Source organism: Lissotriton vulgaris, chromosome 7, assembly GCF_964263255.1.
Source record: "Lissotriton vulgaris chromosome 7, aLisVul1.2, whole genome shotgun sequence".
Lineage (NCBI taxonomy): Eukaryota > Metazoa > Chordata > Amphibia > Caudata > Salamandridae > Lissotriton > Lissotriton vulgaris.
In genome coordinates this window covers 657419860-657491948 of record NC_141695.1, presented here as the reverse complement: position 1 = coordinate 657491948, position 72089 = coordinate 657419860, and positions in this window count along the sequence as shown.

Below are 72089 nucleotides of genomic sequence, written 5' to 3'. Positions count from 1 at the left end.
TGAAGTAAAGGCGTTCTGCATGGAACAGGACTTTATGTCTTCCTCTCTGCTTTAGTCAGCTCTCCAAATTTAGAGTCCATCATCGATCCAGCAGTGAACTCTATAGCTTTATATGAACAGCCTTCATGGAAATTCATACAAAGCCATTTAAGCAATTTTAGTGAATCCATCATTGGTGACAAATGCTGAAACCAAACTTTTAAAAGCTTTTACTTTAAAAAAAAAACAATCTACCAATAGAGGGAGTTTTCTTTTCTTTGATAAAGTAAAAACTAATGGCTCTAACACATTTGGAGTTTTCTTCCATGGCATGGGGGTCATTTATTATTTTTAAAATTGTTACTGTCCCTCACCACAAGGAAGAAAGTTTATGAGGACGGAGTACATTTTACTCTGTTGGTGTAAACCTGGTGGTCCATCTGACTCAGATGTTGGTGGGCGAACAAAGTGTTTGGTGGACATGGTACTCTGTCACTTTTGCGACAGAGTACCCTGTTGACAAATTCTAAATCCGGTCCCTAGCCTGCAAAACAGAGGAAAACATCTTCCACTCAGCAAGGCATTAGGCTATATCCAGTTAAATCAATGTGAAGGTGGATGGCAGGTTGGCGAGGTTTTGTTGAAGTCATTGGTTTAGGCAAGAGTAGCTCAAAGTGGGGGGAAATTTGAATTTCCTACCCACCAAGACCCATCTGTTACCCAGACTCTATTCGTGCCTACAGCTGGGCAACATTCTCTCACTGGGTTTTGGTTTCTGAAATGGAGATCCATTTCTTCTATGGGGCAAGCAGTAGGCTGTGTCCAGACAGGGATCCACTTGGTCAGGCAATTTCTCATCGAGGATACACTGGGATGGATTTGCTGTTGCATGGACTTCCAAGTGGAATGATCCTGTTTTGTCATTTAGTTCCTATAGAAAATATACAGGATCAGCGCAATTAGACAACATGCACTGTAGGATTGGTGTCAAACACACTCTGATCACTCCCACCAGGTATGCTAGCCCTTTTGTACCATCTAGGTCACAGTGCCACTAGAATCTACCCTTACCAGGGAGAGAATAGTTCTTGGCAACCATCGAACATGACAACCCTGATCCCTCAAGACCGTGGAAACAATGTACTACCTTTTGCTCAGTCGCTCATGCTTACTAAGTCTGTCTGAAGAAAAGAAGGTGGGCTTTTTCAGTAATCATTTATTGAACAGTTGTTATTCTGGTGTAGAATAGATGTGCTGCAACAACCCATAGACAGTATAAGATTTAAATGATTAACAGTACTATAAAGGAAAAAGGATGGTTTAGTTCTACCACCTTACTAAAATCATGAATACATTCAAATATAAAAAACACATGATAAAAGATGCGTACTACTACGATGCCTCCCTCTCTAAAAGTACCTAAGTGTATCTAAGTGTACCTAGCATGGGTGTATGTGTTCAGCCAAAAATTTCTCTAGGATCTAGTCAACCCCATCACCTCAAATGAGACTGTGGGACCCTGTCCTGATCTCAAGTTGGACACCCCGTGAGGGATGCTAGATCAATCAATCAATCACTGCATTTCTAAAGCGCACTACATACCTGTGAGGGTCTCAAGGCACTGGGGGGGTGGGGGGAGGGAGCTGCTACTGATCGAAGAGCCAGGTCTTGAGAAGTCTTCTGAAGACCAGCAGGTCCTGGGTCTGTCGTAGGCTGGTGGGGAGAGCGTTCCATGTCTTGGCGGCGAGGAAGGAGAAGGATCTGCTGCCGGCGGAGGTTTTCTGGATACGGGGAACTGTGGCAAGGGCGAGGTTGGCAGAGCGGAGGCTGCGAGTGGGGGTGTGGAAGCTGAGTCGGTCGTTGAGGTATGTAGGTCCGGTGTTGTGTTGTGCTTTTTGTGCGTGGATGAGGAGTTTGAAGGGGATCCTCTTTGTTTTGGGGAGCCAGTGTAGGCCTCTCAGGTGGGGTGTGATGTTGCTGCATCGGGGGACGTTGAGGATCAATTGTGCCGAGGTGTTCTGGATTCGTTGTAGTCGTCTCAGGAGCTTGGTGGTAGTTCCTGAGTAGAGGGCGTTCCCGTAGTCGAGTCTGCTGGTGATGAGAGCCTGGGTGACGGTTTTCCTCATGTCGGGAGGGATCCATTTGAAGATCCTGAGAAGCATACGGAGGGTGTTGAAGCAGGATGCGGAGGCAGCATTGACTTGCTTGGTCATGGAGAGGGTGGAGTCGAGGATGAACCCCAGGTTGCGTGCGTGGTCGGTGGGTTCCAGGTCTGTGCCTAGCGATGTGGGTCACCAGGTGTCATCCCAGGCTGATGGGGTGGGTCCGAGGATGAGGACCTCCATCTTGTCTGAATTCAGCTTCAGTCTGCTGTCCTTCATCCAGTCGGCGACGGCCTTCATTCCTCTGTGGAGGTTGGCTTTCGTGGTGTGGGGGTCTTCGGTGAGAGAAATGATCAGCTGGGTGTCATCGGCGTAGGAGATGATGTTGAGGTTATGTTTTCGTGCAACGTGGGCGAGCGGTGACATGTAGATATTGAGCAGCGTCGGGCTGAGGGAGGATCCCTGTGGGACGCCGCAGATGATCTCGGTGGTTTTCGAGCGGAAGGGTGGGAGGCGGACGCTCTGGGTTCTGCCGCAGAGGAAGGATGTGGTCCAGGCCAGGGCCTTCTCTTGGATTCTGGCGTCATGGAGGCGTGCTGATAGGGTGCGGTGGCAGACCGTGTCGAAGGCTGCTGATAGGTCCAGGAGGATGAGGGCGTCTGTTTCTCCTTTGTCCATCAGGATCCTGATGTCGTCGGTGGCAGCGATGAGGGCGGTCTCGGTGCTGTGGTTGCTGCGGAAACCAGATTAGGAGGGGTCCAGGACGTTGTTGCCTTCGAGGTAGTGGGTTAGCTGTGGTTGACAATCTTCTCTGTCACTTTTGCCGGGAACGGGAGCAGGGAGATGGGCCAGAAGTTCTTGAGGTCCTTGGGGCCTGCCTTGGGTTTCTTCAGTAAGGCTTTGATCTCGGCGTGCTTCCAGCTTTCCAAAATGGTTGCTGTCTCGAAGGAGATGTTGATTGTTTTCCGTAGGTGGGGCGCGATGGTAGTGCTTGCTATGTTGAAAACGTGGTGAGGGCAAGGGTCGGAAGGGGGTCCGGAGTGGATGCAGTTCATGGTTTTGATGGTGTCTTCATCGCTGATGGTGGACCAGGCGGTCAGGTGACTGGTGCGGGTGGAGGTCGCAGGGATGGGGGTCTCGGTGGTGGGTGCGGGGTGTCGGGGTTGAAGCTGTTGTGGTTGTCGGTGATCTTGCGGTGAAAGAAGGTGGCTAGGGAGTCGCACAGGTCCTGTGATGGTGGAATATCGTTGGTGTTGGAGCTGGGGTTGGAGAGTTATTACACGATGCTGAAGAGCTCTTTGGTGTTGTGTGCTTGATGTCTAGGCGGTCCTTGAAAACGGTCCTCTTGGCGGTTCCTGATGAGTTGTTGGTGTCTGCGTGTGGCGTTCTTGTGGGCTGTGTGGCTGTCTGGTGTTCGGTCATGGAGCCATTTCTTCTCCAGGTTCTGGCAGGTGCGCTTGGAGGTCCGGAGGTCTTTGGTGAACCAGGCGGCTTTCTTGTTGGTGTGGTTGGTTGTGAAGGTCTTGAGAGGGACAAGGGTGTTGGTGCAGTCATTAATCCACTGTTTGAGGTTCGTGGCGGCGGTGTCGGGGTCGATGGGGTTGGCGGGTGGTTTCAGGGCGAGGGTGGTAGTCAGTTGGTCCTTGGTGACCTTGCCCCAGCAGCGGCATGGCAGCTGTTGGGTGCGGTGGTGTGTGGTAGGTTTCCTGAATGTGAAGTGGACGCATCTGTGGTCGGTCCAGTGGGGTTCAGTGGTGTGGTTGAAGGAGACATGAGGGTTACGGAGAAGATGGGGTCCAGCGTGTGTCTAGCTGCATGGGTGGGTGTCGTCACGAGCTGTTTGAGTCCGAGGTTGGCGAGATTGTCGATCAGGGTAGTGGAGTTGGCATCGTTGTTGTTCTCGAGGTGGAAGTTCAGGTCCCTGAGGAGGATGTAGTCATTCTGCCATTTGACAGAAAAAAGCACACAACTTACCTTCCGGAATGGAACCACTTGGGATCAAAGGAGATTTACTAATTGCAACTCAAAAAACGTGGTCTACCTTATAAAATGCCCCTGCAACCTTGAGTATGTACGTATGACCACAAGAGCAATGAAAACAAGAATGAATGAGCACAAGAGCAATGTGCGCTGTAAAAAAAGCACAACAAAAATGGCCACACATTTTCTGACTGCACAACATTGCGTGAATGATCTCAAGTGGACCATTATTGAGCAACTACCTTCAGATGCCGGCCTTTTTCAAAAGGAACAAAGATGGGTGTTCAGACTTGGGACCCACTTAACAGGGCTTACTGATGATGTACCCTGGAGCCAACTGTCTAACTAAAAGGGGACTATTGCAAACTCAGGATACACTGTCCCAAATCCCATCACAAAAACATATGATTCGTTCAAAAACCATCCTCGGTTGTTATGTACTCCCTACATCTGTGTTTGGTGTGAACAATTCCTTCTCAGTAATAAAAGAAGTATTCCATCCCAAGTTCTCAGACACAGATGGAACTAACACGCGTGCGCTACACAACAGCATCGTGCGATATGCACCTGTGCCTGAAACGCATGCGCAAAAGAAGGACAGATATCTACGCGCATGCGCAACATCGGTCTGTCTTTACGCTAATCCCGTGTAAACCCGCTTCTGACATACGAGGATTATGTATGGCTAATGAGCGGATGCTCCATACATGGGCACACACTTAACGCCGGAACACCCCTAGAAGGTCATATGGATGTTTCCACCCAATTGTCACACAGGGTATAAATAGCATAAACCAGACTACTTCCTCACACCAGCGGAGCAGCGCTAGGGGTAAGACGCTGATCATAGCGTCCCGGTAATGTGAGTATCATCCAAAAAACAACCATCTGATTTCTCCCGCCTAAGTAAGTGAGAATGATTTATTAAAACCTGCATCATTCCTCACTACAGATTGCTCATCAAGCAACACCCCTGACGTCCTATTTCTGCTCATGAAGCCCGCAAGCAAGCTTCACAAGTATGACTACAACTAAGTGTAACTCCTAGTATCATATGTGTTTTATGTTGTTTGTGTTGTGAGTACTTTTCATTTTAACAGGCTTAATACAAGCATATGGTGAGGTTCCAGGTTACTGCACCTGCTTGAACTACCCGCTACATGGGTAACCATTAGTTGTTCTTTTTTTGTCTTTCTACAGGTCATTGTACTTGTAGCAGACCGCTGTAGGCACACTTAGCTTATAATTTTCACTTTTTTGTAAATACACTTTTTTATTAAAATAAGACGTGAGTAAGGTGGGGAGGTTGTGCCCCCGTCCTGAAGAAGGAGCTTGTCTCTGAAACATGTCGACAACGCACACCAGAGGTCCTGTTCCTTAATCTAACAGGTTCGACCTCACACTGCACTTCTTTTAATAGTACCAACCAGAGTTCAGAATAATAAATTTTTCTTTACACTCATGTGCAAGGTACTTTATAATCCTTCACCACATCCCACCACTCACTTATAAAACAACATACCCCACACACCGCATACCACACATAGTCTTTTCTATAAGTGCTCCCGCGTAGTCGCAGGTCGCAGCACGCCGCATCCCGATAGAGGGGTGCGAGGACCCCGATGATGAAGCATGACACCAAGGGGCCTTTTGGTGTGTGAGGGGTATTTTACAGAACACTGAGTGCTCCAACATTCGTTGATCACTCCTCCCCCTTCCTTCCTTTGAGTTGGATTCTTTATGTTTATTTAAGTATCACTGTGGAGCAAGAATCCAACCCTCCGCTCTACCTCCCTCTTGTGTGTTTTTTGCCATACTGATTCTGGCATATTTTGTACCATTGGCCAGCTAGCTAACAGTGCCACCATAAGCAATCATAAACCTAGAAACATAGAGAATGGGTTTGTCAACCACAGAACAGGACAACCCTGATCCCCCAGGAATTGTGGTAACAGATCTAGAACCCTTTCGCTCAGTCACTTGGGCTCTCTCTCGGAGACATATACAAAGAATACACATACAGGCATTTTCAATATTTATTAAACCATTGTGAGTTTTGTATAGAATATATGTACTGTAATGATCAATAGACAGAAACAGATGAGAGAAATTAGCAGTATAAGGACAGTGAACAAAACGAACAGTTCCACCATCTTGCTACATAATCTTTATATATGAGCATATAAAATAGTATCTGGATAGGGAACTCCTCTATGCGTTCCCTAACCTAAATGTCTAGGGTATGTATGTATAGTTGCCAAGAATCCCCTATTGGATGATCCAACCCCATTACCTAAAGGGAAAGTATATAGGTCCAGGTCTTGGAGACAGGTTGGACATCCCTTCTCGCAGTGGGATTTGCAAGAAACTAGGCTGAGATTTCAACATGTAGTGACCTCGCAATACCAGCAAGTGCTCCTCTGCCTAAACACGGAAATTCTTGTTTATTAATAACAAAGAGCATCCTTGCTCTGAGCCAAGACCTCAGGGGGCCATTGTTTATGTTCTATAGATAACTGCATCGCTGCATGGACAAACAACAAAAAATGACATGTGCAAAATGTATGTTCAGACCTTGTACAAGGTGTTCAAGGTGACAGGATTGTATTCTTACGAAGCAGAATTTGTAAGCAAATGTAGTTTAAAGGAAACTAATCCTGCACTGTCGGGCACACAAATGTGCCCTAAAAGTTAGTGGGTGAAAGAGAAGGCAACTTAGGAAGAATGTGTACATGTAAAATGGCAGTGTTTCCCTTTGGGCCTGACTGAGACACATGACGCCCACTCTGCGAATATAAGTCAACTAATACTAATACCTCCCTCAAAACCAGCATCTTTCCCGATGACTGGAAGTGGGCAGAGGTCAAGCCTCTCATCAAGAAATCCTCGGCTGACCCGATGGACCTGAAATCTACCGACCCATCTCTCTCCTTCCCTTCGAAGCCAAAGTCACAGAGAGATTCGTCAATGCCCAGATGACCACCTTCATCAAAGAGAACACCACCCTCGACTCCTCCCAGTCCGGATTCCGCAGCAAACACAGCACCAAGATCGCCCTCCTCACCACCACTGATGATATCCACATGCTACTTGACCAGGGCCACACTGCGGCCCTCATCCTACTAGACCTCTCCGCAGTCTTTGACACTTCTCACACTGCACTCTCGTAGCCAGACTCTATGACGCCGGTATACGAGGAACAACCCTCGACTAGATCCGCTCCTTACTCTCCGGCAGAACCCAAAGGATCAGACTCCCACTCCTCCTCTCCGAACCCACAGAGATGAACTGTGGAGTACCACAAGAAAACTCGGTCAGCCCAACACTCTTCAACATCTACATGGTCCCCCCTCGCCGCCATCGTCAGACAGCATGGGCTCAGCATAGTGTCCTATGCCAATGACACCCAGCTCATCCTCTCCCTCACAAAGAATCCCGAAGACACCAGACTCTGCTTTCAGAAAGAAATGAAGGACGTTGCAGCCTCGATGACCAACAGCTACCTGAAGCTCAACTTGGAGAAGATAGAGGTCCTTGTCCTCGGACCCTCCACCACCGCCTGGGCCAACACCTGGTTGCCTTCTGCCCTCAGAAACTCACCGATTCCATCAGACCATGCCCGAAACCTTGTCATCATCCTAGACTCCTCCCTCACCATGACCAGCCAAATCACCACCTGCTTCAACTCCCTCCGCAGGAATCAACAAACCCTGCTAAACAAAGCTCCAAACCACCCGGAACACCGCACTCCGACTCGTCCTCAGAACTCCACGACACGTGCACATTACCCAGCACCTACGAGACGTCAACTGGCTCCCTGTCAAGAAGACAGTAACCTTCAAGCTATTCACCCACGCCTACTAATCCCTCCACAACATTGGACCTAAATACCTCATCGAAAGAGTCTCCTTCCACGTACCCATAAGGAACCTCCACTACACCGACCCTGGCAGATACCCAAATCATCTGCAGAACCAGAGCAGGCAGAAGATCCTTCTCCTACATTGCAGCAAAGACCTGGAACAAGCTCCCAGTCAACATCAGATGCTCCCCTACTCTGCACACCTTCAGGAAGAGCCTCATAACCTGGCTCTTCAACGGATCTGAAGCTATACCCCCCAAAGCGCCATGAGACCCTCATGGGTGAGTAGTGCGTTATATAAAATCCTGACTAATTGACTGATTGAATAAGCTATCTAAATATGAGACAACCTTAGCCAATTAATGCTACAGCATATGTGTTAAAAAAATTATTTCAAATATCTATATAAAAATCAATAAAAAATGCAATCATACAATTTGAAAGCCAAAGCACACAGAACGTCATCAAAATTGTAAAAGTCAATAAAAAGCTAATTTAAAAACAATTTAAGATGTAAAAAACAGGCTGAATTGAAAGTTCCAACCAAACAGAATGGTCAAATGATTATGTTTTCCTAGTGGTAGATGAAACATTTCTCTTTCTCAGTAACTGCATACAATGATCCCAGAGGCAAACCGCTGAGCAGCTTTATAGAGCAAACATGTTCCCATCCAGCCCCCACAGCAGCCACTAAGGTAATGTCCATAGCCAGTGGAGGTTCTTTCGAACCAGAGCTAAGATCCAACTCACCAGGAGCAGAAGCATCCCAGGAAGGCTTGTAAAATGCAGCCAGAATCAATAGCATTCACAGTGGACACCAATACAAATGGGTCAATAGCGGCTCCACCAGAACATTTATTTCCGAAGGCTCAACCAATTGTGTGTCAAGGCACGAGTCCAAGGCACACTTGAAAGTGCACAGCAGACAGGGGAATACAGGCAGAACACAGTAAAACCAAACAGCCCAAAATGATAAGATGGGAAGTACTAAGTGCCTCACATGAACAAGATAGGGCCCTATACTCCATTTTGGTTACCCACATGGAGAGAATGTATGTGAATTGGATACAAATTACTTGGTCCTGGCCAAGCCCCTTGAGGCCCTTGACAAATTGAGGATTGTTCTAACTAAAAGGGGGGGGGCAAAACCTGAAGGGCACAGTTTAATGACAGTGTAAAAAGGCCAAGGATGAACTCTTGAAGGCTATAAAAGAAGGGGACAACCAAGCCATCAGGCACCATAAGGCAAATTAACCAGTAACTATGAAAGCAGCCAAACTAGAATGGGATGAGAATATGCGGGCAGACTTATTGGATGCTGCAGTTAATAAAGACCAAATAAAGGTCTGGTCCCTAGTCAGCAGGAGTGAAAGGAATTTGGCCATACCCACCAAATCGTCTACTCTCCCAAGTGAGTGGTTTGCACACTTTGGAAGATTGCATGACCCTTTTGTGGTTGATGAGAGCCAACTTGAGGCTGGGAATATGCCCAGAAGATTGAACCAGATACAGTACCCGGTGATCTTCTCCCATGTAGTGGCCTCAGTTAAGCCTGGGAAAGCCCCAGGTCTTGATAAAATTCTGGATGATGATTTTAAGTTCCAAGGCAAGGGATTGGGTTCTCTACATCAATGTTGTTTCCAATGCCATTGCTGTGGAGGGGGTGATCCCCCTCCTGGAGGTGGGTTGAGATTGTGCCAAGTTTTAAAAAGGGGGGCTCCGGTTTACCTGCCAAGTACCATCCAATTAGCTTTCTGGACTACCTACAATCATATTCTGTAAACAGGTGCTAGAGAAACATTTGGAATGGTGTGACAAAAATAACATTCTAACCAACCTTCAATCGGGCTTTTGGCAGAAGGGTAGGGCTGTGGATCAGGTCTTTTTGGTTCCTCCTTGCCAAATGGAAGGTTATGGACATGGCCAAGTGTGACCTCTATGTGGCTTTCATCGATGTGCACTCTGCTTTTGAACTGGTCCCTAGGGGGAAGCTCTGGGACGACCTTCAGAGATTAGGTATTCTGCCTGACCTTCTTCATCTGATTAGATTCCTCCATGAGGGGAACTTTGCAAAAGCAAGGTGTGGGGTGATGCCTTCCTTGATAACCAATGTGTACGGCAAGGGTGTATCCTCACACCAACCCTCTTTCAACAACTGTATCATCTATCTAATGGGCTGTGTGAATGACTCCCTTTCCTTACTGAGATTTTGGCTTTGAAATTAACACCTCTAAGACCAAATACATGGTCTATTCAAAGAAAGGTAGGGCGAAAGGGGTTGTCAATGTTGGTGCTGAGGCACTGGAAAGGGTGCAGGATTTTGACTTTCTGGTCTTCATGCTAGTTGAGAAAGGATCATGGAACCCGCAGATTTTAAAAAGTTATTTGTTATTTATAAAGCGAGCGGCTACTCCCAGGAGTGTCCCGGTGCTGAGCAAAAACCACATAACAGCCACAGAAAAGACTCCCAAGGCAGAGACGGCGAAAAACAGATTAAAGTTGGAAAAGCCAAGTTTTTAGCTTTTTTCTAAAGACGAGCAAGTCCTGAACCTGTCTAAGGGACAAAGGAAAGCTGTTTCATAGGTGGGAGGTGACCACTTGAAAAGATCTTCCTCCAACCAGGGAGAGCAAAACTTTAGGAACAGCAATCAGAACCTGAGCCGAAGACCTCAGAGTCCATTGGGGAGTGTAATAGGGAAATCTTTGTCTAAAGTAAGGGGCTCCAATCTGATGATATGCCTTAAAGACCAAAATAATAGCTTTAAAATAAATTATTTTCTGAACAGGGAGCCAATGCAAAGAGGACAGGAGAGTGGATGTTTAAATCCTGGGACCTGCCAGAGAAATGGTCCTAGCGGCCGTATTCTGGATTACCTGTAAGCGAGCAAGTAAGTAGCCGGGTAGTCCCAAATACAAAGAGTTGACATAGTCCAATCTCGAAATCACCAAAGCTTGGACAATGAATTTTCTGTAAGGGACACAAAGCAGAGGAAAAAAGTTCCTTAACATTCTTAAAACCCCGAAACAAGCCCCGGCTACAGATTGGATCTGAGACTTTATAGAAAGCGTGGCGTCCAATCTGACTCCGAGATTCTTAACCATGGTCACAGACGAGCAGGGGGGACATATCTTGTGGCCACCAGTTGTGCCATGCCTCACATGGGCGAGGGCCAAAAAAGATAATCTCAGACTTTTCAGGGTTACATTTCAATTGATTATCTTTCAGCCATGAGAAAACCTCTGAGAGACAGGAGTTTATTGCATGACCATCAAACTCAGCACTCAGCACCCTTCTCACAAGTGAACAACAACTATGTCTGCATACAATACAATTTTTTCCACATGTTGTTCCGCAAGAAGGGCAATAGGGGCCATATATAAATTGAAAAAGGTTGGGCTCAAAATAGAGCCCTGTGGGACCCCAACATTCATGGGAGGAATGGCAGCAGAAAAAGGGGGGGCCAAATGGTTTGAAGACGGTTATTTAAGAACGACCTAATCCATCTCAAGGCTATGCCACTGACACCGCCCTCCACCAGTCTTTGAACCAGTATATTGTGGGGCACGGTGTCAAAGGCCGCAGAGAGATCTAACAGTACCAGGACCATGGTGCCTTCCCTAGCGTGGCTTTTATAGTTTCAGCAACCTCTAAAAGGGCCGATTCAGTGCTGAAGTTTGCCCTGAAACCTGACTGACTTGGGTGCAAAAGATGATTGGTCTCAATATAGTCAGTGTGATGGAATTTACATATTTCTCTCAAAACCTTGAAGAAGAAAGGAAACAGGGACATAGATTGATAATTACCAGCTACCTCTGGGTCAGCCGTGTTTTTTTTTAACAATGGAAGGATTCTCGCGTGTTTCCAGCAGGGAGGCATATTTTCCTCCCGCAAGGCGTTGTTAAGATCTGATTCACAGTACGATTAATTACCTCTGCAATTACAGCCAACACCTTTGCTGGACAAGGGGCGGCAGGAGATCCTGACTTCAAGGAGTTCATGAGAGTTAAAGATTAGTCCAAAGAGATGTCGGGGAACTGCATAAGGGAGAACTCAGAGCTAACAACAGCACTAGCAGCATCTAGCTCTGCTATTGGAGCTAATTTTATAGTGGAGAAAAGAGGCCATCATATTGGACCATTCACTGGTTGGTGCAAACCGGCATCTAATACCTGCAGGCACTGATTTTTTTTAACAATGTTATAGAGTTCTCTACCTTTATTGTCAGCCTGATTGATTTTCGTGGAAAAGAAAAGTTTCTTACCCTCGTGAACTTTTAGGTAATAATCTCTCATTGCAGTTGTAAAAATAGATTTGTCGTGGGCATGTAATTCGCCTGCCATTTCCTTTTTAAGCGTTTACATGCACTTTTACTTTTACTTAGAGCTTCCGTGTACCAAGGGGCCGAAGCACGATCCCCATTAGCCATCCTCAGAGTAGGTGCGGCCAGTTCAGAGGAGCTAAGCAGCAGCCACTCCCTTAAGGAGTGCAGATCTCTTTCAAGAAGGAGTAATCAGATTGAATAGCCTAAAACTGCTGGCACATACATTTTTCCTGAGATCAACACCTATCCAGTTCCCTAGGGCAATGATCCGACCTGATAAGGGGGAGAAGGACATCCACTTCTATCAGTTTAGAAAAAAAAAATCTGGTCCAGTGTGTAGCCCTTACCGTGAGTAGGGAAATGGACAAAGGGGGTCAGGTTTAATATGTCAAGGGATTGATGCAACTTAAAGGGCTCAGGTTCCAATGGGTAATCCATATGTAAATTGAAGTCACCAAGGACCAGTCAGTGACTATATTTAGCAGCTAAGTATAGTGGCTGATCGCCGTCAATAACTTCCCAGCTGGCCCCAGCAGGCGGTAAATAACCACCCCCTCTATGGACTGATGGGCCGAGATAGTTAAAAGGAAGCCCATAGACTCAGCCCCCTCAATCTCCATAAGCGCTAAGGGAACACAGCTGAAGTGCTCTTATAAATTAGGGCCAGACCTCCACTCCTCCCTTCACTGCAATATTTCCTCAGAATCTGATAACCTGAGGGGATCGCACCTGCGATAGTGGGGTTAGAAGCCTCAATCAGCCATGTTTCTGTTAAAAACATTATGTCAGGGCTAGAGTCAGCTAATAGTTCATACAGTTGTAGCTCATGTTTTTTAGCTGATCGTATATTTAGCAGTGATGCTAGTACATGCATTCCACCCCCTCCCAGCTGGGCTTCGTTGATAGCTGTATTCAGTATCATACTACACCTTCCTAGGGTACAGGAGACCTACCAACTACAATTTTGCAAGCAACGTCCTCACTCAACGGCATAGGGAGGTGGGGCTTGTGGCTCATACACCTACTGATATTAAGTAATTTCTCTCTGTCATGTTTTGTAGCTTGAGGGAGCTCTGCAGGTAAACCAACAGCATTCCCTAATTGTGAAACATCTGGTGGGTTCCATACAAAAATTTGAACAAAAACTGTCCTGGTCTCCTACCCACCCTGCAGTAAACATTTATAAGGCATTTATAAGGGATGAAATTATGGGGTTACTTCAACACTAGTCGCTTTTCTACAGCAGAAAACAAGTTATTTAGGAAACTGTTGGGTCTAGGGAAGGTCACCTCACCGGTCCTCCTCCCCCTAGATCTAGGTATTCACAAGTATGAGACAGTTATTTTGTTAAAACCTTTGCTATACTGGATACGAGTGTGGAGTACCGACAAATTGTCCCATCTCAAGGAGGATTTTGAGGTATATTACCATGGCAGAGCTGGCTGGCTAAGGGTGCTACAAAAAACCTGGTTTCATGTGGGCCTAGGAAAAATTTTGAAGCGAGCCCCAGGATGGATGCTGTTGTAGTTAAATAAATAGTGGAAGAGAAAGTCAGCCACCTTAGAGATCACAATGCATCGGTAGGGAGTTTGACGAGTGCATTTCTCCTTCATAAGTCTGTGTGTGAGGGCAAGAAGTTCTTGAATTTTATACGCCCGACCCGGGCACGAACTCTAATCTTACAATTTAGATATGGGTGCCAACATGTAGCAGCCTTTACGGTAAAGTGGAGGAAGGCAAACCAGCAATCTGACTGCTGCCCATACTACCAAACAACCTGCAAAAGTGATGAGCATGTGCTGTTTTGTTTGTCTTCTCTGTGAGAAAACAAGGACTAAATGGATTGCCCCCATGTGCAGATATTTCTGCCAATTGATGAGGGGAGAGGATTGTAGAATATGCAAGTGATATCACCTCAATTGGCATGGTGGCTGTCTCCAAATTCTTGCATTCCTCATGGATAATCAGACGGAAAGGGTTAAAAGCTATGAAGAAGCATGCTATGAATGTCCCCTTTGTGATTAGATTTCCTTGATTGATTCCTGTATCTGGACTTTTAATTATATTTATTGCTGTCTTCTATGTGTTTTTATCTTGTTTTAAAATGTTTTTAATAGATGAATTTTTTGATTATGTGACCAATGCTTAGAAACATCAATACACAATATGATAAGAACCAATGCTCATTCAGTTCTCAAAGCAAAGGTGAGCCAAAGCAATGTACCATGTGTTCATGGCACAGTAGCTCATGAGGTAGTGCCAGCTCCATTTATTCTTGAAATGGGACATTCATTGCAGAGCCTGAAAATTAAAATCACAATCCTGACAATCAGGAACAGGACAAGCGGAAGACCTCTAAAAATGCTTCCAAACATGGGGTGTTTGAAGGATGGAATTACTCCAAAAACTGTCTGGATGTTGCTAACCAACCCAGAGCCTAAACCTTTAAAAAAGTGCACCATTCCCATTGTACTAGACATGTTAAAAAATACAGTGCACCAGCTCTCCAAAATATTGTGGGAATTTAGGGGCCCATTATGATGGCGGTGGACAATGTCCACCCGCCACCGTAACGGTAAACGGGACCGACTGCAAGAGGTGTGGCGGTTCCGCTGTCACTATTAGGATGCTACCACCACCATGGTGGTCCCCTCCTGTATATTTAACATTGTGGCAGGCGGTGCTGTATTCAGCACCCCCCACAATGTTAAAAAGACATGTTGTGCATTTGCTTGCACAATGTTACAGGCACCGCATGGTGCCTGACATCCTTGTGCATGCAAATGTTGGGGGTACCATCGGTACCCCCCAAGTGCAGCCACCCACCCCCCAACCCTAAGGGAAAGACCGCATGCCTTTCCATGGCGGAGTCTCCACCATGGAGATGCAAGACACCTCCATCATCATAATTTGGATGGCTCTGCCTGCAAGGCACCGCCACCATATTGCAGGCCATTTCCCCTCAGTAGGCAATCAGGTGGATTGCCTACCGGCAGAAAACTGGCAGATGGTCTTTCCATCCACCTGGGTCCCCACCGCCATTGTAATATGGCGGGGGGAATTGTTAGGCGGGCGGTCGAGAATGGCGGGCGGATCGCTACTGCCATACAGGCAGTGGCGATCTGCCCGCCATCCTAATGGGCCCCTTAGTGTGGAGTAGTGCCTGTATCTCTGAAGGGGGACCTTGCAACTTGAAGATCAAATGTCTCCTCTGCAGATGTTAAGGCCACATCTTTCTGAAACAATAAGGCTTTCAGTTTGCTCAGGCTGTCAAAATGCACATTGGTAAGTTTTATCGAAGGCCAAATTGTCACCTCCCTAACTGTATGTGCAAGTGGAAACAGTAGTTGCATCAGCAGCGGTTGGTGGCGGGAGTGCTGCCGGGCGGTGTCGTGGGGCGGAGGAGGGCCAGGATGGGGGGGTAGTAAACTATGGAATATGGCCAAATTCAGGTAAGTAAACATATAAATAAATAAAACAAATTTAGTTGCGCACACTGCATCGCCAAACATGATGCAGTGCGCGCAACATTTGTTTTATTTATTTATATGTTTACTTACCTGCATTTGGCTGTATTCCACAGTTTACTACCCCCCACCCTGCCCCTCGCCACCGAACGTCACCGCCCGACAGCATTCTCACCACCGACCGCTACTGAGTTGCGTACAACAAGTGACAATGGAAGAAACCATCACCAGATAGGCAACCCTTGGTTTCATCCCACTGCAACCTTGACTGTTCAGCATCAAGCAACTCCCATTAGAGTGCAATTGGAGGCTAGACGTAGCACGGCCCCTGGGGAACCTTTCAAGTTGCAACTTAGGTTTGCCACAGAAGCTTTACAGGCCCCGTGAAGCGAAATGTCCTTGCTCACTAAGGAGCCACTCAAAGCATTCTTGCAGGCCATATCACTGAGAAACACTTCAGCTTCCTTATTCCGACAATGTAATCTGGAATGTAGTTCCCAATACTTGTGTACTAACTCTTCCCACAACGCTTCGTATCTGCTCACTTGGTGGTATTGCAGACACTACTGAAAATGAAATGTCGAAATTGGCAGGGTGATGTACCATGGATTATCCAATCCGCAGATGGTGTTTTAACAATGGTGAAAGGTCTCTACTCAAAGTGTTTCTACATGTAACATATTGTAGGTTGCATCGTTGCGTGCCACGAGTATCTGCTGTTTTGTAAGGTGATAAAGGGAAAACAGACTCATGGCATTGATATAACGCCAGAGCACATGAGCAGAACATAGTGTTTGTAGTGTCCAGATCAATAGTAGAATAGATTGAAGCTGTCACTGCCCATGTTGTAATGCGGACACGTTTTGTTAAACAAAGTCTATTACTCACAACATTATGTTTCCCAAAGGCTAGATTCTAGAGGGTAGGGTGGTCATGCGGTAATCAGCGACTGCTAAAACTTTTTCTAAATTGGCCATGTCAATTTTGTGCAGTCTTTCGGCAGCTTCCTGCTGAGCTTTCCATATTTCATTGTATATTGCATACAGGAAGTGTCATTGATGTGGTTTTTGTGGACCTGATAAAAAGATCCAAGTTCCAGGTCATCAGATAAAAGGGACAAGTGTTGTTTCACTTGAGACACTGTTGTAGTCTTTTAGCCAATCAAGGCACAACTTCCCAACACTGTATATTGTCACTATCCCCAACTGTTGAGACTGCACTTACAGCATGGAGGCCTGCTTGTTTTAAATCCCTTGATGCCATCTAAGAATCATGCCTGACATCTGTTTGTACATCAAGTATAATGGGGTGACCCAGTGCCCCTCAGAACCTGGGTGTGTGAAATGTGATGTAATGTTGGTTCTGTCATGTACAACACTTGCTTTAACACGTAATCAATAATAGAACCAAAGAAAAGGAGAACAATTAAAACACTTAATCAACTATTGAACTCAGGAAAAGAAGATTAATTATTCTTTTCTTTTTCCATTTTTGGGTAGTGTAGATATAACACAGTAAGGCTGTCACAAGCGATCAAAGGTCTTATTGAAATCAGCGCATGTGTGATTAAGTGATCAAAAAGTGACAAGGTGCTGTAAGTGAGTGAAGTATATACACTGCTGTACAAATTGTAACAAAAAATGCTCAATTCAATAGACATCCGTCCCTAATTACATGAATCTCCAGTCTGACTAGGACTTAATCTGCCTTTCACGTGTAGTGTACAGAATAGGGAATGGATTATATATTAACGTCGACGTTTCATTCAGAGAGCCACGCAGAAAGAGCAATCAAACAGTCTGCTGACTGTTCCTTTCTATAATTGAATCTGATTACATATTAGAATCCAACCCCCTGTGGATCAAGCCTTGAAGACTTCCATTGGAACTCATTACCTCTTTTTCTGCCTTTCCCCCCGTGTCCGAAGAAGACCCGCCATCATCAATCACGCACTCTTCTGGGTCGAAAATAAATTAATCCAGTATTTTAAAAGGGAGACAGAGGATAAGGTGTAGACCAAGCTGTAGTATGATGCTAAAACTAACAACAATGGTAGGTTTTGGCGCACAGTGAACAGTTTTCAGAACTTAATTGCACCCTGTATTAACTTGTATCTAACAGAAGAAGCTTGGGCTGAATACCTTTGGCATCACTTCAATGCAGCACCATCGGCCAAAATAAATGGTCCATCAGAATCCTGCAGAAGTAAATTAGACTGGACTTTATCACCAGAGTTAGTATCCAAAGCCTTCATGGACAAACAAATTATGAGAAGGATAGTGAAAGGCAAGACAGAGGGGGCACTGTTTCCTAATGGTATCCCCACCATTCTGTACAAGCACGATCCGGAATATTGGGAAGCGGCACTACTGCTGCTTTATAAACAGATTTTAGAAGCAGAAACAATTCCTAATTCATGGAAGGGGTCAATAATATCTCCAATCCACAAGAAAGGCAGCACAAACTAAGAAAAAAACTACAGACTTGTGGCCTTAATAGACAACAACCCCAAATATTATGCTTGCCTTCTTTTGGAGGAGCTTACCGACTGGGCTGCCGAAAATGAGTAATCCCTATCAATCAGACAGGTTTTCATAAATACACTGGAACAACAACAAATATCCTCGCCTTAACACTTCTAATAGATGCTGCCAAAACTGCCAACCACCCACTCTTCATCTGCTTCATTGATTTTACATCTGCCTTTTATAACATCAACAGGAATATACTGTGGGAAAAGCTATCAAAACACTGACAAGTGGGTGCAAATCAAACTGGGAACCAGGGACTGCTCGTCAAGAAAGGTTCAGATGACTAAGGGCCTTAAACAAGGATGCGTCCTGGCTCTAGCCTTATTTAACCTCTTTATGTCAGACCTCACCTCCGAGTTAGATAACTGCAACTCCCACGCTCCTCCACTGGGAGGTTTTAACATCTTAAACTTATGATATGCCAATGACATTGCAATAATCAGTCACACGCCGATTGGCCTACAACATCTAATTGATTCAACATACAGCTACTCAGCTACAAATGGATTATGTATAAACGTTGATAAAACAAATGTGATGGGAATAAACTTGAAGAGGTCTCCACATAGCTTCCGCTAGAAACTAGGAGGATCCCCATTGGAAACCGTTGAAGAATACAAGTATCTGGGTGCAATAGCTGACAGTGAAGGCACGTTCCAGCTACAGAAAGAAGCAATAGCAAGGAGAGGGAAGGCAATGGCGGTAGCACTGAAAAACCTTAAACTGGAAACAGCGGGCCCCAGCTTCATTCCTTTGCTACAGGTGATTCAAGCTAAACTTCTACCTACCATTACCTATGGAAGCAAATGTTTACGAGGAGGCGATGCTCTATTCCTGGACAACACAGTAGCCAAGGCAATGCAAATCATATTCAACGTTCCCAAATATACATCGCCAGCACAAATAAGATTAGAATTCGGTTTGAGGAACCAACAAATATCAGGGGAGGTAGCCTATGTTAAATGCTGACATAAAATAAGGGGAGCAGATGCGACAACTATGAATTACTACCTCAGCAAGAAGCTTGAAACAAAGAAAGGTAGCACAGCTACAATCTATCTACAGCATTCAATAGATACCCTGCCTCTACGAAAGCACTGGATCGCATAACATGTTCAAAGAGCTTGTAAACAAAACAGTAAAACTTAACTCGTTATTAGAAGACAAAGCGGCACTAAAAAAAGGATCCACGGATGGTTTGTTCTCCAGAGCTACACCTGAGGTTCCCCTCAACCCAATTTAGGCTCTAGGTTCACGAGGACAACCAAGGAGAAGTATCTACATCTAAGGCTGGGCATTCTTCCATCACTGTACCATCTGCCCCCGTGGAAATGCCTACAAACAACAACCAGCTGTGTCTATGCGGGGATTCAAAAGAGGATATTATTCATCTTCTACGTGTATGCATGAGATTGGACAAGGAGAGCAGATACATATTAAAACCTGCCTTAAAAAAATGGGAATAAGATCATGCAGGCAGGCAGGTGGTAAAAGCATGTTTCAAAGCAGAAGATATCCAACTAGCCTGCCGCCTGGTCCAATTCCTAGACAAAGTAGTAAAAATGCTAACTCCAACTGGCAGCCAATAGGTGGGGACGACACATGATGTACTCAAGACTCATTGCCCTCGGCAAAAATGAAAAACTGGCAGCTACCCACAACAGCACAATGTAAAATGTATAATAACTTTTTAACTACCCTTCTTTCGTTCTTAATAGACCGCATGCTAAACCTGGAGGCATATGAAATGATATAGGCTACCACACAAACAAGGTCCTGAACTTTGAACACCTGGCTATCATTGTTTTATCATGGCGCATCTTTTTACAATATGTCTTTTCAAATAAATTATACTGATATATTGCTTTACAGTTGCAATGGTTTTAAATAATAATGCAATAAAGGTTGATTGATTGATTGATTGTTCATACTGCAGAAAAGATTGTGTCTCTAATTTAGAGTCAAATCTGTAATCTGCATTTCTTGCAGTGAGTGAATCAGTTCATTGTATCTATCGTGGATGCCATGCCTTAGTGTTTGGAACTCTTGCTCTGGGACAGCATCTAAGGTCGGTACTGGGTGATGACAATATTACATTTACCCTGAGCCAGGGCTCACTCTCTCACCACAGCTGTCTGTACTGCTGTCAATATTTTCTGCTGTAGGAGCAAAACCTATTTCAGCATTGGTGTATAAATGCAATATGTATGTAATCAGAACAATGTCACATTCATTAAACGCAATGTAGGTGTACCCTGATGTCTCAGCAATAATGCTGATCACCAGGTTCATGTGTTTATATGTGTGTGCAAATCGTTTGAAGCTATCATATCAGTTTGTACGGAAGATAAGATACATATGTGTTCCTGAGTCTTATGTCAACTGGAAAAGCTGGACGTATCAGGTCATAGAACGGTTTAACCTTTTCTACATATTCTGGAATGTATGTTCTGCCTAAATGTAGGAATCCAAGTATGGATTGTAGTCTTTTCAATGTAGTTCGAGGTTGAAGTAGCGCACACTTCTCTAAGAAGTGGGTCGCAAGGCTTTTGCCTTCATTGACAACTCATATCCCAGAAAAAGGATATTGAGATGAACAATTTTTGTATTTCTCAAATTAAATTTAAGCCCATGTGAGCAAATCCCAGAACTATGCGGTCTACTCTTGTCAAGTGTTTCAAAAGGTCATCATCCATCAGATATATGCCATCGACATAGGAAAATGGCTGGTCATAAAAGTTTTGAAGTAGCTCTGTTACTCTGGCTGAAAATAGCCCAGGGCTATTCTATATCCCTGGGGCAATCAAAAGAATTGCCTCTGAGAGTCTGAGAGCCTAGCACAGAGATTGTGATAAGAGATTTGCGTCAAAGTGCTATTTTTTGGCAGAAGAATCCTTTCAATATATCAAGTGTGGTGTTGCATTTTTGCTGCACTACATTATTTATCAGTGCAGTGCTGTGTGTATTTTGAACAGCAAATGTGTGAGTAGTTATGTTTAAGTGTCTGTAGTCTAATACTAGATGATATGAATTAACTGGTTTCATCACAGTAAACAAGGGATTATTAATTGATGAGGTGCAACTTTCTATTACACCTTGGTAGTCAAGTTGTTAAAGGATTTCCTTAACTTGGTTTTTAGCTTCATGCTTAATAGGATATTATATTGAGGTTGTGGGGTTGTCCTTAGTGGTATTTCATGGTAAGGAGATCCATCATCCCACCCCACTTTTTTGTGGTATAAGGCAGGATCTAGCGCCCACAAGGTCGGATACATTTGACAAAATACTGTTTATCCATTATGAAATCAGGGGGCCAATACTTTCAGCCAAAAGAATATGGTAGCTTGAGTCAAGTCCTACCAAAAGAGAAAATTACCCATGACTACATTTAGTGTTTGTGGGCTGATGCCTAGGGTAGCCAATTGTGGTTGTGCAGCTTGAGCAGTTCATACCAGGTGTCAGTGTTATTGTTTGCATAACGAACTGTGTCTCTATATTGTTTCCTAAATGTTTGTATAGTGTCTGCACCTGTGCTGCTGATAAAGAGGTATCTCTATTTCTTCATATAGTGTATCTTTTTCTAGTTTCCCACCCTTGCTGTGAGTGTGGAATAACCTAAGCTGTCAAAAACATGTATTCGCATGATAGGGTATTACCCCATGTAGTGGGTCCCTGGAGTCTTTCATCATGTCCTTCCTTGCTGGCATTAGTGGGTTATACATCATACCCATATCTAGAAATGACTGCAAATTACACAAGACTCCTAATATTTCAAGACTCACAGGGGCAGGGCGGTGGCAGTCTTCCGACTGTCCTATTACAATTAGGCCAGTTGGACCACCATTACACTGTTGCAGCCACCACAGAACTACAATTCCCTGGCAGCGTTGCTGTGGTCTTGAAGCCGCAATATGCTTTGCAGGACCACTGTTGTCCTGCCAAGTATATTACAAGTTTCCTCCATGCCACAGCTTTCATGGCGGTTCCTTCTCCATGGAAACTTTGTGAAGAGGAAACATTGTGCCTCAAGGGCAAGTGGTGCATGGAGGAGGGCATGTCATGTGCCCCCCCCCCTGTGTGCATGCACCCCAGTTCCTGCACAGCATGGACTTTACAGTCCATGCGGTGCAGGAACAGTTTATTTACTTGTCCATTGTGATGCCTATTTTCTGAGACACCACGCAGGAATGTAAAAAAAAGCCCACCATACACAAGAAACACTCATAATCTGGCAGGTGGCCCGAGCACAGGTTTGGCAGTGCGGCACCTGGTCTGCCGCACCGCCAGATTCTCGTAATCTGGCCCTTAGTGAGATGAAATTCCCTTTTTGGATTGCTTGCAAAACAAATCACCACCGCGTTCAACAGCAGAGGTGCGTACCAATCATCTCCACGCATGCAACCCATGAACAACTACAACTCCCAGCAAGCATGGTGTGACCACGATGAATGTGGCAAGCTGCCAAATGCAAAGTGCAAGGCCCACCCAATCACCATGAGTGACCTTAGTAACCCTGAAGGCAAACAAGGCCAATGCCAAGTCCCGCAGTTGCAGAGCGCACACACAGCAATACCAAAAAATGTACACTGCCGAAGGCTCACATTGTCTGATGGCACTTTCGTTTGTGCCACACTGCGGCTGCCTGGAAGCTGCAACCGCAATCATGCAACATTCAATTGGGGCCAATGTGTGTCATCACTGTGGATGCCAGCTAACGCACATGCAACCACATTCTGCATTTGCATTGTCGCCAAGCAAATTGCATCACACATCACAACTCATTCGCCTAAAGTGATTGTTGCACCCCATGTGTAATGTTGTGGGGCACGAGGCCCCCATGCATATAAAGTAACCACATTGACACCGTAATTGTATCGGAGAACTGGCCATGGGTACATGCGTCCTGCTCTGTTTGTTGGCAGGATCACATGTCAAGTGATGCCTGTGCTGGGTGGCCATGGGGTGGGGGGTACGCCAGCCCTCTTGGAGCGGCTGGTACATCAGAACAACTAGAACAGTGACTAGCAGGACACTACTCTGTGAAGGTATGGGAGAGTGTGACTTTTGAGCCAAGTCTTCACACACATAGTATGTCCAAGGAAAAGACAGTGAAATTCCATACATAGTCATGGCTCGTGGCCAGCATGGGCTGAAATAGGAGGAGTCAAAAAGGACAAAGGCCTCTCGCACTGTACCGATGTTGTGTAATGAAATATCCAACCTGTGAACATCGTTTGTATATCCCTTGACAACTGACTGGGGTCTCTTGGCCAGGGTCATCTTGTGAAGGGCCGTTGACTTAGGCAGACAATCAAGGTGTCCATTGTCTGCAAATCAGACATACTTGTAATCCCTAACACCCCTAACACACATACTGGTAAGGCATGCAGTATGCCTAGCTGCCATTGCCTGTAAATGTTCCCACACACGTCATAGGAGTGCACATGTAGAACAAACAAACATAGCTCCGACTGACATTATCGGTCATTTTCAGCCTTGTGGCCATTTATACACAATCCATGTGCATTTGTGCCTCATTCAGTTGGATATTGCAATGTCTGTTACACAAATTCCACACACACTCATTCAGGACTGACCCCATAATGTCCACATGGGTCTGTCCACCGTGCTGTATATCTTTGTTGCATTGTCCAGATGAAACTCACAGCCCTCATCCCGTAATGTTGTTGTGTATTGTGAGATTAAAGCTTGCGGTCGTGCAGTAACAGCGGCAACATGAAACTCAGCACTGATGCTGGGAAACACAAGTGCTGTGCCATCTAACCACAGGGCAACTCATCCTTGATGTAGCAGTGTACCATATGCCATACACATCGGCTTATTTGGATGTTGTAGTGTCAGTATGTTGAATGAGTGAAGAAAAACAACATCTGAATGCAGGTCACTTGTGCATTTCACGTGACCATGAGTCTTGTCAATGTTGTGGTTGTGTGAGTCTCTGGGTAAGCTATTCACTGCATCTCATCTATAACTCAGCCCATGCTTGTGTACCCTGACATACGTAGGAGGAGACCATCCATCTTTCAACCTCTCCCCGACCTGACGACGATGGAGGATATCGGAATCATCCAGAAATTCACTTTGGATTGCCACACACTACGAAACCTATGTGCCCAGATGGAACCCCATTTGCAGCCTAAAATTAAATGTCCGGCTGCATTGTCTGCTACAGTGAAGGTTTTGGCTGCACTGCATGTCTTCGCTACTGGGTCTTTCTAGTACACTATGGCCAGTGCCAGTGTGATGTCACAGCTCATGTTCAGCATTGAGTTGCGTGACATCTTGTCAGCATTGATGCTTTACGAGGACAGACATGTCCACTTCCAGAGGAGGGATGAACTGGTAGCTGTGAAGGGGGAGTTCCATGATCTGGTAGGCATTTCAAATGTAGTGGGAGCCATTGATGGTACCCAGATTGCCCTCAGTCCGCCACAGGCAAGTGAACACATCTATGGGGACCGCAAACACTACCACTCCATCAACTTGCAAGTGGCATGCCAGGCGGATCAGATCATCTCACATGTCTGTGTGTGTGCAAAGTATCCTGGGTCGGCACATGACTCCTACGTCTTGCGGAAAAAGCACCATACCCCAAATGATGGCCAATCTACACCCTTAGCAGGCCTGGCTTGTTGGTGAGTGGGCTGTGTCAATGACTGTGATGTTTGTGTGACATGCTGTTCTCCTCACATATTCAGATCACACTGTTTGCCTGTTTATCTCACAACTAGGTGACTCTGGGTCTCCCAATCGTCAGTGGTTGCTCTCCCCACTGTGGAATCCAAAAACCCCGGGGGAAGGCCAATACAATGATGCACATGGGAGGACACATTGTGTGGTGGAGCGCACAGTCAAGATTAAGGTGCCTGGACAAGACTGATGGTGTACTTATCCACTCACCACAGAAGGCAGGCCAGATGGTAGTCGCAGGCTGCATGCCACACAACATGGCCTTGTGCAGAAGGATCCCCCTGAACCTGGACGATGACGAACAGCAGCAGCCCCCAGCTCCCTACCCAGACATGCCCAGTGACGATGACAGTGGTTAGGAAGAAGGCCTTGACAAGTGTCAACAGCTCATCGTCAACTTCTTCTGTTGAGGGTAAGTGAACAATGAGCGACTATGACTGTGTCTGAGTGCCTTAACACATACAGGACTATGCACCGGAATAAAGAATTTGGGAAGGCAGGGACTGAGCACCCAGAAGCACCCAGAAGCACAGGACCCAATTGCTATAGTGCCCCACTCGCCCCCCCTCACTCAGAGGTATACATGCACCTGTATACAAGTAGATAAGTTGAAGACAAGAAACGCTGTGAAATATGCATTTTTTACTAGGGTGTCAAAACATGCAACATACGTGCCACAGCAATTTGATAATGCATGAGTACAAACATAGTTACCATAGGGACACATCCATAACGTATGAAGCAAGATGTCATATCAATAATCCCTCTGGAGACCCCATTCCTCAGCCTATACATGGTGAAATGTACATCACATGTGCTGTATCGCTCTCATCACTGGATGGATCACTCTCCAAGTGTGGGGCATCTAGCCCGCCTTCCCTTGACATCTGAAATGCATCTGTATCCTCTAGCAGCTGTGAGACTTTGTTGTGTCAGGGTGCTAGGGCCAGACCTGAACAGAATGACAAGGGACAATGTTCTCCGACCACGGACAGAATTTTCAGACAGTACTCCTGGACCGTGTATAGAACAAGCTCCGCGGACACTTCTCATGTGACCGACATATACTAAGGTACTTGAAAAACAACTACGCCATGTAATATCTGTGCGCTACAGCTGCATGATAGAAGCCAAAGCTCATGCCAGTCGACAATGTCCATGAGGGTCAGATGACAGCCTCCCCTTGCTCAGGTCTGTGGTACCAAGCGAAACAGACCGCAGAGGACAGCAGATTCAAAGCGAATGCAGACAGGGCAAAAGTCAGAGAACTGAATGACAATTCCTGTCAGTAGGCGTGAAAAAGTTAAAAGGATATTTAATTATTCATCAACAGTTCCTGTTGCTGTTAAGTACTAACAAATGCCAAGAAGGCACAGGCAGCTTAGAAGACAATCAGTTCCAAAAGACAATTCAAATCATCATCAGCAAAAAGGACCGCCATCCAATCCAGCAGTATGAAGGGTTGAAAAATAACAATATCGGCCCCTTTCCGGTGTCTGTCATTAGAATTTCAAAATTACTCGGCAACCGCAGCCAACAAAGGCAGCAAGTAGGTGTGTTTAAGTGAGTGGATGCTGAATAAGATGAAAAATCACAAAGGCAGCAGAAGCGCAAACTACCAACTGACTTGTCAGGAAAGTGGATGTTTGGTTTTCCATGCCATTATACAGACTAAGGGGTCGATTAGGATCGCGGACGGACTTGCGTCCGTCCGCGACCCCAGAGCAGGAGGGAACCTCCGCATGGCATGTGGAGTTCCCTCCTGTGCAATTAGGATGTGACCGCAAGGGTTGCGGTCACATCCTCTATTTTTAACATTGCCGCGGGTGCAGCTTCAAGATGCACCCGCGGCAATGTTAAAAATGCACGCATTGCTTTTGCATGCAGAAAGAGGCAGGCACCGCACGGTGCCTGCCGCTTTCTGCATGCAAATGCAGGGGGGTACCATAGGTACCCCCCATGTGCACCCCCCACCCCCCCTTCACCTAGGGGGCCCGCAACGGGCCCGCGCAGTGAAGTTCCGTATGCTTTTCCGCGGCGGAAAACCCGCCGCGGAAAAGCATACTTTACTGGCCATCCTAATATGGTGGACGGTGTCTTCCAGACACCGTCACCATATTAGAGCTTTTCCGCCGCGGTTGTAAGCCAGCCGCGGCGGAAAAGCTGCGGACGGAAACCAGGACCCACCAGCCATCCTAATGTGGCGGTGGGTCTTTGGTCAGTCCGCTGCGGATTTTCCGCATCCTCGGGGCCGGCGGTGGCTTCCGCCGGCCCCGAGGATTCGGAAAATCCGCAATCATAATGACCCCCTAAGAGTCGGGTTCCGCAGTAGGAGCCTAAGAAACTGCTACCACATCTAAGGAAGCAGGCAAGTGCAGAAAGTACATACTCCCGACACTGGATGGTAGGGTTGAAAAATAACAATACTGGCCCCTTTCTGAAACCTGTCATTAGAATGTGAAAATAATTCGACAACTGCAGCCAAGAAAGGCAGCAGGTAGGTGTGTGTATGTGTGAAACATGTATGGATTGTGTGGAAGATGAATAAGGTAAAAAATAAGAAAGGGAGCAAGTGCGCAAATTACCCACTCCCTTTAGCCGAGGTAGTAGTTACTAATAAGGCTCTATAAAGGGCCTGCAGTTTGAATTAGAATATGAAATAGAAGAATATTTGATAACCCCAGCCAAGAAAGGCAGCAAGTGTGCAAATTACCGATTGCCTTCAGCTGGGGTAATATTTACAAATAAAGGCTCTATAAAGTGCCTGCAGTTTGAATTAGAATATGAAATAGTAGAATAATTGATAACCACAGCCAAGAAAGGTAGCAGGTAGGTGTGTTGGAGAACCCGGCCTTATGGGCAGGGTGGCGCAGGGCACGCCTTTCTCCCCGGGCTCACCTGCCTTGTTACTAACAGAGACACGAGACACTCCGTTGAGCGTGGAAGCCAGGTTTATTAGCTGCAGCTAAGCACAGTTATCCTAGAAGTACATGCAAAGTGTAAGTTCTGAGGATACTGCCACTTCAATCCGTGGCGTACAATTTCTTATACTAAACACATTTACGATATCCCACTCCCCGCACACACAAAACGAACCAATAGGAAAAGTTGGAAAACAAGTTATCAGGTATCCTAGTACACGCCTCTTTCTTGGACCCCGTGTGTCACCCCTCCCAACAAATTACTCAGTGATGGTGTTCACAATCCCCTCTCGCAGGTGGCAGGACATGATGGTGTGTCTCAAAGGATAGTTGTGTAATAGGAGCATACAAGGAGAGAATAGCGAAGGCCAGTTGGATAAGATAGTGTAAGAGAAGAATAGGAGAGGGTAAATAGTCGGCTGAGACAGGGATCAATCGAACCAGACATGGATTAACGAACTCGACCAGACCCTGACATCGGGTTTCATGAACAAGGACAATGGAGTTACTTTTTAACTGAAAGGACACGTAGCAGCTGGAAAAGCAAAAACATCGCGTTCGCCGTGCCGCCTGAGTGAGGGCAACACAAAATGGCGACAGGACACAAAATGGCGGCTAGATACGGGACAAAATCCGAAATCGCAGAACCTCAGCCCCTCCTTTGCCATTACTCAGGCAATAAACCAAGGATTCAAGTCAATCTGAATCGATGTCAATGGCCATGAGGTCCTCGAGCTGTTGCTGTAGCATCATTCTTATGTTCTCCGTTTTTCGTGATGCAGGCTTCGGGACACAAATAGCGGCACAGAGGCCACATATTACAGGTCCACACTGCTCACAAAGGCAACAAGAGAAGATGATAGCCAAAATCATTCCAAGGAAAGTTAATATCTTCCATCCCCATGTGGACAGTAGTCCCCAAAACCATCCCATCACAGACCAATCTCCCGTGTCCCAATGTATAGACTCGGAGATGGTATGTAACTCGGAGATAGCTCGGTATACTGTAGGGGCATTATCAGGAATGTAAACACAGCAACTAGACACAATCAATTTACAGACTACACCCCTATCTGCAAGGATAATATCTAAAACTATCCTATTTTGTAAAGTCATAAGCTTGGCTGTCACATTACTCAAGGCTCCAGAAGTTTCATTTATGGTAGCCTCAACAACACGAGCTAAGTGTCTGATGTCTCTGCTATTGGCCATTGGGCCGCGGAAAGGAAGCAACCCTTTGATGAAGTCAGCTGCATCCTGTCCTGCTGTGTCCTTCTGGTCAAAGACTCCTCTACCATGCCTCTTTTTGTGATGACTTGAAGGAGCGGTATAGGTAGGGGGAAGAAGAAAAGCCATGTAACATGTTCCCGAGAAATAAGTGGGAAGCCATGTATAACATGACAGATGAAATATGTGCCTTGTGAAGGCAATAACGGTAAGGGAATCTGAGGTGTAAAGACATAGGTATAAGAACAGATACACCTCTCTGGTTGATTCTTGACATTCTAACCATTGATTTGTAAACAGAAATTACCTCGATGAGGCACAGTCCAGATTGGCGGAGAGCTCCTTAGTTTAGCCTTTTCTGTAAGTCTGGTAACATTTCGTGTTATGTTCCATCCATCGTATGCTCTCTTCTCATCTACAGGAATCTTACTAATCTGAGCAATCTTAGCCATAGTCACAATTCCCTTAATCACAGTATTATGACTAAAGTCTGCTCCACCACCATATGGACTGCCAGGAGGATATCGCAACTGATTCTGGTAAAGATTAGAAAACATAGCCAGATATGCCCAGGCAGAACCTTCATAGGAGAATGGAAAAACCAGGTATGGCATGCCTCTCTCTGTGTTATGAGGCATGAGCCCACAAACCCAACACTCAGTAGTAATCATTACTAACTGGTGTTGGTGTAATAACTGAATGAACGAATTGTTAAAATATTCGGTCCTCCTAATCTGTTCGTGTGGTGAAAGTGTATTGAACCGGTGTGGGGAGGCAGTTGCAGAGAAAGATACGGGGACAGAAGTAGGAACAGGTAACGGCTGCAAAACATAAACAATCCAGCTTCCACATGCTAATAGAGTGCATAAGCATATCAAAATACATAAGGTTATCCCACATGGATTAACCATATGTTTCTTAAAACAGTGTTTCATATTTACAGTCTGATCATTAACTTCCACTTCTGCACCCATTACTCTAAAGGCGTTGCTCACTGTAATCTTCCTGGATCACTTAGCTGTGGTTGTTAGCCGTCCTATGACACTGCAAGTCCTGTGGAACCTAGGTCACTACTCAGATCACAGCTTAAGACTCATACCGTGACCCTGCAACTTGATGGATGGTGGAAGAAAAATATATACACAAAATGTCTTTGTTTCAAAACCAAAAATGTATGACCAGAAAAATCATAAAAATTCAGTTATTCTCGACCCTTCTTGGTCGTATTATCGAGTCTTGTTGGGAATCGTCTGGTCCTTAAACAAGGTTTCTGGATTCACATTATTCAAACACAGATGTGTTGGGACGGCCTCCTGTAACACATCGTCTACTAAATGGTACAAATCTGGGCACTGTCTCACTTTCGTTTTCCTCTATACCCACTCGAACCCATTGGTCAGAAGGCAAGGGCAGGGGTATCTTTTTACAGTGCACGCCGTGGACCCAGTTCTTCTTCCCAGAAACCTTCACAGCCATCCTCGTGGTCAACAGCACTTGACGTGGTGGGCCCCAACGAGGTTCCAGATTCCGCTTCCGCTGAAAATTCTCCATGCAGACCCAGTCGCCAGGTTGGATGGAATGACCTGGGTCTGCGGAGGCCTCGGGCAAAGCATTTTGATCCTGTTGGTGAAGAACACGCAATTTAGTGGTGAGGTCATGCAAGTAGTCAATCAACAGTGGGTAAGGAATATCGGAGTATTTCTTAGGGCGAGGCACTCCCCAGACATTTGCTGGTCGCCCAAAGACGACCTCATACGGACTTAGACCTAAATGGGAATGAGCAGTAGTTCTTGTAGACAGAAGTGCTAATGGTAAGGCATCAGGCCAGGCGAGACCTGTGCTCACCTGAATCTTTGCCAATTTGAGCTTGAGAGTACCATTATAACACTCTACCAATCCCGCTGACTGAGGGTGATTTGCCGCATGAAATTTTTGTTTGCTACAGAGACCTGCACATACATTCTGCATGATCTCGCCCACGAATTCACTTCCATTGTCAGACCAGACAATGCGCGGCAAACCAAACCTTGGGAAAAACTCCTTCAAAAGAACTTTAGCAGTAGATAAAGCAGTATTGTTCTTTAGGGGGTAGGCCTCTATCCATCTGGAAAAGGCACCAACCACCACCAGAACATATTTGAGGTTATTGCAACGATCCATGTGAATGAAATCAATTTGCAATACTTCAAAAGGATACGTAGGGGGAGCAAAATTACCTGCTGGAGTCGGGGTTCCCTTTCCTGGATTATGCATTAGACAGACAATGCAATGCTTCACTATGTTTTCTGCACATTTCGGAATTCCCTCATTCTGCCATACTGGGGCCAAAACTTTACAAATGCCCTTCGCACTAATATGTGCTGGACCTTGCGCCATAGTAACTAAAGGTAGTACATAGGCGTCTGGTAACAGCCATCGTTGATGCTCTGACAACTCTGTCCAACACCCAGTCGCGTCCAACATTCCCGTGCTTTCTTTCTACTTACACAACTCTTTCTCAGTAGCCTCTTCTTAAATCATTCTCACACTTTCTATTGTGTCCTCGCACATTCCTCCTTCTCTGATCCATCTCGCAGGGCCCTCAACATACATTCGACTCATAACATCTCTCGCTGTCTCTTTTGCTACCTCATCTGCAAAAGCATTCCCACGACCCACATCATCGATAATCTTTTTGTGAGCGCTAAACTTGATTATTGCTATTTGTTTAGGCAAAGCAAGTGAATCAAGAAGATCAGTCACAACTGACCATGCTGTATTTTAGTCCCATGTGAAGTAAAGAATCCTTTTTCCTTCCACAAGCGACCAAAACTATGAGCTACACCAAAAGCACATTGGCTATCGGTGTAGATGTTTACCCTCCTTCCTTCCGCCAAAACACATGCCCTTGTTAAAGCAATTAGCTCAGCTGCTTGGGCTGAATTTTGTGCAATACGTGCTGTCTCCACTACAGTATGCAAAGTAGTGACAGCATAAGCTGCAGTGGTCTCTCCATTTGGAAGCTTGAAACAAGATCCATCCACCCATAGGATCCCATCCGGATCCACGAGTGGTGTATCTTTCAGATCTATTCTGCCTTTCGTCTCCTCCTCTGTTCGGAGAAAACAATCATGCTGTTCCTGAATGCCTTTCTCATCTGGTATGGGCAACAATGTCGCTGGGTTCAGAGTATTGCACCGCTTGATATGTATATGACTAGCCAAAAGCGTTAGCTCATATCCAGACAAGCGAGCACTCGTCAAGTGTTGTGTCTTAGTTCTATTCAAAAGTGTATCTACTGTATGTGGTACCATAACAACAAGGGTGTTGTCCAATACCAATCCAGCAGACTGACGAATAGAAATTGCTGCCGCTGCTGTAGCTCTGAGACAACTAGGCAATGCCTTGGCTACTGGATCCAACGTAGCCGAAAATAGGCACATGGTCGTTGTTTGTCTCCAAATTGTTATGTTAAAACTGACAATGCACAGCCTTCTCTTTCATGAATGTAGAGTGAAAAAGGCTTACTGTAATCCGGAGTACCTAACACAGGTGCGGAACACAAAGCATCACATAAATCAGAAAAACTCTTTTGGCATTCATCAGTCCAAGGGAGAGGTTGTGGCGTATCTTTCAACGTAAGGGCCAGTAAGGGCTTAGCTAACAAAGAAAAATTCGGAATCCATTGCCTACAATATGAGGTAATGCCCAGAAAGGCACGTACCTCCCTCTGTGTGGTTGGCTCAGACATTTGTGCAATCGCTTGAATTTGTTCTGGGGTAATTCGTCTTCCCTTCTTCGACAAGAGCTGACCTAAGTAGGTAACCTCTTGGTGACAATATTGCAATTTAGAAGGGGACACTTTATGATGTAAATCAGACAAATGACGCAACAAAGAAACCGTCACATCCTTACAAATATCCTCTGAATCAGCAGCAGTCAGCAAGTCATCAACATATTGTATCAAAGTAGCACCCGAAGGCAAAGCAAACGCATCAAGCTGAGATTTCAAAGCTTGGCTGTAGATAGAGGGACTTTCACAATAACCTTGAGGAGCACGCTTGAACTGGAAGCTTCGGCCTCCAAGAGAGAAGCCGAAAATATCTCTGCTTTATTCAGCAATGGGAATACTAAAGAAAGCCTTCTTTAGATCGATAACAGAAAACCATGCCACTGAGGCGGGTATCATAGTAAGCAAAGCAGTAATATCTGGAACAACAGGGAACTGGGGGACAACAATCTTGTTGACCTTCCGAAGATCAATCACAAAACGATACACAGGTGGTTGAGAAGGATCGCTAAGTTTAAGAACGGGAAGAACGGGACTTTTGCAAACATTACCTCTTGTTTCCTCAACCACGCCCTTCTGAACCAGGTCATAAATAATAGCCATCAAGGCTCGCTCACCATCGTTAGAGATCTTTAATTGTGGAATACGTGGCAGTTTGACATTAGACTTGATAGTAACCACATAAGGAGGAATCTGTAACAAACCAACATCGTTTGGACCTGTATCCCAAAGTGTAGAAGGAAAAGACTGCAACTCGGGTGGAAAACTATCCTTCGATAGATATATGGGAGAAACCAATTTCTTACCCAAAGTAAGACGCACACCAGAGGGGGAACAGTACAACGTTGCATGAAGACGTTTCAACAAATCCAGACCCAACAAATTCTCTCCAGCAACCAGTCGTTAAAATAAGTGGAGCTTCCAGGTCGTAAAGACCAATCGAAAGAGGCAAAGGACAAGAAACTGGGTTAGCAACTGGGGCGCCAGAGAATCCTACAGAAATGTTCGTTAAGCCAGACAAAGGTGCCCCAGTGAGTTTCGAATGAATCATTGAACTTCTCATTGCACCAGTATCCAAATGAAATGGCTCTGCGACACCCAAAGCAACTACATCAACATAAGGCCCATTTTGATCCACTGGAACTGATACAACTCCCTTTCTTTGTCCATGGCTGTCCTAACTAGAATTAAAATCCTGAACTTCACCTTCCACACAATAATCATCATTATAATATTGCGCAGACTGAGTATTCTGCTGATCGAAATAATTTGAAGAGTTCTGAGGGGGAAGGGAACGCTGCCCCTGAGGCAACGCACCTCGCCCTCTACCTCTAGGTGCTGATTGAAAACCACCACGGCCTCGTGGCCCTTGTAATCCACCATTAAGCTGCAATAAAACCGGACAACTATTTTTAAAATGGCCTTCCTCTTTACAATAGGCGCACTGATTAGGACCCAGGAAAGGTCGCAGAACAAAAGGTTCATGACTCAGCAGCAACCTATGAGATTGAATAGGTTGCTGGAACTGACGCTGACCGGAACGAGGAGGATAAGCCTGCAGAAGAAGAACTTTTGTTTTTGAATCCTTAGTCTTCTTCTCAGCTTTATCTTTTTCCTCCTTATCCCTATTCTCATAATATTGAGCAGTAGCCAGTATTTGAGCAGATGAAGAAACACCCCAAGAGATTTCCGAATCTTTTAGTTTATGAGATAATTCAGGAAGCAAATTGAAAACAAATGTATCCACAAATACTCACTGTCCCCCTTCAGTACTCAAGTCCTGACCACTATGGTCAATAAACGTCTCTTCGAACCGAGTAAAGAAATCGGAAACACTCTCATCCTTCTTCTGCTTGCACACAGCCAACTTATCCCAATTGACGCGTAAGGCAGGTATCATCGTCTTCATTAAAGTTATAATTCTACCAGGCAACTGTGTAATCAAATCAGTGGAGTGGATTGGTTCATTCTTAACCAATAGAAAATTTCAGGTCTTTGAGGGAGCCACTATCTCTACCAGCAGACCCTTGAACTGTGGAGTTCCGCAGGGTTCTTCACTCAGCCCGACGCTGTTTAATATATACATGAGGCCACTGGCTGGGATCGTCCGTCCATATGGTGTTAAGATCGTGACCTATGCGGACGATACCCAGCTGGTGGTCTCTCTGACGCGGGCTGAAGACCCTGCGGGCACGATGGATCTGGCGGGCTGCCTGAGCAAAGTCAACAGCTGGATGACCCTGTCTCGTCTAAAACTTAATGGGGACAAGACAGAGGTCATGCTGTTGGGTCGTTCTGCTCCATCTGCGGTCGACCAGTTCTGCCCAGCTTGTCTGGGTCCCCCCTCCAGTCCCCAAGAATGCAATCAAGAGCTTGGGTGTCTGGTTGGACAAGTCCTTGACGTTTGACCATCAAGCTGCCGTGCTATCGGCCACTCGTTTTGGCCTCATTAGAATGTTGAGGAAGATTCTTCCCTTGCTACCATTTGAGGACAAACAAATTGTTGTTCAAGGATTGATTCTCTCCAGACTAGACTTTGGAAATGCACTCTATCTTGGAGCTCCAGACTTTACACTGAGGAAGCTACAGGTAATCCAAAACTGTGCGGCTCGGACCCTGCTTCAAATCCCCCGTAGGACCTCTGTCAGACCTGGACTAAAAAAATTGCACTGGCTCCCTGTAAGGGATAGGATTAGTTTTAAGTCTCTCTGTGTTGCTCATCAGGCATTTTGGGAAACTGGCCCTGTAATTAGTCGTCCCTTAATCACCCCTTACCTCCCCAGCAGACAGCTACGGTCTACCAATACCTTCTGTGCCGTTGTGCCAAAGGTAAAACGGTCCAGAGCAGGAGGTCGTTCCTTTTCCCTGAATGCGGCTAGGCTTTGGAACAGTTTACCCCTGTCCCTCAGGTCCAATTCAGATCTCACCTCTTTTAGGAAGCACCTGAAAACTTACTTGTTTAATAAATAGTTTTGTTTCTGTCACTTGCCCAGCTGTCTATACACTGTTAGCTATAGCGCTTGGACGCCTCTGGGCAGCTAATCGCGTTTAACAAAACACATTTTCATTTCATCTGGCTTAGCACCACCCACTTGTGCTGCATCCGCGGCAACTATATCATTCCAAGTTCCACCTAAAGCTTGGTCGTGATCCTCTCTAGGAATCCGAGCCCACAATGCTTGTGAAACCACATTCCCCATCAGCATATTAATATAAGCCAAATTCATAAGACATGCATCAACAGTCTGGGACAACTCTTTATAATAACCAGCAGGATTTTTACGCGGGTCCGGCAAAGACTGCTTAAGTGCTAAAACTTCAGCTCTCTTCCAAGGAACATGCACCCATACACGCTGAAAATGAGCAGGGACAGCTGGAGCAGTACCCGCTTGCGGAACCGCTTCCCTCCATACCGGAGGAACTTCTCTCATAGGATAAATCTTCGTTTTCTGTCTAACTGCAAGATCAGGTTCGGGAATAGTACGGGAAGAATACAAGGTCCTAAAAGTAACAAGTGTCTGTATGGCACCCTGAACATCAAGACCCACTATAAGTCCCTTGTCGAACTTATTCTGTATCTCCAACAAACGCTGAGGAGTTAGTTCCAACTCCACATCCTCCCATCCTTTAATGAGCGCATCACACATAACATTAAAAACGTATCTTTGCGTAGGCGCATTCCATTGAAGAAAGGTACTCAATATATCGGGTACACTATATAATGGACCATTCATCATCCATCTATGAGCAAGGGGGTCAAACACAACCCGTTCCTCAAAATCTGGGAGTTGACTACGAGATTGTCTTCGAGAAAAAGCAGGAGTCCTATTAAATGAACCAAAGAGAGGGAAGAAAAGACCAGAAACAGTATTAACTAGCCTATTACGCATCAGAGAAGAAGTGGGGAGTAAAACTGGAGATGAAGTATTAAGCAAAGGCAGAGAAGGGCTACCTGTTCCAAGAGATACAAAAGGCAAAGGAGACTGAGGTACAGAAGATTGTGGCAAAGGAGGTGCTGGTGGTATAACTGGAAGAGCCAAGGGTGCAGGAGCCGGAGCTCCTGGCTGAACAACAGATTGCTGCGCAGGTGGAAACAATACGGGTGCATTAGCGCCTGGCGCATAAGGCGGAGGTAATTTCAGTAAATGGGACATTAAAGGATCTTCTTCAAGATCTTTATGTTGGGGGGGTAACACAGGATAGCACCTATCTATTGCCATCCGATGCTGCCTATCCAAGACTTCAATCGCTCGATCTGTCTCATCGTCTTTAAATTGCAGGGCAGCCTGTATAACCGTCATATCTTTCATTTTCCTATCTCGTTTTGCTTGCTTAATTTCTTTTTGTTTGGCCTCCTCACACCAAAGGCGGAAAGAGTCAAACATTGCCGGCCGGGCTTTTCTTTTAAACAGATTCGATTCCAAATTATCTAATATGTCAGGCTCAAAACTACCATTTTGTGGCCACTGCAAGACACCATCTTTCTTTGTGTATCGAATCCATGCATCGTTAAAAGCAATAGGACCAACACCATGCTTAGAATAGAGCTCATAAGTGGGAGTTCCAACCGGAGGAATCGGACATGATTCCTCAAGCCGGGAATCCCTAGAACAGCAAAAACAACAGAATTTCCTAAGTCCACTCAGACCAGGCATTTCAAGCACACTGATCTGTTCACATCTCCTGAGGCGGGAAGCCGGGAGAAGCAGCATGTGACTTTTAACTTGTGTTTAATCTCATTTTTAACTTCTGTACTTTGCACTTGAGGGCGCCGTGCAGCGGAGCTAGCGCTGTCACGTGACCCCCCCTCTACCGTCTCCCATCGCCGTTCGCACAGGCCGCTGGCCACGCCCACTTGTAGGCCACGCCCCCCTCCCGCCCTTCATAAGCGCTGTACGCGAGCGCTCTGTTGGTTCACATCTCCTGAGGCGGAAGGCCGGGAGAAGCAGCATGTGACTTTTAACTTGTGTTTAATCTCATTTTTAACTTCTGTACTTTGCACTTTAGGGCGCCGTGCAGCGGAGCTAGCGCTGTCACGTGACCCCCCCTCTACCGGCTCCCATCGCCGTTCGCACAGGCCGCTGGCCACGCCCACTTGTAGGCCACGCCCCCCTCCCGCCCTTCATAAGCGCTGAACGCGAGCGCTCTGTTGGTTCACATCTCCTGAGGCGGAAAGCCGGGAGAAGCAGCATGTGACTTTTAACTTGTGTTTAATCTCATTTTTAACTTCTGTACTTTGCACTTGAGGGCCCCGTGCAGCGGAGCTAGCGCTGTCAAGTGACCCCCCCCCTCTACCGGCTCCCATCGCAGTTTGCACAGGCCGCTGGCCACGCCCACTTGTAGGTCACGCCCCCCTCCCGCCCTTCATAAGCGCTGTACGCGAGCGCTCTGTTGGTTCACATCTCCTGAGGCGGAAAGCCGGGAGAAGCAGCATGTGACTTTTAACTTGTGTTTAATCTCATTTTTAACTTCTGTACTTCGCATTTGAGGGCGCCGTGCAGCGGAGCTAGCGCTGTCACGTGACCCCCGCTCTACCGGCTCCCATCGCCGTTCGCACAGGCCGCTGGCCACGCCCACTTGTAGGCCACGCCCCCCTCCCGCCCTTCATAAGCGCTGAACGCGAGCGCTCTGTTGGTTCACATCTCCTGAGGCGGAAAGCCGGGAGAAGCAGCATGTGACTTTTAACTTGTGTTTAATCTCATTTTTAACTTCTGTACTTTGCACTTGAGGGTGCCGTGCAGCGGAGCTAGCGCTGTCATGTGACCCCCCCTCTACCGGCTCCCATCGCCGTTCGCACAGGCCGCTGGCCACGCCCACTTGTAGGCCACGCCCCCTCCCGCCCTTCATAAGCGATGAACGCGAGCGCTCTGATGGTTCACATCTCCTGAGGCGGAAAGCCGGGAGAAGCAGCATGTGACTTTTAACTTGTGTTTAATCTCATTTTTAACTTCTGTACTTTGCACTTGAGGGCGCCGTGCAGCGGAGCTAGCGCTGTCATGTGACCCCCCCTCTACCGGCTCCCATCGCCGTTCGCACAGGCAGCTGGCCACGCCCACTTGTAGGCCACGCCCCCTCCCGCCCCTACGGACTCCTACTTCAATGTGCAACTCCAGAACGCACAGCGGACGTGCGCAGCGGGCGCGACATTTGCGCGCGAAGGCGCGCCTAAGGCAAGCCCGTCTGCGCCCGTCCGCGGCCGGACGGGGCTAGGGGCACGTCTCCATGCCAAATTGACATCGTACTCTACTGAGGAGCTCACTACTCTCCAGGGCCACTGGCCACTTTCAGAGTCAGTCCGCAGCCACATTGCCTTACTAGGGCTCGCCCTTCCATCTCTGCCAACATCGGCCTCCCCGCCGGCATTGTCGCCGCTGTCCTCTTCCTTGCCTGACCCCCCTCCTCCCACTCCTTTATTATCTATTATTTTGCTCAACACCAGGTCAGCGGTCAAACACCACCATGAGCTGTTTGTCCTGCTTGATTCCGAGAAGCCCGACTTACTGCTCCTGACCGTAACCTGGTTTTGTGATTCTTCCCTACCAGCACTTTTGGCTGCCCTCCCCCTCCTACGTTGCTCTACGCGCCGACCGCCCAGCGGGTAGGATAGGTGGTGGTGTGGCTTTAATTGGTCGGTCCGAATTTAATTTTCAACTTCTTCCCCCCCCCCCCTTCCCTCAACTGAATTCCTTGTAGTTCGCTCCCTTTCCTTTTCCCCTCCAATTACGTGCCTTTTGATGTATCGTCCACCCCAGCCTTCGTCATTGTTCTTGCCAGCATTTCAAGACCTATTGGCCACCCTGGCGGTCAACTATGCTTCTGTCTTGGTGCTAGGCGACTTTAATTACTTGCCCTCGGACCCTTTAGAGTGCACCTCATCTAAACAATTCACTGAATCTCTCCTTTCCCTGAACTTTGTCCCTCACATATCCGTCCCCACACATTCTCATTGTCACATACTCGACCAGGTTTGGTCCCTCAACCTTTCTGTTTCCCCGGTGTCTGTATCTCCCTGTCCCTGGTCTGACCATGCCCTTATCTCTTTTTCCATCCTTCTCAACTCTGTTTCTAAGGTCCCGCATGCCAAAAACACCTGGGCGCGGAACTGGAATCGAGTTGATCTTCCTTCCCTGACCTCCCTGCTTCAGAACTCCTCTCCGACCCTCACTGGTCTATCATCCAATTCACAAGCCATCGCTATCAATACCTGGCTGGCTGGAGGTTGCGACTCGGTGGCTCCATTACATCGTATTTCTACTCGACGACCCAAGGACTCCAACAGGTGGTTCAATGACGACCTAAAGGAACAAAAACTGACCGTACGGCAAGCGGAGAGGCAGTGGAGAAGAAATTACTGCCCCTTATTAAAAATTCATTACTTAACATTATTAACTGAGTATAAAAAAGCCATCCTAACTGCCAAAACCATCTATTTCTCCACAAAAATTCTGACAGCGGAAATCAAATACAGGGAGATTTTTGGTATAGTCAACGACCTAGCCTATTCTGATAGAGCCTCACCCCAAATCCCTCCAACCCAGCCCCTGTGTGACCAATTAAACTCCTACTTTCTGGACAAGATTGCAACCATCAAGGCTAACATCCCCCCCTCTTCTATTTTTGTTGATCCTTCCCCCCCCCACTGTTCAGTGCCATCTTACCTCAATTCCCCCCCTCACTGAGGAAGTATTCTTGGAGATACTTCCTAAGGTCAAATCGGGTTCTCCGGCAGACATCTGTCCGGCACGAATCCTACAACAGATCTACTCTACTTGTCCCCAGCCCCCTATTACTTTCCTTAATAGTTCCCTTACTCAGGGAGTGGTGATCCCCGCTCTTAAATCAGCCACAATAGTGCCCATTTTAAAGAAGTCCGGCGCTGACCCGTCCATCTCAGCCAACTATCGCCCCATTTCCCTGCTGCCCTACTTGGGCAAGGTGCTTGAGCGCCATGTCACCTCGGTACTCAGCGCCCACGTAGAAGCAAATGGGGGCCTGGCATCTCATCAGGCCGGCTTCCGCCCCAGGCACTCTACCAAATCCGTTGTGGTGTCGGTCCTGGACAACCTCAGGGAGGGCATGGATTACAACAAACATCAGGCTCTGGTGCTCCTCGACCTCTCCGCCGCCTTTGACACGGTGGACCATACCATCTTGCTTTCACGTGTCAAGGCGGCGGGAATTGAGGGCTCAGCCCTGGTCTGGCTATCCTCCTTCCTGAGGGACCGCACCCAGGCGGTTCAGCTGGGGGATTTCACGACTACCCCACTCCAAGTCACCTGCGGTGTTCCCCAGGGTTCCTCTCTTTCTCCCTTACTGTTCAATCTTTACATCTTTCCTCTAATCTTTGCACTTCAGCAGCTGGAGGTCACCGTATATAATTATGCGGATGACCTCCAGCTCATCTTTAACCTCTCTTCCTCTCCCCTCTCTGTCTCAAATTTCCAGTCCACTATGATTTTCATCAGGGACTGGATGAACCACAACCATCTCAAGCTGAACCCGGACAAAACCGAGTTGGTTCTCACAGGTGGTTCTTCCAGTCCCTGGAACTCTCTCTTCTGGCCCTCTTCTCTTGGTCCTTCCCCCACTCCTTCCTCCATAGTTAAAACCTTGGGTGTCAAAATGAACAACCAACTCACTTTACACTCACAAATCAGTTCTGTTGTTTCTTCCTGTTTCCTCACTCTCCGAACCATTCGCACTGTTTCCCGTTTTTTTTCCCCCCAGGCACTTAAACTGATCATGTCCGCGCTGGTGATTTTGCGGCTGGATTATGCTAATGCCCTGTACCCTGCATACAGCCTGCGGAAGCTCCAGATGGTTCAGAACCAAGCGGCCCGGTTGGTGTATGGTCTCCCACGTTTTCATCACTCTACACCCCTCCTTAAGGAGCTTCATTGGCTTCCTATCAAGGAACGCTCCCTTTTTAAAACCGGCTGTATGGTTTTTCAGGCTCGCCAGGGCACTGCCCCCGCCTTCATTTCCTCTCTGATCAACGAATATGTTCCTGTCAGAGAGCTTCGTTCTTCTTCTAAATCCCTCCTGCAAATCCCACGTTTCAAACGTAAAAAGTGGGGAGGAGCCAACTTTTCAACTTTGGCTCCTACCTTTTGGAACTCCCTCCCCGACCACCTACGATTTGCTACACACTATTCCTCCTTTCGTAAAGATCTAAAAACTTTTTTGCTTAAACAGGCCTTTTCCTTGTAACTTGTCCCCACTTACTCTGCGCCAGGCTTTCTCTGCCCTGAGTTGCTGGACCTATCTCTATAGCGCCAAGAAACCGTAGGGTGAACGCTGCGCTTTACAAATGTTTTTTAAATTAAATTAAATTAAATTCACTAACTTCGAGGAGTGAAAGCAAAGAACACAGTACAAAAGAACTCACCCCTCGGCTTCGACTATTGCAACAGGCAAATAACAAAAATCAAAAACAAAACAAAGAAGTGGGCGCTACCCACGAATACTTACCTAGATGGTCTTCTAACGGCAACGGAGGTCCGTCTAACGTCTCGCGATACCAATAATCACCAGAGGGTCCAAGGCAGGGCGGTAGTCAGGGCAGCAGTCATCAGCAGCCGTCGAGAAGGAGTAGCCGCGCTGTAAAAGACCTTCGGTCCACTTCGACATACAGGGGTCGCTTGGTGTGGCTCGCGAATCCTCCAGAATTTTCTTGCGGGGCTTCTCACGACCCTCGGGCTGAACCGCTACCACTGAAACCGCCCCACGTTGGGCACCAGTTGGAGAACCGGGCCTTATGAGCTCGGCAGCGCAGGGCACGCCTTAATCCCCGGGCTCACCTGCCTTGTTACTAACAGAGACACGAGACACTCCATTGAGCGTGGAAGCCAGGTTTATTAGCTGCAGCTAAGCACAGTTATCCTAGAAGTACATGCAAAGTTTAAGTTCTGGGGAGACTGCCACTTCAATCCGTGGCGTACAATTTCTTATACTAAACACATTTACGATATCCCACTCCCCGCACACACAAAACGAACCAATAGGAAAAGTTGGAAAACAAGTTATCAGGTATCGTAGTACACGCCTCTTTCTCGGACCCCGTGTGTCACCCCTCCCAACAAATTAATCAGTGATGGTGTTCACAATCCCCTCTCGCAGGTGGCAGGACATGATGGTGTGTCTCAAAGGATAGTTGTGTAATAGGAGCATACAAGGAGAGAATAGCGAAGGCCAGTTGGATAAGATAGTATAAGAGAAGAATAGGAGTGGGTAAATAGTCAGCTGAGACAGGGATCATTTGAACCAGACATGGATTAACGAACTCAACCAGACCCTGACATCGGGTTTCATGAACAAGGACAATGGAGTTACTATTTAACTGAAAGGACACGTAGCAGCTGGAAAGGCAAAAACATCGCATTCGCCGTGCCGCCTGAGTGAGGGCAACACAAAATGGCGACATGACAAAAAATGGCGGCTAGATACGGGATGAAATCCGAAATCGCAGAATCTCAGTGTGTATGTGTGGATGATGTGTGGAAGATGAATAAGGTGAAAAATAAGAAAGTTAGCAAGTGTGCAAATTACCCACTGACTTCAGCCGGTGTGGTAGTTACAAACATAGGCTCTATAAAGGGCCTGCACTTTGAATTAGAATATGACATTGAAGAATAATTGATACCCACAGCCAAGAAAGGCAACAAGTGCGGAAATGACCCACTGCCTTCGGCTGGGGTAGTAGTTACAAAAAAAGGGCTCTATAAAGGGCCTGCACTTTGAATTAGAATATGAAATAGAAGAAAAATTGATAACCTCAGCCAAGAAAGGCAGCAGGTAGGTGTGTGTATGTGTGGATGATGTGTGGAAGATAAATAAGGTGAAAATAGGAAAGGTAGCAAGTGCGCAAATTACCCACTGCTTTCAGCCGGGGTAGTAGTTACAAATAAGGTTCTATAAAGGGCCTGCACTTTGAATTAGAATATGAATTAGAAGAATCATTGATAACCACAGCCAAGAAAGGAAGCAAGTGAACAAAATACCCACTGCCTTCAGCCGGGGTAGTAGTTACCAATAAGGCTCTATAAAGGGCCTGCAGTTAGAATTGGAATATGAAATAGAAGAAAATATGATTACCCGGGCCAAGAAAGTCAGCAGTGGGCAAATTACCCACTGCCTACAGCCGGGGTAGTACTTAGAAAAAAAGGCTTTATAAAGGGCCTGCACTTTGACTTAGAAAATGAAATAGAAGAATAATTGATAACCACAGCGAAGAAAATCAGCAGGTAGGTGTGTGTATGTGTGGGTGCTGTGTGTAAGATGAATAAGGTGAAAAATAGGAAAGGTAGCAAGTGCGCAAATTACCCACGGCCTTCAGCCGAGGTAGTAGTTCCCAATAAGGTTCTATAAAGGGCCTGCACTTTGAATTAGAATATGAAATAGAAGAATAATTGATAACCCCAGCTAAGAAAGGCAGCAAGTGTGCAAATCACCCACTGCCTTCAGATGGGGTAGTAGTTACATGTAAAGGCTCTCTAAAGTGCCTGCAGTTTGAATTATAATATGAAATAGAAGAATATTTGATAACCCCAGCCAAGAAAGGCAGCAAGTGCGCAAATTACCCACAGCTTTCAGCCGGAGTAGTAGTTACAAAAAAAGGCTCTATGACTGGGTGGTAGGGTTGAAAAATAACAATACCGGCCCCTTTCTGGGGCCTGTCATTAGAATGTGAAAATTATTCAGGAACCGCTGCCGAGAAAGGCAGCAGGAAGGTGTGTGTATGTGTGTATCATGTGTGGATTGTGTGGAAGATATATAAGGTGAAAAATAAGAAAGGGAGTAAGTGCGCAAATTACCCACTGCCTTCAGCCGGGGTAGTCGTTATCAATAAGGCTCTATAAAGGGCCGGCACTTTCAATTAGAATATGAAATAGAAGAATAATTGATAACCCCAGCCAAGAAAGGCAGCAAGTGCGCATAATACCCACTGCCTTGCCATGGAAGTGGGTGTTTGGATTTCCTGCCCATTACACAGCGTGGGAGTCGGATTCTGCAGTGGGAGCCTGAGTTGATATGGACTGCTTGCCTCTCTGGGTGGTGCTCTTGAAGTGCTGGGAACAGCAGGTGGAGGATTGTACCGCAGCCTATCAGAGCAAGCTCTTGCATAATTGTGAGGATGGAGGTTTTTTACATGTTGCACCATGCTTGCTGTCCTAAATGAATACTTCTTACTTGGATCAGTTCTGGAGAGTGTGTAAACTGTTGGTTTAAACTGACCGCATTGATAATGCTGTTTTATATATGCATTGAGGTCTCTCCTGGAAATAGGTGAGTAAGTCTGAAGCCTGCAATATACTTATTATTGTTTTATAGACTAAAACACAGCCCAAAAGGTAGCAGGTAGGCAAATCAATCACTACCTTCAGCCGGGGTGGTAGTTACCAAAAAGGCTCTATAAAGGGTCTACACTTTGAATTAGAATATGAAATAGAAGAATAATTGATAACCACAGCTAAGAAAGTCAGCAAGTGCGCAATTTAAATAATTTCTTGGTCATTCTTTGAGGCCATAACTATATATATATATATATGTATATATATATATATATATATATATATATATATATATATATATATATATATATATATATATATATATATATATATATATATATATATATATATATATATATATATATATATATATATATATTACCTACTGGCGGTCGCCAGTAGGTAGTTATAGTTAGGATTTTTTTCAATGTTAAATCTCAAAATTCTATTTGGAATAACTTTGGCGCTGGTTGACGAATTTGATTGAAAATTTCCTCAAAATTGCCTTGCGGCATTTCGATCCTTCCCTGAAAGTTTGGGGGGATTCGTCAAGTGGGGGCCGAGATAAAAGGGGGTCCCAAAACGTGTTTTCCCCATGTTAATTTCCATAGGGCGGTCGAACTCACTTTTAGCCCGAACGGCTGAATGGATTTCCACCAAACTTGGCAAAATTGTATGGACTGGTAGCCCCATGTGCCTTTGCTATGTCTCAAGATATCTGCTCCAGTGGATTTTGAGTAATTTAGGTTAAAAAAAATATATATATCTATAGGCGCGCCGGGGAGCGCACCAGGCGCGACACGCGACTTGCGCGCGGAAAGCTGATTGGCTCACGGGTGTCTGTAAACATTCGAAACAGTCCGGAGCGGCCGCCATCTTGTGTCTCGGTAGGATCGAGACACAAGAGGTGACATAAAAAAAGGGAGAAATGACTATAAGGGGGCAGGGTAGACCCCCTCCTGACCCCCTAGGTTTGATGTGGGGGCTAAAATAGGGTCCAGCGGGGCATTTAAAAAAAAAAAAAATTCGATTTGCGCGGGGGGAGCGCCCGGTACGCGCACCGGGAAGCACACCGGAAAGCGCACCGGGGAGCGAAGCACTGGGAAAATCCAGGGCCTTATTTATGAAGGCCTTGCGACAGTTTTGCGCCGCCTGTGCGTCACTTTTTGTGATGCACCAGCGGTGTAAAAAAATGCGCCTCGTTGCGCTATATTTAAAAAGTGACGCATCTAGGTAGATGGGTCACTTTTTAAAACCCTGCGCCACATTATACCTGCGTCAGGTATAATGTATGCAGAGGGGGCGTTCCCCCGCAAAAAGCTTCGTAATAGTGACGCAGTGAAATCTATGAGATTTCACTGCGTCACTTTTAGGATGCTGTTGCGTCAAAATCTTGCGCCTGCCTCACAGCAGGCGTAAGACTGATGCAAGACCTTTCACATGGGGCTTTCCCATGTGAAAAGACGCATTACTGGGGTTGCGTCACTTTTGTGACGCACTCCAGCAATGCATCACTTTTGTGTTTACAGATACGTCAGAAATACTGACGTATCTGTAACTCCTTGCGACATGATTCATCATACAATAAATATGACACATCTGGAATGTCGTAAGGAGTGCGCACAGAAAAGTGACGCATCGCTGTTATCACGCAGCAATGCGTCACTTTTCAGAAATGAGGCCTCCAGTTTATTCACTGTGTCACCTCTACGACCCTTTCTTGCGTCAATACGTACCTTTTGCAAACATTACACCTGACGTAGGAATAATGTGGCGCAGGGGCTTACAAAGTGATGCAACTACCTAGATGTGTCACTTTGTAAATATGACTGAATAAGGTGCATTTTTTACAGCACTGGTGCGTCACAAAAAGTAACGCATCGGTGGCGTTAAAGTGACGCATGGCCTCATAAATGAGTCCTTCAGTCTTCTACTCAAAAAACAAAAAAGAATTAGGGGTGGGAAGGGCAGTGATGGTTCTCCAATGCTCGAACCATGAGCTGGACACTTTGCTCCCCATAGGTGAGGAGTTGATTGCAGTATCTGCATCTCAGGACACCATGGTTAAAAGCAGGTTGAATGCTTGGCACCAGCTCCTGCGATTGCCCCCTCCCAGAAGAAGTTGCTCCTCCGGTGGATGTAGAGGCCCCATCACTGGGAACCTCTTGTGCCAGAGCCCTGACACTTTCCCGGGCAAAATTCTGGGGGTGCCTCCTCTCCACATGCCGGATCATCGTGAAGTTCCCAAATGAGTATTTTTTTTTGGGGTCACCCCGTGACAGGACCTGTTTGCAGATCCTGCACTCCACTTTTGGAGCATTCACCTTCTTCTGGTCAGCTGGAATCTTAAAAAATTTCCAAATAAAGTGTTCCTTCACCTTTGGGGTAGGAGGCTCTTCATTGATGAAATCATGTTCTTCATCACTGCTGGATTCTCTGGCAGCCATGGTAAATCAAGAAAGATCCAGGAGCAAAAAACAGGTCTTTCAGTCACAAAAGTGAAAGAAGAAGTGAAGGAAATGGGTGGGGATTTCATTCTTTGTAAAAAAAAGTGTTAGCAACCAATGAAAAGTGGTATTTTAAGGTCACATGACTTGACGCGCTGACGCTGCGTGCACCGGAGCGCTTCCAGGGGCGCATACGCGGCGCGAACGTAGGCGCTTCCGGGTGCGCACATGCGGCGCGAACGTAGGCGCTTCCGGGTCGCATAAGCGGTGCGAACGTAGGCGCTTCCGGGGGCGCTTACGCTGTGCGCCGAAGTGACGTTTTGATAGTTTCACGGAAATGCAAAATTATTTTCTTTTCCTTATTTAAAAAAAACTGCTTTTATTTGTATGGTACGAAATGTTTTGCGTTATTATTAACTTTTCATTCACATTTTTTTCACGAACGTGGGTGCGCTTTCCGGAGAGCTTACCGGAGCGCGCACCCAGAGCGCCCCAGGAAAAAATGATAAATAAAAAAAAAACTTAAAAATTATTATTTACACAAAACAGCAAATTGTAAAAAAAAACATAGATTAGAAAATCGATATAGAAAAGAATTAGCATTTAAAAAACCTATGAAATTCACTGAAAAAACCATAGGTTTCACACCAGTTATAGTTAGGAATTAGCATTTAAAAAACCTATTAAATTCACTGAAAAAACCATAGGTTTCACACCAGTTATAGTTAGCTAGAAATTTTACTGACATAAAACCATTGAAATTCCACGTTATAGTTAGTTGGACTCACTATAACTTGCGCGTGTAATGCACTGCTGATGACGTCACATATTACATCACTCATGACATGGTCAGTGACATCACTCAATACATCACTGATGACACTATCCTTATGACAGAGTGACAGACCTCCTTTCACTGTAAAGTAACCCTTGAAACATATATTCAAAAATAGAAACTAACATTTTCAAAAAAAGTGGTGATACCCATACCAGTTACAACAACCAATTCAGTAATACCATCATCTATATACACATCCACTCATTCACCAACAGTTCTACATAGTCACTCATACATATATTCACTCATCATATGTAGTGAAACACCTATACATCCTATTACACATCGACAGTCATCCAAAAGTTACTCACACACATAATCACACATGCAAATAAACTATTGAGCATCCATTATTAGCATATACAGCTATACACACACTACCACCTTGCTTCTAAGGAAAGTTACACATACTCACTCTCTTAAACAATCACTTATAGAATCACATACTTATTTAAACAGGAACTCTTACAATCTCTCACTCTCACATATATTCACTTTTATACATCAATTCTCACATATACTAGATTAAAACATATGTCGTTACTGATAAAGACAATAGTGAGACAGTCATTCACTCACTAACACACACATATACACACTCATCCACCCATTCAGTCCTGCACATATGCTGTCTTCAAAACACATACAAACAATGAGTCAGTAACAAACCCATGCAGCCACTTATACACAAAGTGAAACACTGATACATACATTTCAATATTTCAACATTACTCGCTAATATATGTATTCACTAAAATACACTTAATAAGCCAGTTAACCTATCAATTTTTTTAAAAAAAAACATCCAATTAGATACTTATTTAAACATTTATTCTTCCATCGACCTTTACATATACATATATAAAACATATTTATTTATCAGAAAGACATACATTCACTGGATGGTGTCATCAGTGATGTCATGAGTGATGTCACTGACCATGTCATGAGTGATGTAATATGTGATGTCATCAGCAGTGCATTACACGCGCAAGTTATAGTGAGTCCAAATAACTATAACGTGGAATTTCAATGGTTTTGATGTCAGTAACATTTCTAGCTAACTATAACTGGTGTGAAACCTATGTTTTTTCAGTGAATATATATATATATATATATGAATATCCAAAGTTTTGCTTCAAAGCAATAGGCGCACTCCGGAAATTTTGCAGCAAAGGAAGTTTATTTAGAGTTACACGCTACGCATTTCGACAATCCTTATGTCTTGATCACACGTGAAAACAAACTGATAGAGCAGGCATGTTTATACAAAACAGTACAAAACAGTAAACATAAACGAGGTAGTTAGAGTGCATAGGCTACAAGTCATGTGACATTTCCTGTAACTCCACCCGCCATATTGGAACGGAGTAGATTACCGGTAAACTCTATGGTGTGCTGCCAACCAATAAGTAGTGCTCGAGTTAAAAACTCTAAATAATGGCAATATAGTTTCACTTGTATTGCGCTGTACTATCGATTTCTTTCGGACTAGTGCCCATACAATCAGAGCGAGATGTATCTCGTTAGGCTTGTAGAGTGCTTGGAAACCCTGTGCTCTGTGAATGGTGGGGAAAGTCTCCGGGTGTATGTCGGTTACATGATGCCTGTCACCTGGATGAAAGACACTAGCACCTGTATGAAAGTAGATATTCACTTCACCACATCACCATGTCACCTGGATGAAAGACACTAGCACCTGTATGAAAGTAGATATTCACTTCACCACATTATTAATTTGCACCGTATTCTGTGTTTAAAAGGCATGATACATGATGATTTTTTAATTACTATTATGAGGTAATAGTAAATCGTACTTAATTAGGGGCACTAGACCTACAAACACCTAGATCACCTTATGGGTAGAAGGTCACCAGATTACACACTGGTAATAGTGCAAGTCTCCTGATTTCACCCTTCTTTGGGTACTTATATTCACATTACGTCCTGTTCGCTGTACCCGCAACTTAGGGCGTTGGCACAATCTTGGTTGTAAACAGCAATAGACCGACATACACACGGAGACTTTTCCCTCCATACACAGAGCACAGGGCTTCCAAGCACTCTACAAGCCTAACGAGATACATCTCGCTCTGATTGTATGGGCACTAGTTTGAAAGAAATCGATAGTACAGCGCAATACAAGTGAAACTATATTGCCATTATTTAGAGTTTTTAACTCGAGCACTACTTATTGGTTGGCAGTACACCATAGGGTTTCCCGGTAATCTACTCCATTCCAATATGGCGGGTGGAGTTACAGGATATGTCAAATGACTTGTAGCCTATGTACTCTAACTACCTCATGATGCCTCTGATGTTGTAGCTGCTGCCCTGGAAGAAGAGGTCACTACCTCGAAACGCGTTGGCGAACTAATACTGAAAGGAATTCGAAGGCAGGCTGCATCTCGCATGAGCGCCGTCGTGTGCTCTCCCAAGCACAAGGCATCTTTGGTAACAAAAAATTTCACGTGGCAGCCTGGCCACGGGGAGAGGCACCATCCCGGGCTGGAAGAGCAGTGTCCAACCAGCCGAGTGAGGCTGCAGGGCTGAACTATCGGAACTTGCGAGGCACGACGCTCCATATGCTGAATAGCCTGTCAGAGTGAACCTATCCTACTAAGGAAATAATGTGTTTATCAAATTGAGCAAACAACAAATGAATTAATATCAATGCTCGCATTCAAGGACCCAGTGTCCCATCATGCACCGTAAATGCTTGAACATTGAATACGCCCTTTAAACAGGTGACAACGAAATAAAAGCGGAATAACCAATTAGTAATGCGAGCCTCTGATGTTGTAGCTGCTGCCCTGGAAGAAGAGGTCACTACCTCGAGACGCGTTGGCGAACTAATACTGAAAGGAATTCGAAGGCAGGCTGCATCTCACACGAGCGCCGTCGTGTGCTCTCCCAAGCACAAGGCATCTTTGGTAACAAAGAAAAAAATAAATAAATATATATATATAGGTTTGTTTACTTCTTCAATGAAACTGTTTTTCATTTCCACTATATCTTTGTTATTATTTTCTCTCTTTACATAACTAATCTGGTATGTTGTAGGTCCTTGCACAAAAGTATAAACACTTCACTTCATCAGTCTTCTTAATACATAATACAAAATTAGCTTTATCAACTAGTTTGGCCTAAAAAAAAAATTATATAAATACCACTGTTTAATAACATTCTAACAGTAGAAAAGGAAGGGTTGAAAAATAACAATACCGGCCCCTTTCCGGGGCCTGTTATTAGAATTTCTAAATTACTCGGCAACCGCAACCAACAAAGGCAGCAGGTAGGTGTGTTTCAGTGAGTGGATGCTGAATAAGGTAAAAAATAACAAAGGCAGCAGACGTGCAAACTACCCACTGCCTTGTCAGCGAAGAGGGTGTTTGGTTTTCCAGTCCATTACAAAGACTGGGAGTCGGATTCTGCAGTTGGAGCCTGAGAAATGGCTACCTCATCTAAGGAAGCAAGCATGTGCGCAAAGTATGCACTGCCGATTCTGGGTGGTAGGGTTGAAAAATAACAATAGCGGCCCCTTTCCAGGGTCTGTCATTAGAATTAGAAAATTAATCGGCAACTGCAGACAACAAAGGCAGCAGATAGGTGTGTTTGATGGTGTGGATGCTGAATAAGTTGTAAAACTGTTTCTTGTGACACATTAGGGCTTACATAATACAGAAACACGTTGTACTTAGTGGCATCCAATTCTATTTTTTGTAGAATGGTTGAATTCTACCTCCGCCTCTTGGACTGGTGGGAGGGTAGCATTCCAAAGTGTTTGACAGCTTAAACTACATGTTTCCATGCAGCCAAAGAAAACTTAGCATGCTCATGCATGGGCACCCTGTCACAGAAAATCCAGCACTCAGCCTTCAGGATTGTAAAGGCTTGCCATAGGAGTTACTGATGAGTTTATATATGTCAGTGAATAAAGAAATCAAGTGAAAGTACGCTTGTTTTACATTACAGATATACAGACCTGAAAGACTCTGCATTTAAAACCCCAAAAACTTTTATGTATGTATAGAAGAAAGAAGTGAAAGGGGGTGTAGAAGCAATACTGTCCAGCATAAAATGTGTATGATTATTCTTTTTGTTCACTCTAAACACTCCTTTTGGATTATGACCATGCAATAGTGGTGTAACTATATTATAGATTCTACTGTCAGACGTCTACCTTAGTGATAGTGGAATTACCTCTACTTCTTAGACTACCATTGAACAATAACGTGTTGATGAGCAGTAATGGTTGTTCATCTTTAACCCCTTGCGTGCGGGGCGTATTTTCCGCCTGTTCCTACTCCACCTTGCGCGGGCGGAGTCATGACGGAACGGTTCCACCATCAGCACAGCTCACCTGTAGCTGATGACGGAACCGTCTGTCATCAGCACGCAAGGGGTTAAAGAGGAGGAAGAATTACATTTATGTTTCAACATCTTAGCCAAATAGCTGCTCGATTTCAAACAGAAAATTAAGTAGGAATGTTAAAGGAAATCTGGCCCTCCTCTAAAAGGATTGTGTAAGTCGTGACAGCTGAAGGGAGTGTGTCTCAACATTTCTTCTTTTGATAATCCGGACACAACACTAGATGACAGGAGTATGCAAAACATCTAATTCAACATCTTGCATGCAATCACATTTTTACTTTCTTAATACATACATTTGGTACATTTGTAACTAGTTTAAGGTAACTAGGTTGTTGCATTCGTTTTGATACACTCAAGGTGGACCCATCTGCAGCATTCTAAACATTGGGCCTGTTGGGAAGATAGTGAAAAATAACTTGTTATTAACATTGCATTGTGTAAAGGTCAATAGCTTTTTGTTATGATAACTTAAATGTATTTACATACTAAACATCGTGCCCTGTATACACTCAGTGGGAAAGTGGTAATGAGTTCATTACTATGTAGGGTGCATAGCCAGCTAACCAACATGGTGGGCACAACTCTGAAAATACCCTTGGAAATCCCTCAGTTATCTGTGTCATACTAATATGGCCGGGATGCCCGCCACCCCCTCCCAACACAATCCCCAAGGATGGGAGAAGTCGGACACAGGTTTGAACTTTTGGAAGGCGGGAGGGAGTCACCCTCCCGGCCGTATTTATTAAAATATGAAACAAAATTTGAATCATTAAATAAAAGTTTCATAATTATGTACAATTTTACATTTATTACATTTCGATGAAGACATGTTCTTTGGCTAACCTTAACAGATCTCTAATACAAAGGTTTCCTAGCCGAGTCTAACATCCGGCAAATGCATCCATTCTAAATTAAAATTGTACATCCTAGCATTAAGGGCCAACGGCAAGGTCTTAACCGGTGTCAGATCCCTACTACCAAAACTCTCACCCTCACGGTGTGAGTGGCGCATGCGCAGAGGACTCTACCCTCGTTGCCAACTGTAACTTCCCTTGTCGTGGTGGGGGCCCCCTTTCCACTCGACGCCATCTTAAAGGTCGTCCGAGTTCCCGTGTGAGGTATCTGTAGGAAGGACAGCGTGGACTCCCCCCATCCCCAAACTCTCTATCCGCCGTCGCGGATATCCGGCCCCCGGGAAATTAGTAGGAGGGGCATCTAGCCGCCTCCCCCCTGGGAGGGGCCTATGGCCGTCTCCCCCTAGGCGACCCATCCTTAGTGGGTGCCGCCTCCCCGTGGGAGGGGCCAATGGCCGCCTCCCCCCGGGCGCTCCCATCCATTCTGGGTGGCGCCCCCCTCTAGGGACCTTGAAATTACTGCTCACCGATCATGACCTTACCGCCCGACCAAAATAAATACGACAGTTGTTTACCTACTAAGGAAGGAAAAATTCTGACATCGCCTCGATGTGTCATCGACTGCTCACTCCTACCAAGAAAAACATTATCCTACAGGCAGAAGTCACATCCTTATCTTAAACATTCCTTTACTTTTCTACAAAGGAAAAAAGGGCCTATCTCAGCAAAACTTTATTTAAAACAAACATTGCCATAAGGGGCTGGTGGGTGGGTCAAAATTGCTGCTTGTTCCGTCGAGGGCTCACGAGCAACGAGTGGGTGCAGCCTTCAGAGCACAGGAACAAGAGGACGCTTCTTCGGATTCCCGCTCTATTTATTCTTCTGCGGGAGGGCGTGTACCCTCCACCGGTACGCCAACTGGGCGTGGTCTTCGGTGTAGGTATCTAAGACAACCCCTCTTGGGCGGGAAAAGGCGCGCCCCGGCTACGCCGCTTCGGGCATACCAGCCGAGACACGCCCCCCGCCCAAAATGGTTTCCCGGGGGGATCGGGGCACCCAACCATACATTCGGGGGGACCGAGTAGTCGCCCTTTCCATATGGCCGGGATGCCCGCCACCCCCTCCCAACACAATCCCCAAGGATGGGAGAAGTCAGACACAGGTTTGAACTTTTGGAAGGCGGGAGGGAGTCACCCTCCCGGCCGTATTTATTAAAATATGAAACAAAATTTAAAACATTAAATAAAAGTTTCATAATTATGTACACATTTACATTTATTATATTTCGATGAAGACATGTTCTTTGGCTAACCTTAACAGATCTCTAATACAAAGGTTTCCTAGCCGAGTCTAACATCCTGCAAATGCATCCATTCTAAATAAAAATTGTACATCCTAGCATTAAGGGCCAACGGCAAGGTCTTAACCGGTGTCAGATCCCTACTACCAAAACTCTCGCCCTCACGGTGTGAGTGGCGCATGCGCAGAGGACTCTACCCTCGTTGCCAACTGTAACTTCCCTTGTCGTGGTGGGGGCCCCCTTTCCACTCGACGCCATCTTAAAGGTCGACCAAGTTCCCGTGTGAGGTATCTGTAGGAAGGACAGCGTGGACTCCCCCCCATCCCCACACTCTCTATCCGCCGTCGCGGATATCCGGCCCCCGGGAAATTAGTAGGAGGGGCATCTAGCTGCCTCCCCCCTGGGAGGGGCCTATGGCCGTCTCCCCCTAGGCGACCCATCCTTAGTGGGTGCCGCCTCCCCGTGGAAGGGGCCAATGGCCGCCTCCCCCCAGGCGCTCCCATCCATTCTGGGTGGCGCCCCCTCTAGGGACCTTGAAATTACTGCACACTGATCATGACCTTACCGCCCGACCAAAATAAATACGACAGTTGTTTACCTACTAAGGAAGGAAAAATTCTGACATCGCCTCAATGTGTCATCGACTGCTCACTCCTACCAAGAAAAACATTATCCTACAGGCAGAAGTCACATCCTTATCTTAAACATTCCTTTACTTTTCTACAAAGGAAAAAAGGGCCTATCTCAGCAAAACTTTATTTAAAACAAACATTGCCATAAGGGGCTGGTGGGTGGGTCAAAATTGCTGCTTGTTCCGTCGAGGGCTCACGAGCAACGAGTGGGTGCAGCCTTCAGAGCACAGGAACAAGAGGACGCTTCTTCGGATTCCCGCTCTATTTATTCTTCTGCGGGAGGGCGTTTACCCTCCTCCGGTACGCCAACTGGGCGTGGTCTTCGGTGTAGGTATCTAGGACAACCCCTCTTGGGCGGAAAAAGGCGCGCCCCGGCTACGCCGCTTCGGGCATACCAGCCGAGCCACGCCCCCGCCCAAAATGGTTTCCCGGGGGGATCGGGGCACCCAACCATACGTTCGAGGGGACCGAGTAGTCGCCCTTTCCATATGGCCGGTTTGCCCGCCACCCCCTCCCAACACAATCCCCAAGGATGGGAGAAGTCGGACACAGGTTTGAACTTTTGGAAGGCGGGAGGGAGTCACCCTCCCGGCCGTATTTATTAAAATATGAAACAAAATTTAAAACATTAAATAAAAGTTTCATAATTATGTACAATTTTACATTTATTATATTTCGATGAAGACATGTTCTTTGGCTAACCTTAACAGATCTCTAATACAAAGGTTTCCTAGCCGAGTCTAACATCCTGCAAATGCATCCATTCTAAATAAAAATTGTACATCCTAGCATTAAGGGCCAACGGCAAGGTCTTAACCGGTGTCAGATCCCTACTACCAAAACTCTCGCCCTCACGGTGTGAGTGGCGCATGCGCAGAGGACTCTACCCTCGTTGCCAACTGTAACTTCCCTTGTCGTGGTGGGGGCCCCCTTTCCACTCGACGCCATCTTAAAGGTCGTCCGAGTTCCCGTGTGAGGTATCCGTAGGAAGGACAGCGTGGACTCCCCCCCATCCCCACACTCTCTATCCGCCGTCGCGGATATCCGGCCCCCGGGAAATTAGTAGGAGGGGCATCTAGCCGCCTCCCCCCTGGGAGGGGCCTATGGCCGTCTCCCCCTAGGCGACCCATCCTTAGTGGGTGCCGCCTCCCTGTGGGAGGGGCCAATGGCCGCCTCCCCCCGGACGCTCCCATCCATTCTGGGTGGCGCCCCCCTCTAGGGACCTTGAAATTACTGCTCACCGATCATGACCTTACCGCCCGACCAAAATAAATATGACAGTTGTTTACCTACTAAGGAAGGAAAAATTCTGACATCGCCTCGATGTGTCATCGACTGCTCACTCCTACCAAGAAAAACATTATCCTACAGGCAGAAGTCACATCCTTATCTTAAACATTCCTTTACTTTTCTACAAAGGAAAAAAGGGCCTATCTCAGCAAAACTTGATTTAAAACAAACATTGCCATAAGGGGCTGGTGGGTGGGTCAAAATTGCTGCTTGTTCCGTCGAGGGCTCACGAGCAACGAGTGGGTGCAGCCTTCAGAGCACAGGAACAAGAGGACGCTTCTTCGGATTCCCGCTCTATTTATTCTTCTGCGGGAGGGCGTGTACCCTCCTCCGGTACACCAACTGGGCGTGGTCTTCGGTGTAGGTATCTAGGACAACCCCTCTTGGGCGGAAAAAGGCGCGCCCCGGCTACGCCGCTTCGGGCATACCAGCCGAGCCACGCCCCCGCCCAAAATGGTTTCCCGGGGGGATCGGGGCACCCAACCATACGTTTGGGGGGACCGATTAGTCGCCCTTTCCATATGGCCGGGATGCCCGCCACCCCCTCCCAACACAATCCCCAAGGATGGGAGAAGTCGGACACAGGTTTGAACTTTTGGAAGGCGGGAGGGAGTCACCCTCCCGGCCGTATTTATTAAAATATGAAACAAAATTTAAAACATTAAATAAAAGTTTCATAATTATGTACAATTTTACATTTATTATATTTAGATGAAGACATGTTCTTTGGCTAACCTTAACAGATCTCTAATACAAAGGTTTCCTAGCCGAGTCTAACATCCTGCAAATGCATCCATTCTAAATAAAAATTGTACATCCTAGCATTAAGGGCCAAAGGCAAGGTCTTAACCGGTGTCAGATCCCTACTACCAAAACTCTCGCCCTCACGGTGTGAGTGGCGCATGCGCAGAGGACTCTACCCTCGTTGCCAACTGTAACTTCCCTTGTCGTGGTGGGGGCCCCCTTTCCACTCGACGCCATCTTAAAGGTCGTCCGAGTTCCCGTGTGAGGTATCTGTAGGAAGGACAGCGTGGACTCCCCCCATCCCCACACTCTCTATCCGCCGTCGCGGATATCCGGCCCCCGGGAAATTAGTAGGAGGGGCATCTAGCCGCCTCCCCCCTGGGAGGGGCCTCAGGCCGTCTCCCCCTAGGCGACCCATCCTTAGTGGGTGCCGCCTCCCCGTGGGAGGGGCCAATGGCCGCCTCCCCCCGGGCGCTCCCATCCATTCTGGGTGGCGCCCCCCTCTAGGGACCTTGAAATTACTGCTCACCGATCATGACCTTACCGCCACAGGCCGGATAGTTGACCGACTATCCGGCCCCACTACTCCTCCTAAAGGTCATGCTTCCTCAAACCCCTTAGCCATGCTATGAAGTCTCCTATGAGTAAATCATTCCCCTCCCTGGACAGGTGAACCCCATCATTCAGATACATGAGATCACCCCGAATACACCCGTGAGGAATGCTATGCAACTGCGAAGAGCGAAACAATTTACCAATTTTATTGTTAACCCTTTTCACCGAATGGTTCAGTGCTGACACCGAAAGGCCCCCCCGCCATACCTTCCTGGGAATCATGTGGGACCAGGCAATCGTGCACCCCGGGATTCTTTTAGCCAACTAGCTAACAGCAGACAAAATTTGTTCAAACAACACTCGTCTACCCAGTGTCACTAAGTCATTGCCCCCCAGGTGTACTATGACTACAGATGGCGGTGACCTTTGCCGCCCTAAGAGACCCTCAAAAAATGATTCGAATTGGTCAAAACAGAGCCCGCCCTTCCTATGGAAGGCCACTCTGTACCCGTATTTCCCAGCTGCATGAGTCGCGTCACCTGCTTTGAATACATCCCCGGCGCGCCTCACATATGAGTGGCCCACGACCCATACCACTCTCCCTCCAGACGGTGATCCATGACCGCTGGTCTCCTGGTGCTGGGTCGACTGCAAATTCCGCCCCGCGTGACAGGCTCGCGAAACTGTAATTCAAACAAAAGACAAGAAGCGTGAGTGCATGTCAATTGATCTTTACAACATGTGCAATCGCACATACCTTTTGAAGCAATTCGAGGACCATCATCCCAACTGTTTCACTTCCTCCGCACTCTGACCCCTGGCTGTAGCTTCAGTAGCAGCCCCTACCCTAAAGGAGTGAGTCTAAATCGCACGGGTCCATGCCCGCAGCAGCGATTGTCAGTGCTAGCACCCTCTGGAACTGAAACCTCGTCAGTGGGGTGCCATCCTTGTGCCTTAGCAAACTCCCCCCCATGTAGCCGCCCTTAGTGCCAAGTATTCCTCTATACACTTTATCGGGCACGTGGGGGACCCTCGCGCGCGCTGCACGACAACACTATGTCCCATAGCCCCCTGGTCGGTCTTGGACCTGGCTATCGAGACCACCATCGAATCACCCCTAATTTGGACGTGATCCCTGCACAAGCCTCCCTCAACGTCTTTCTTATTTCTTGCGACCAGTTCGCTCACCCGCATAGCCCCATGGAATGCTAATGCGAAAGCTGCCCGGAACAGAACTGCTTCGAAATGGGGGGAGCACGTCTCGTCTAGTTTCGCTACGAGTAGAGACAACCTGTGTACGCCAATCGGGCGCCTCGCATCTTGCTTGCGACCCTCGAGGCGCTGCCAACCGCGAAGGGCCTTCTTAACCAAAAAGGAACCCGTTGGGTCTTTTATGCCATGCACCTGCACCATGAATGAAATGGCCTCCCTATGCCTACTGGCCGTTGCCGCTGATCGGCCTTCTCTGTGCAGCGCCACCAGGAACCCCAGGAAGGATTCCTCCTGACCCCAGCTCTGACTCCCTGTGGGACCCAAAAATGTGCAATAGGAACGAAACGCTCCTTCGTATGCCTTCCTTGTCCTGGGGGCTAAGCTTGCTGCCACGAGGTCTTGTAATCCGGGGCAGCGATTAGCCATAGTGCTTCGGGGAATGGTGCCGCCACTAGGTCCGCTGTAGGTAGATAACCCCTGAACGCCTGCATATGTGAACGAGAGAGTGCATCAGCTGCATGATTCAGTACGCCTGGCACATGTTTCGCCCTGAACTGTACATTCAGTCTCATGCAAAGCAGCACAACTTCTTTCAACAATCTCAAGATCCATTTGCAGCGTGCTGCCTGTTGGTTAATGCATTTGACAACAGTCATATTGTCAGACCAAAACACCACTGAGCGGTCTCTGAAGTCGTCAGGCCATGCCATCAGAGCAACCCAAATGGGGAATAACTCCAAGAACCCAATGTTACCTGTGAGACCGCTGGAGTGCCACCACGTCGGCCATGTTTGCGCCGACCATCGATTACCTAAGATGGCACCAAATCCCACGCTCCCCGCTGAGTCAGTCCACAGACCTAGTTCATCTGAAGACGCTGGCGGCTTGTTCCACACGACTCGACCGTTGAAGTCCGCCAGAAATGCCAACCAGATGCGCATATCCTGGCGAACATATGCCGACAGTCTCGTACGGTGGTGCCCCTCTTTGAGACCAACCATAGCTTGTGCAATAGAGCGTGAGAAGGGGCGGGCCATTGGTATCACCCTCAAAGCAAAGTTAAGCTGACCCACTGTTTGTTGTAACTGGTGCAGGGTCACTTTCTCCTTGCCCATGCATTGCGTCAAGGAAGCCCTAAACTTGGCCACCTTTTCCATCGGTAAATGGAAACATCCCTCCACAGAATCGAGCTCAATTCCCAGAAACTCCAGTGAAGTAGATGGTCCAACCGTCTTACCTGGTGCCAATGGGACTCCAAACTCCCTCATGAGGATGCAGAAGTCGTGCAGCGCCTGCGCACAGTTCGTATCGCCGGCTACTCCCAAGAACAGGAAGTCATCAAGATAGTGCTTAACATGCTTATGCCCTGCGGCCTCGGTGAATGCCCACTCTAAAAAACAGCTGAACATTTCAAAATAGGCACAAGAAATGGAGCAACCCATAGGCATGCATTTATCCATGTAATAACTCCCTTGAAATGCAAAACCTAGCAATCGCTGATCCTGTGGGTGTACCGGGAGCAACCGGAACGCCGATTCGATATCAGATTTCGCCATCAGCGCCCCGGGGCCCAGGAGATTTAACATGGCCACGGCATCATCGAACGATGCCAACCGCACTGAACAAACTTCTGGGTCAATGGCCTCGTTCACTGAGGAACCCCTTGGAGCAGATAGGTTATGAATAAGTCTAAACTCCCCTGGGTCTTTCTTCGGGACAACCCCCAATGGGGAACAGATGAACTCCGCCACCGGCGGGCGATGAAAAGGCCCTGCCACTCGCCCTAAGCTGACTTCTTTTGCTATTTTCTTCTCTGCCACGCTTGGGTTGTGCTGTACCGATAACTGGTTTCTACAAAAGGAGTCCCCCCGAAAATCCCCCGCCGGGATGTGGAAGCCATGTAAGAATCACCCCAGCGGATACATGATCAGGGTATTTGTTCAACCAAGGAGTCATAGCCATGAGATCAACGGGTGTAGGCAATCGATCACAACGTTCTACCTCACTCCTGCTTAGACCCTCCTTTTCCTCCCGTCCCGCTATTTTTAGATCTACATGAACTTTCCGGGTGTGAGGAATTCCCACAGCCCGCACACACATGCTTGAACCTACATGTTCCCTGCGGTCTGTTACAGTTGCCTCGATTGAAGCCCCAACAGACCCCACGCTTGCCGCCATTCCCGCCGGTCTTAGGCTGGTAATCCCCTCCGGCGCCCGCTCGAAAGGGCACCGCGGGCTTATGGCGGACGACTCCTGACCCACTCCCGCCTGGCGAGGACGTACCTGCCGCCCCTGGCAGGAGCTGCTTGTGCCATGACACCGAGTCCAGGCAATCCCAAGTCAAAGTAGCATCATATTCTTTCGCTTTCCGGAATTTCATGTCATAACCTTTCCATTCCTCCCCCTCATACATTGAATAAAAATCCATAATACGATTTTGATAGCAAGTCAACTCAGTCATCACCTCGGGTTTACGTTCCCCCATAACTGCAGTAAATATAGAAAAGGCCTTAACCCAGTTCGTTACTGTCTCATATACCCTAAATTCCGCCATCTTGGCGCGCCAGACGCTCGGGTGCCACAAATCCTTCTGGGTTTTAGCATATTCCATCTCGCGATGGTCAGTTAATAATGAAAACATATTAACATATTTGTCTCCCCATATTAACTCTTTCGTGGCCATAGGGATGTGCTGTGCCACCTTCTCCCGCCTCGAGGGTATTGAACCCTCCCCCGCCATTGGCAATGCGAGCTTACCCGGTTCGGCCGTTGTTCCCGCCGTCTTCTCGTGACCAACTGTAGGTCCTACCGGTGCCACCTGTGGGGGAAAAAGAGGAACATTCACCTTTGCGACATCTCTCGACTGCCGCAATTGCTCGATTAGTATTCTGGCCTCTTCGGCCGGGTCTCCATGGGCCACTGCGCCCCCTGCCTTTTTCATGAGCCATGCTGCCAACTGGATGGCCAATTCGGGAGGCATTTCCTCATCATTAGCGGGAGTAATCACAACCGGGATCGGTGGACCTATATCTGGGTTTGGTACCGGGTTGTCTGCCGGCATGAGGGGGGCAACTGTGGGTACCTCTGGAACCGGGACCTCCCCCGAAACCGCCCTATTCTTGACCCGTTTCCCTCTACCCTCGGGGACGACTCCCGGCAAGGCCGGGCCTATTACCTTCTTAGGATGACTCGGGTTGCTCAGTGCAGCCAGCTGTTTTTTGACCTCCGCCAAACCTCTACCGATCGATTGGACTTGTCCGAGTTTTCGGTCCATGCAAGCCATCCGGTTCGACAATAGACGTAACACCTTATCCGTCTCGGAACCCTTTCCCGCTTTCTTGCCAGCCATGGTTTCGAGTATTCCGCTCTTAGTCGATCAACGAGGTCCTGGACTCTTCGAACTCCAAATAACTGAAAGAGAAACAACAAGATTACAAGTTCTCAAAATTGCTGCTTGTTCCGTCGAGGGCTAACGAGCAACGAGTGGGTGCAGCCTTCAGAGCACAGGAACAAGAGGACGCTTCTTCGGATTCCCGCTCTATTTATTCTTCTGCGGGAGGGCGTGTACCCTCCTCCGGTACGCCTACTGGGCGTGGTCTTCGGTGTAGGTGTCTAGGACAACCCCTCTTGGGCGGGAAAAGGCGAGCCCCGGCTACTCCGCTTCGGGCATACCAGCTGAGCCACGCCCCCCGCCCAAAATGGTTTCCCGGGGGGATCGGGGCACCCAACCATACGTTCGGGGGGACCGAGTGGTCGCCCCTTTCCACATACACCCTGCCACCAAAATACCCAAAGTACTTATATCAGTTACTTTTGATCTTCACTGTCTAGAGTCATTGAGGGTACATACACTTAAGGTTTGCATATAAATTGATGAACCATCTTGGTTGCAGACACCACAATACTTTTCAACAGACTCTAAATGTAAAAAAGATGTACATTAGCGCATCATAACAGCAATGCTAACAGTACAAAACTTATTTTGGAATTTATCCTGCATGATTCTAGGTGTTTTCAGATCCAGGAATAGAGACAGTCACAACTGTTTAAACAAATTCAAATGGCTACACAACAAACATAATTGAAAATTCACAAACATAATGACAATATGGTACTATACTATCTTAAAAATTAAAGATGTGCCTTTATTTATAAACAACTTTCTATGACAAATTCAAAATACTGAATAATCCAATCTTCATGACAACACTAGAGTGTGACACCTTATTTATCATTGAAATGTTAAAGTCAAACCTGATGACGCCATTAGGACTAGGCATGGGCGGATTTCGTGGATCTATGATCCGCAAATTTGCGGATTCGCGGATCCGCAAAATCCGCGAATTTGCAGATTCGCAGATTTTGCGGATTGTCTTAATGGAGGGGGACTTCTGTGCGGCCTCGACGATGCTCACGATTGTTTTTGGGCTGATGATGAATGAGTCACTGAATTTGAGCTTTAACTAGTTCCAGCGACCATGTGTGTGTTACTATACAATCGCCCAAAAGGGTGCAGGGGTCCCTTGAGTGAGCTGTTCATCATAGTGGGTAAATTGCGGGATGACGGTGCACACCGCGAGTGTTTGAGTGGGGCCAAATGGGCGGGGCTTCCATGCGAGTTCACATCATGCCTCTTGTGTGTATAAAAGGTCAGAGACCGATCAGAGCAGCAGATCAAGAGAAAGAAGCTCCTGGTCACAGGAACAGCACGAGGATTGCGCTTGTGAAAGTCAAGGATGCAAAGGCCTCTATCCAGCATCACAGCTGATTTTCGACGGTACATTTGGGAAGAAGGCACACCTGCCCAGCCTTGACGACGCTCACGATTGTTTTTGGGCTGATGAATGAATCACTGAATTTGAGCTTCAACTAGTTCCAGCGACCATGTGTGTGTTACTATGCAATTGCACTGATGTGCGCAGGGGTCCCTTCAGTGAGCTGTCCATCATCCTGTATCTATTTTAGGATGGCACCGGCAAGCTGCCAGCGCCATCCTAAAATAGTTACTAAATTAGCTTCATCAGGAAGCACTAATAGATAAAATAAAGTAGGTGCTCGAGCTCCTGCTTTATTTTATCTATTAGTGCTTCCTAAAATAGTTACAACTTCAAGCTTGAAGGCTTGAACTTTTGCCCCCCGAATCCGCCGCTCGCGGATTCGCGGATTTTCGGTAAATTCGCGGGAGTTCGCGGATTGCGGATTTACTGAAAATCTGCGAAATCCGCCGGCCGGAATGGATTTTGCGCTCACAACTAATTAGGACTATTGCAATTTTCAGTCGATAATTCCCCAGAAATATTTCATTAGTAAAAATATGGGTAACTGGCTGCTGAATTATGTAACATTCTGCAAACTGATAACATAATAACAAATGTATATGTTGAGCAAAAGTCCAACCTGAATTTAAATTTACATAAAAACAATTAATGTCAAAAGGTTTGGGGTTGAAAAACAATCATAGGTTTCAGAGCAACTGTGTTAGGACAATACAAGTTGTCACACAAAATCATATGTGAATAGCTATATGCTTCCGACGGGCGCTATGGATGCGGTCAGTAGGCTTTGACAAATGTCATTCCTATAAGCCCTTTTTCCTGTTTAAAACTTTTTAAAATAAGTAAGCTATTAACATAAAGTAATGTATGTTCAACAAATTAAGGTTTAAAAAAAACATAATGGGAGTATTATTATAAGCATGTAAAATACACTACAATTGTAGCTGTCCTGTTGCTTTTGGTTACATTCTATGACTAACTATCATTGTTTATAGTCGGGACGCTTCAATTGCTGTAGGAAAACACTTTAGAGGTATACGAATGGTTATGTTAAATATTTCACTATGTTTAATTTCATGAAGAGAAATCGTATTGACAATTTTATAATTATGCACTATAAGAAATAAAAAAGTGATCAATGAGGTTTTTAGGGAAAGGTTACCTCCAATTTAGTAAAAAGTCTCGATAGGTCCCAATGTTGCTACTCAGTTAATCATGAACTATTATTGTCTTGCTTAAAGGTTTCAAAATCTTTAAAAAAACAAAATAGAAATTAGATTTTTCGTATGTAGAGTTTACATTTTATAGTAAAGAGGAGTGTTGTATATACATTAAAAAATCATTTAAAAATATTAGCATTTAAAGTATTTGAAAAATATTTTTGTGGCAATTTAGACTTTTACAACCAGTAATATTTTCCAACAAGAACTTTCAAAATAGATTGATAAATGTAGAAAAAGTTGCACTTACCAAAAGTATCCAATGACAGCCAGTATTTGTCGGGCAAAGAATAGTGTCCATTTTGTCAAAAGGTACCTAAAGAGTTAAAAAGGCAATCATCTTTATTACATACATACCAAATACATATGTTTAGACTTACAATTCAAAAACGTGAATGTCAATGCATTATATATTCAAAATTGAAAAACTTCTGTTGAAAAACATCTTACATTTGTTACTTTTGAAAACGTTACTCAATTCTACTATCAAACATTAATTCAATGAATCACTAACTTTCAATATGGTTTTGCACCAGTAACACTGACAAGTCACATAACAGATATGAATATTTAATCGAAAAGTAGAAGAGCGATATTTGTTGAGGAAGATACAGAATGACACTGTTGCTGATATTGCTAAACATTAAGGTTAAAATTAAAGGATTTCAGTACACACATTAATGGAAAATTATGATTTAAAGACTGGTAACTGTATTATGAATGAAAATATACATACATTTGGTCTTGACAGACATATTTTTGAGAGGTAGGCATCGATTACCTTCTAAAGAGGAACCAATATGTACATCCTATGCCATTAGCCATACAATACACAATTTACATGTAGCAGAAACTAACCTCATCAATTATCCATTGGTCCATTTTAAGTGATCAAAAATAACTATTATATAATTTAGAGCTCAACACTATTGTTTCCAAATGATCTTTTACTGGTTTCTTCCACACATCCAAAACTCTTTTCAGTGATGTAGATGGACGAGATGCTGAAGATGGAGAATGTGCTCAAGATGGTAGAGGTGCTGAAGATGGAACAGGTGCTGAAGATGGAACAGGTGCTGAAGAATTATCACTCATTGTGCTTCCTGCAAATTAATTTTGAAAAGTTTAGAAAAAGTAACATTTCTTAAAGAACAACACATTACTCAAAAAACCTAACACAAACCTTTCTGAAACAAAATAGCTAATCAGAAATAACTTTCTTAAATTAATGTAGTTTGCAAAACATGTCATGAGCAGAAAGTCAAAATCACCTACTCTTCTTCAACCTACTAACTTCTCACCTATATAGGAGACAATTACACCAGCCAATACAACATCATTACTCTAGAAATCCAAATTCTGTGCCATTACATAAAAAAGTACCCTTTAATAGATTACCTTTGATGCTCGATTTATAAGGCCTCAACATGTCAGCATTATAAGTTGTACGTAAAGGCATGTTGCTACCATTGACTAACTTCGCATGCTTTCCATCCATTTCCGAAATATGGTAGGGTCCAGTAAAGTTGTGCTGCAAAATCTCTCCTTTCCCCATTCTTCGCCTGCAATTTTTTAAAAGCACTAAATCTCCTTCGCTGAAGGGGCACAGCTTATATTTCTTCAAAACTGTCTTTCTATATTTTTCTTTCTGCTTTTCCTGGGGACCCTCAATATTCTGCTTTGCCTGCTTCTGCAACTCTGCTTTTTTTAAAATGAACATATAAAAAAATAGATGTCATGTTTTTAACAAGTCTTCAACAAGTAAATGTATGTATAAATACATATCACATACATTTGTATATTAAAATACACATTGGAGTACTCTAAATTTCACATTGCAATGATCAATCAATCCTCAGAAAATTATACTACCGTCAACAGTTTATTTTTTAGACAGTCCACTCAATCCATGCTTCTGGACTTTACTGAAACCATCAGGATACACATTACGGCTTATATAATTCAGAAGCTCTTGGTACTTTGTGGCATCCACTTCTATTGAAAATTCAGATAAACGGGAAAAAAGTTAAAGGCATTGCATTATAGATGTAAATAACAAAATTTACATGCTCACATTCAATTACCAAGACATAAATAACTATAAAGGTATGTGAATATACAATTAGTAAAATAACTGTCACCCCATCTTCACAGCTCAATACGACCACAAAGTTTAAGCGAAGGATACAGAGTACAGTCCATACAAAGGGACGGGTAAGGCCTGCCAAATGAATGCAGTTTGAAAACATGGCGGTTTAACAAAGGGCACCCATGCACTGCAGTGCCAGGCCTGACTTTTCTATTTAGGGTTACTTGTGTGGGTGGCACAATTACTGCTGCAGGCCCACTAGTAGCATTTAGATGATCAGCCCTGGTATACATAGTACACTTTACTATCAAGACTAACATATCAATAATGGACATACAATTACCATTACACTTTCAAAAGGGAGCAATTGCACTTAAACACTGATCATGAAGTGGCGAAGTGTCCAAAACATCTATTTTGGTGAAAGCATGTCATAAAAAGATGTAGTACAGAAGGAAAAAGGGTTTGGGAACTTTAGCCAAATAACGGGCAAGTACAACACCATAGTGCCAATGTTAGAAATCTAGCAATTGTGCAGCCAACAGACAGGATAAAAAGACACTGGCATTAAATTGGCCACACTGATGGACAAACAGAAAAGAGTAAGGAAATTAAGAAGACCCACAGGGCATAACCATGAGGCACTGCAAACAGTTTTCCCAGATTAACGTACCACATTTGAGCACAGGACTGGGGTCTCACAAATGCACAAATAGTTATTAATTATTATCAATTATTATCAATTAAGACTATGCTACTCTCAGGAGGCAAAACGTTTGTCGTCAACTAGACCACATATAAATAAAAAACGATAGGCCACGTGAGGCAGCAAGAAATATTAAAAGTCACTGGAGGATTAAAAGGGAGCAATTACAGTGATTAGGAGGGAGTACATACGTTGAAACACAAAGCACATGGCGTAGCCCAAAAATCCAACACAGATATTCATGCACGCACAATTTATAAGAAAAGAGGCTTGGGAAGGCCTCAGGACATAGAAGAAGGTTACGATCATGCATGCACAATCAATAAGAATAGAGGCCTGGGAAGGCCACGTGAGGCAGCAATAAATATTAAAAGTCACGGGAGGATTAGGAGGGAGCCCAAACGATGAAGCACAAAGCACGTGGGGCACAAAATTAAAGCAAAACAGAGTTTCATGCACGCACAATTAATAAGAATAGAGGCCAAAGCATGTGGCGTACCACAGAAATGTGACACAAAAATTCATGCATGCACAATTTATAAGAAAAGATCCCTGGGAAGGCCCTGTGACACAGAAGTAAATATTACCATCATGCACGCACGATCAATAAGAATAGAGGCCTGGGAAGACCACGTGAGGCAGCAATAAATATTCAAAGTCACGGAAGGATTAGGAGGGAGTACATATGAGGAAGCACAAAGAACGTGGCGCAGAAAAATAAAGCAAAACAAAGCTGGGAGGGCCACGTGACGCAGTAAAAAATAATACCATAATGCACGCACAATTAATAAGAATAGAGGCCAAAGCACGTTGCCTACCACAGAAATACGACAGAGAAATACATGCAAGCACAATTTATAAGAAAAGAGGCCTGGGAGGGCCCCGTGACGCAGAAAGAAAAATTACCATCATGCACGCACAATTGAAAACAATTGAGGGCTGAGAGGGCCACGTGACACAAAAACAATTATACCACCATGCACGTACAATTAATAAGAAAGAAGCAAAAGCATGTGGCGTACCACAGATATACAACACAGAAATTCATGCATGCACAATTTATAAGAAAAGGGGCGTGGGAGGGCACCGAGACGCAGAAAGAATAATTACCATCATGAACGCACAATTTAAAACCATTGAGGGCTGGCATGGCCACGTGATGCAGAAAAAAATACCATCATGCACGTACAATTTATAAGAATAGAGGCCAAAGCAAGTGACACACTTCAAAAATACGACACAGAAATTCATGCACACTCAATTTATAAGAAAAGAGGCCTGGGAGGGCCCCCGTGACACAGAAGGAAATATTACGATCATGAACGCAAGATCAATATGAATAGAGGCCTGGGAAGGCCACGCGAGGCAGTAATAAATATTAAAAGTCATGGGAGAATTAGGAGGGAGCAAATACGATGAAGGACCATGCACGTGGTGCACAAAAATAAAGCAAAACAGACCTGGGAGGGCCACGTGACTGTAAAAAAATAATACCATCATGCACATACAATTAATAAGAATAGAGGCCAAAGCACGTGGCACACGAAAACAATGCGACACAGAAATTCATGCATGAACAATTTATAAGAAAAGAGGCCTGGGAAGGCCCCATGACACAGAATGACATATTACGATCATGCACGGACGATCAATACGAATAGAGGCCTGGGAAGAACATGCGAGGCAGCAAAAAATATTAAAAGTCACGGGAGAATTTGGAGGGAGCACATACGATGAAGCACAAAGCACGTGGGGCACAAACATAAAGCAAAACAGAGCTTCATGCACGCACAATTAATAAGAATAGAGGCCAAAGCACGTGGCGTACCACAGAAATACGACACAAAAATTCATGCACACACAATTTATAAAAAAGAGGCCTAGGAGGGCCCCGTGACCCAGAAGGAAATATTACAATCGAGCACGCACAATCAATAGGAATAGAGGCCTGGGAAGGCCACGTGAGGCAGCAATAAATATTAAAAGTCACTGGAGGATTAGAAGGGAGTACATACGAGGAAGCACAAAGAACGTGGTGCAGAAAAATAAAGCAAAACAATCTGGGAGGGCCACATGGCGCAAAGAAAAATGATACCATCATGAACGCACAATTTAAAACCATTGAGGGCTGGGAGGGCCACGTGATGCAGAAAAAAATACCATCATGCACATACAATTTATAAGAATAGAGGCCAAATTACGTGGCACACTTAAAAAATACGACACATAAATTCATGCACGCTCAATTTATAAGAAAAGTGGCCTGGGAGGGCCGTGTGACACAGAAGGAAATATTACGATCAATAAGAATAGAGGCCTGGGATGGCCACATGAGGCAGTAATAAATATTAAAAGTAACGGATGATCTAGGAGGGAGCAAATACGATGAAGGACAAAGCACGTGGTGCACAAAAATAAAGCAAAACAGACCTGGGAGGGCCACGTGACACAGTAAAAAAATAATATCATCATGCACGCACAATTAATAGGAATGGAGGCCACAGCCCATGGCACAAGACACAAATGCGACACAGAAATTCATGCATGCACAATTTATAAGAAAAGAGGCCTGGGAGGGCCCCGTGACACAGAAGGAAATATTACGATCATGCATGCACCATTAATACGAATAGAGGCCTGGGAAGACCAGGTGAGGCAGCAAAAATATTAAAAGTCACAGGGGGATTAGGAGGGAGCACATACAATGAAGCAAAAAGCACGTAAATAAAGCAAAACAGAGCTTCATGCATGCACAATTAATAAGAATAGAGGCCAAAGCATGAGGCGTACCACAGAAATAAGAAACAGAAATTCATTACCATCATGAACGCACAATTTAAAACCTTTGAGGGATGGGAGGGCAGAAAAAAATACCATCATGCACGTACAATTTATAAGAATAGAGTACAAAACACGTGACACACTTCAGAAATACGACACAGAAATTCATGCACGCTCAATTTATAGGAAAAGAGGCCTGGGAGGGCCATGTGACGCAGCACAAAAACATAGTTACAGTATAGTCAATAACAAAAAACTATGCAAATCTCTCACCTTGCAAGGACAGGAAAAAGATGAACTGGACAAATGACGTATGCACACGATGAACAGGACGAATTAAGTATACACTGAATGAACTCAAAGAATGAGGTATGCACTTGATGAAGTCGACAATTTAATATCAGCTGTATCCGGAGGACTGTCACTACTGAATAGAAAAAATTCTAGAAAGATGCAGGGTTACTTATAGCTTTACTTGTACAAGGATGGGAGGTTACTTATAACTTAGGATGACTGTCATTGGGTAAGCAATACGTACGAGGGTTTCAGAGCTGTGATTGGTCAAACATGATGTCAGATTGATGGACGGCACACAGTGCCTTTTCTAAAAAATACACGTGTGTGCACAGTGCGATTGAACCGCTCGGGTACACACCCAGAAGGGCGGAGGATATGGCGCCTGCGCGCACAACATCCACGAAACACGCAGGTGGAACGCATGTGCAAAGCGTAGGGGGTACACAGCTAGATAGGGTACACAGTTCGATAGAACACCGGCTGGAGCCGTAGGGGCATTGGGGCTTCCCCCACGGTCTCCAACGTTTTATTTGAGCCCCTGGGAATGGGGTCCCAGGGGATAATAAAAATTAGTGATAGGGGATACTTTGTTTTTCCGGTAACATTTTAATGCGTGCACGGGGCACCGTACAAACGTGCATGATGTGACGCGGAAGCGCTGATGCAACGTGAAACGTCGAGACTTATTTGTAACGCGTGCGCAGGTACGCGCTGTGAAAGATTAGCTGTACAATGGTCGGTGCGATCACCGTATGCGCACCGTACGATTATCCCCAAAAAAATGCAAAAAGGAAATATATAGAATTTAATTGTA